Here is a 65,719-nt window from a genome sequence, read left to right on the forward strand (position 1 = left end):
GAGGTCGGAGCTAAGACTGGAGGTTCCAGAGATGGAGACGTGAATGGAATTCCAGAGCCTCTGGGAGGTCCAGAGTCGGGAGCATAGGTGTTGCATGCTCATCTGGAAGGTGTCGAGGTTGAGGTCGGACCCGGAATGTTCCAGAGTCAGACCGAAGGTGGTGTCAGAGCCAGAGGTGGGATAACCTCTTGGGAGTCGGCAAGGAGAAGGTGATGGCAGGGAAGTAGGGCTCCGGAGTCAGTTTCGGAGTTCCAGGAGCCCGGAGCGGAGGTTGGGATTGTATGGATATGACAGAAACCTGAAAATGCACAGGAAGACAGCTTCTAGAGGTCCCAAGCCCCAAATAAAATACATAAAAATATGATATCTTTGAGGATGACCTATTATAACAACGAACAATACATATGAAGGACTAGGATGCAATAATACAAACGGGAATCAGGGGAGATGGAGGAAATCCACGAAATCCACTAAACTATGACTGTCAAAAACCCGAGTTGTGGAAGAGGGGTAAATGCGTGAGTCCGAATGCAGGCGGGGCTCAACTAGAGGGGGGTCCGAGGGCTCCGGTAGTGAACCGAAGCTTCTCAGGGAGCCCGGTCCTGCTGGATGGTACAAGAGGCTCTAAGAAGGATGTGGCCTCAGCGACTCGGAGGGAGCGCTGTGCCTCTGTTACGTCTCAGTTAGTCCCTGTATTTCTTATGTCTGAGGTGTCTTGTAGAACAGGAACGGGATTCACTCAGAGGGACTTTGGGTGGCATTTAGTCGAGATTAGAACTGAGGAACTACAGGTTCTAATCTACATGTATTTATAAAGGGGGACGGGGAGGACTTTAGTCAAAGTCCGAAATGACAAAATGGGAAAACACCGAAAGGTACCGAATGATACCGAGAGGTACCGAAAGGCCCTGAATGATATCTAAAACGGGGAACTGAGGTGTCGGGCCAAGGAGGGCAGAGTTGGCGACCGGAAAATGAATGGGGAAGACAAATGGGTAAAGGGGGTTAGCCGACTGGGTGGTAGTAAAAGGGTAGTCGTGCTAAGAATGGAAGGTGACTAATAAATGATAATGTGAGGGAGATCACCGAAGGATGTGGGTAGCTCCGAAAGTGGAGTTGCGTATCCGAAGGATGTTAGGTGACTCAAATAAATGAAATGGGTGGAGGAAGGGTTTAAGGGCATGTCATGGGATATCGGAGGTCCGTTGGGGTATTGGAGCAAATCCGGGGTCTCCGAACGTTCCGACTTGGGACCGAGCTTCTGGGATGGGAGTGGCCTAGGTTCGGTGTGTCGCAACCAGACCGGAGCTGAGACAGTCGGGAGGGAAGGTGACTTGGAGAGTGGGGAGGCATGGTGTAGGGGATGGTGAAGTTGTTAGGAAGGTGTGGTATGGTGGGAGTGCGTGGGGTCGGGATTCCGGGATATGACAATGATGGACCATGGCAGGAATTTTAGGGAACGATATACTAATAAAGCAGAGAGCTATAACACATTTGTTTAATCAATTCTTGACTACTAGCAACTTTTTCTTTCGGTTCTAAACCTGAATAATTCACTCATTTATCATTTCAAGTCTCATTTCAACTAAATGTCACTGGATAAAAATTAGAATAAATCAGCTGAAGGTCTCAGCACAGCCATACACACAGTAATGTGAAGTGTGAATTCAGAATCACCAAGTCATAGCAGACTTAATGGTAAATAAGAGGAATTTGAAATAGAAAACTGCAACAAATGCAGTGCAGTCAAGTTCTAATTAAACCATTAAAATAGCTTAGGCAAGGAAGGACAATAAGGATTCTAGGCACAGTCTGACTGCAGTAGAACTATAGCATGAAAAATTCATTTTTATTCAGATTGAGGAAAATACACTGTAATAAATCCTGTAAATATGAGGTAGAGCATGAAAAAGGAAGGCAACCCAAGGAGTATAAAAGGGAGACCCTTTCTGTGACTTTTCACCCCCCTCAGAGAAGTAAGAAAATGGTGTATTATTTTTCTCAAGCATTTCTGGTTATCACTCCAGTGCGAAAAAGTGATATACAGTTAAGATTGCCACTGTAGTAAAAGGCAGCAAATAGGGAGAGGAATATTAATTAAATATTTCAACAGGAGAGCTGGTTAACACTCCAGATTTCAAAGTGTAAACACAAAACAGTTATTTTGCTACTGTTAAAACAAGCAACAAAAATAAGATAAAAATAAGACAAGGTCAAGGGACACTTGAGACACAATCTAAACCCATTAACTGAGTAGAATCTTTGAAAATTCACCAAGTAGAAGATTTAATTCAAGTTAAAATCCAAATCAAATGATCCTACACAAAATTACACCCAGATAAATTGAGAAATTACAATAGAGGAACAGCTCCACAGGGATTTGTTTATCTGTAAGTCAATTCTTGGAGACTTTTAGACTAACCCATTAAATAGAATTAGCCAAAACACTTGGATTGGTACTATAATTACAACAAATTTTACTAGTACACTTAACTAAAGAACCAGGGAACAGCTTGGTGGTGGTCTCGTTTGAACCTCCCAACTGACTTTCCTTCACCTTCAACGCTGCAGGTGGGTCAATGGTACATTGATACAGAGAAAGGTCATCCATGTAGAATAAAGAGAAAATAAAGAGAAAGTGAAATAGGGAGAGAAAGAAAGAAGAAGGGGGAAGGAGGTAGGAGAGGACTGGGTGGCAGGGTACCAGGTGAAGTGGGGCCAGGTGGGGCCAGGTCAGGCAGGTGTGCCCTGACACTTCCTCCTGCAGAATCAACAATTGCATTTACCAGTTCACACACTGTGGCAGAAATGGTTAAAATGCTACAAGTTCCAATCACTTAGGAAGCTGCACTGGCAATGTGCCAGCTCTATGATGGCTTGTCCACATTTAGGTAAGTGAGAATGACATGGAAAGAGTTAAGTAGTTCTGATGTTTCATATTCCTCAAGTCCTTATCAGCCAAATGCTCAGAAACAAAGGTGCATTACAATAAATTACCTTGGACATCTAATAGCATCTGAAACTCAATCCAGAAACTTTATTGAATACCTCCACAGGTTTGAGGGAGAGAGGTCCAGCAACAAAGATGTTACTCTTTCTCACCTGATGAAGTGTGTCATTAGCCATACAGCATGTAGTGTGCATTTTGCTGATCATCTCAGTGAAAACCTTGGAGAAGATGCAGAGATGAAGCTTGAAGATGTGGAGGTGGAGGTAGATGAAGTTGACATCCATACACCAAAGCTGGCAGGATCACTTATGTACTTCAGCAGACAACAAATTTGGCAACCATTCACAAAGACATACTCAGTGTGGTGCATTGCTCAAAAACCTGATAGGTAAGCCCTAGGGCAAATAAGAGTCAATATGCATGCCGACCTCATGTACTATTCAGGGGAAGCCGTTGGTCAGAAAACAATCGGTGCTAGTTGGGGCACTAGCAAGATATTCCCATTTTTACTTGAAAACCACCTGTGCTTCAAGAACTGGCATTGTGGCGTTCCCCTCCTAAACAAAAAGCTCCCATCTTCATGGAGTCCACGCGAAAGTGCATGCTGCATAGTGGTGCTCACCCATGAGCGCCTGGAAATCAAACTAGAGGTAGTTAAAATGACGCCGGGTGAGATGTTGCCAATTATTGTCAGCAAAGGAAATGAGCTCACACCTAGTTGGGCAGATGAGCATGAAAGGCATGAAGTCGTTCATTATGCCCCGGATAGAGATGGCAACATCCTTGCCTATTCTCTCAGAAAGAACGATGCAGTTAGAAGCACAGCCAAGGTGTCCCGCTTGGAGAAAAGGAAGGTTGCAAGCCCACCTATTGAGGAGGATGTGGTCGAGACCCCACCCCAGAAACGACAGAAGTCAGTGACAAAGGGGAAAGGAAGGCGCGAAGACACTCCTCAGGCAAACATTGTTCATCATGCAGGCACTGTTCCAGAGATTATGCCGACAGACGACTTGCACTCAGCGAAGGCAAGCAACAACGCCATCACCACAGCCCAGACCAAGGTGGAACCAGAAAACATCCCGGAGGCTGCAGCTTTCAATGGCCTGGATCTTGCCGACATCTTAAACGACGAGATTTTCGTGGAAGCATCAGGAGACATGGCAGATGGTGGCTCAAGGCATCCGATGGCCCTGGATGGCAGTACCGCAGCAGGGGCTCCTCCCATTCTAATTATCCAGCCCACTCCAAGCAGCAGCCCAACAAAGTCACAGTTGACTTCGGATAGGGCGCCTGTGAGCACGACCCATCTTCGTGTTTCCAGCGGAGGTTTTGGCAACCTGGGACGGGCACACTCTGAGACTCCCTCCTCCACAGGGAGTATTGTCGGAGACACAACGAGCTTTAATTCAGTGCTCAAACGGGCGAGAAACAGTTTGTGGGTGCTGGCGGACAGTGCAGCAGCTAAGCTCCGGACGGAGGCAATCAACAAGGATTTGGCCACGATAGTCAGGACTGACATCGTTACATCCTACATCCAGAGGACGGAGAAGCCACCTCTGACCTTCGACTTCGCCTGCCATTTCGAGCTTATCGATTCCGCCGGAAATGAACTAGTAAGGCACGGGATGAGCGAGGACGACGTTGCCTGTATGGTAATGCAACTCCTTAATGAGGTTAAGGTTGACGTCGACTCCGACCCCAGCGGATTCATGGCAAAGTGGTTTGACAAGCTCCCTGCCTGAAGGAACTATGGCCGTCCCGAACACCTGTAATTACCCACCATTGTCCCCTTCACTATGATAATGCGCGTCACAAAGCTAACATGTAGTGAGCAGAGTCTTAAAATCTGTGTTAGAATAGTATGCGTACTTGAGGAATAAAACAACAATATAAGAGTTACAGGCGCAAGAGGTGGCAGCGAGTAACTTGCGAGGATAACATGAAGTTGCTATGGCTGAAAGGATACAAGATGAAGCGGTGGGGACTAAGCGGGATCATCGAAGGTATGGGAATACTTACGAGACACAGAGGAAACGAAGAACAGGGTAGGCGTAGAGCCAGACGAAGAAGTAGATGTCTATATAGGTAGGAAGGACTGACAATATGGATGGGGAGCGAACGCAGGCAGGAGCCAGGCCAAACGAGAGAAAAGTGATTAATGGGATGCCTTCTGAGGCGGTACTTTGTAGGATACACGATAAACACTTGCATGGGTGCAAATCAACAAAGGGGCTACACGAACATGACATAGACGTGGAAGATGCTGCTCCAATCGGCAAGAAACGACGTCAAGCTCACGAAGACAAGGCAAGGAGCAATGAAAGAGTACTGGGAAGTGGGAAAGTCAAAGTAAGAACGTCGGCTCGATTCGCTCCGTGATGCGATCGATGCTTCGAACGGCGAGACGCCAGATGTGGCAGCTCACTAGCTCCAAACGTTGCGTCGACATTCGACCAAGGCATCATCGTCGACAAAGACTGCACCAACACAAGGTCGGAGGCGTCCTTACTCCAAGGAATGCAGGAAAGTGGAAAAGCCATAGGAGTAAGGATTTAAGCTCGATTTGCTCCGTGACACCATTGGTGTCCCGGGCGGTCGGGGGACAGGTGTTCCGGTTCATCAGCTCCAAACGCTACATCGACATTCAACCAAGTCTTCATCGACGAAGAAGACAGCGCCAGGAAGCTCAAGAATGACGCTTCCCTTACTTCCGACGTGGTAGCATAAGAGGGGGAGCTGTGAAATGAATCGTTGAAGAGTGGAGCACCCGCTTGAGGCAGCATGTTTTCGACCAAACGTTCGAAAGTGGTGTTGGATCCTACTTCGCGCGTACTCAGAGTACATCGAAATGGTGGACCCCACTAGCTCCCCCTATGCTTTGCCCTCTAGCTCGGCCTGGGTTGGCTTGTTCCGAGGAATGAGAGGATCCTCAGCAACCTTAAGAGTGTAACATCTAGTTCTGGGTTGCCAACGAATAGATTCGAAGAGGTCCTGTGGAGAGCTACCTGACCTCCTTAATATTTCATTTGGCCTTAGCTCGAAACCATCAAACAGTTGCGTTGCCTCATTTGAAATGAAGTTGAGGACACGAGGATACAACGATCCTTCTGAAGGGTAAATCCGCTGACGGAACGAGCGTTTGAACCGGGTCAATCGACATAGCATGAGACAGAAGCGAAGGAACGCATGGTATTCGCTCTCGTTCAGTCCAATGGGTCTGCACATACACATCCGTTCGAGTAAATCTCGCCCGAATACCACCTCAACCAAATTGAACGGCTTGCGTCCTGCCTCCGACGTCGTTTGCGATATTTTGAACCGACCATACTCAAACAGGTCCTCCGAGTACATCCGCTTCCACAACTGCGTGTTCTCCTCAGGCGAAGTGTCTAAGCCTTGGGGAATGAGAGCGGCCGGGGCATGTGCCATGAGCGCACTGACAACCGTCTGGTTGAATCCCCTGGCGAAAACTTCACTAACAAATCCAAGTTCAAACACCCCGATGTATCCGGTTGGAGCATAATCGCATACAGGAAAATTCATGATCAACGTGCAAGGGAAGGTTGTCTGCAGATATTGTTTGACACGACGGCTGTTACGTGTGGTTTTGCATAGCAGGTTGAGGCAATGAGTCGACCCATCCCATCCGCTCACCCGCCGATTCACTGTCAAATCTCGAACTTTACGGTACGCCAGAACCCCCCTGTCCTTGACTGCCTCAAGGCCATCCTCCAGCTCAAGAGCTGCTCCCGAAAGGCGTATCGATGTACCATACCAGATATCAGTCATCGATCGAATAATTGGTGGTGTTGGTGGTGATGGGGCAATGGAGGTATCAACCAGAGGCGTTGTCTGCATCCATGTAGGAAGGGGCTCTTCGGGATGATAATATGAGATTGGGGTTGTGGTGAACGCCCTCATGAGGGGTGGAGTGCCCCAATAGGAAACGGCACCCGCACGTTCTTCCATCTACTACCCACCAGCCCACGGTTGTTGTGTGGACCCTCCTCGTACCTCAGGCCGAGCCAGATCCCGTTAAGATTCCATTTCATCTGGTTGGAGAAATCACTAAATCGGAGAGGCTGGTGAAGCGGGGCGAGAGCTAGAATGCACCTCTCGAGGAGAAATTGTTCCATCGTAGGGTCAAAGGCACCAGAGAAGATATGTTGCTGTGGACGGCTGCACGTCACCGTTTCAGTGACGACAAAATCAAATCCCACCACCAGCTCCGCTCGCGCATTGCCTTTCGGGGCAGTCGATTGGGCACGTCCGCGAATCTCGCGCTGTAAGGCTGCCTCACTGGCTGTGTCCGCCATGGGGGGGCATGACCTACAAACGGCGAAGCGCTTTTCGCCTAATTGAACCCTCCAATGAGGGATCCCCCAGCGTTCCAGCGTTGAGGCAAATGCTTTGGCAGTCAGACTCAGGGATGAGTCATGGACCTCAAGTTCAATGCCGTCAGAGGCATCAAAGATAGTGCCAGTGGCGAGTTCGTTGATTGGCCAGATCGGCAGTTCAGTACCACCCAGTATGGCGCTCGCATCGAGACAAACCATGAGACAATAGCGGATGATTGCTCGCAGCTCAGCTATGTGACGTTCGGCCTCGAGGACAGTTTCCTTATGGTAGTCTTCCGTTTCCGCCACCATGCGAGATAGGAAAAGTTGTTGGAAGTACTGCTGGGTCTCATATCTGATGAGGGTAGCAAACTCTTGGTGAGAAGGGAGAATCTCCGCATTGCAGAGACGCGAGACAATGCCTTGGGCGAGATTGAGAAGTTTCATCAGGTTAGACTCGCTTCCCATTATCTTTTCTCGCCATTCAACGGATGGCACCCAGTTTGCGTCGTCAGTCACAGGCAGCAAGTCGATGTTAATTATCGGCGCTCGTTGGTAAGTAAAGGGTGGCCTTTGCTCGATGAGCGCAAGATGCAAGCGAAGGGGATCAAAGCTCACGGGCCGCCTGGTGAAATCCAAGTTATCACGACGGGGAACCTTAAGCATGCTGGGTTTACGTCCCGCCTTGATGCCAACCCAGGAAGCATAAGTGCCGTTGTACGAACAGGTCTGGTGCGTATTGACGGCGATCACGCGGACTGGCGCTTGGCGGTACGCCAGTTTAGGCTGATCTGGCAATAAGATGACATATTATGCACGTAAAAAGGAACCAATGCTCACTCGATACCTCGTTTCTCCACCTATTGACGAGCACTTCGGCTTCCAAAGTCGGAGCGAGGGGCTGGACAGCTCGGATCGGGGCACCTGGAAAGTAGTATTAGAAGATAAATACAGCAACCGGAATGATTCCAACGTCACCTTGGATAATTGCGATTTCGCTTGCCCAGTTTGGCTCAGTGTCCTCCGTGCCGCACAGCTGTTGGACAGTGAAACAGCGGTGAAAGTCGGGCAAGGGGATGATTGATCGTGGAGTGGGATCGAATGCAGGCTGCAACGGTACCGGCGTGGGATAGGGATGGAATCGGGAAGAAGTGGTTGAATGCTTTGGCTGACTTTTCTGCTCATCAGAAAGACTAGGACGCGATGGCAAGGTGGAAGATGGAGGGCAACGAAGTTCTGGTATCGACCTAACGGGTATCGACTCGACAGAAGGCGGACAATGACGGAAGGTGCCTTGGGAGCTGGGTCGACCTATAGCTCCAAACCCACTCGAGGGGGCACTAGGCAGTATGCCGCGTGAGTCCTGGGAATAATGGCCTGAGCAATCCCCACCCGATCGACGTGCATGCTCATAGTCCCATGATGGGCTTCCGGGTAAACGATGAGAGGCGTCATACCGCATCCGAAGTGGTCGGTTCCGGTGATCGAACGAACTTGGAGACTTACTGTTAGGGGATGACGAGCGGCAGCGGGAGTAGGGAGACATTCGATATGGAGAACGTCCACCCCGCGGATGGCGCCGAGGTGCTGAGTGGGCTGGCCGTGAAAATGTTTGCGGCTCAGGCTCAGGACGGCCAGTGGTGATCGTATAGTCGGAGAACGCGGAGGATGATACGTTGTGGCAACCGCCATTGGCTAAGAATGATGTATTGCTTTGAGCTGGACGCCCTCCCACATGAGCGCCCCCGTTTTCTTTATCGGGCAGGGGGAGCTCTTGTGGGTGACCACGGAACATAGAAGTCTGGCCCCTGAACATGGAAGAGAAGGGTAATCAAACGAGCGAAATGATGAGTCCAGCGAGGCTTGCGTGCAGAGTTAGCGGCCCTCTAGGCGTTCTCCTTCACCAAATGAAGGGGGAGGCACAACCACAAGCAAATCCACCCTGGGGGTGACTCTACGCCACCAGAGCGGCACACACTAATTGCCTTGTACGGCCTTACGACCCCCGTATCAGCAGCGAACCACAATGGAACACCGCTGTTCAGAGAGGGCAACAGCGAGGGTAGGTGACTGTCGGCTCAACATTGAAAGCGTAACAAATAAGCCAGCCTGGTCATAGCCAAATAAACATTGATGCTACTCGCCTAAGGTTACCTCTTCCACGCTCGGCTGTCGCGATTCCTGCTCCGCTATGTTTGGAGGATAGCCGTAAGACGATGCTTCTACAGACTCCTTCCCAGTCGCTCACATGATTTCTCCGAGGTTTAGCCGCAACTTACGTTGCCCTCCGAAATCTGTCGAGCGACTGGTACAACTTGCAACACGTGATGTTCCCACGCTAAGTTGTAATGAGTTGTACATAGGTTACGGAATATAATTTGTAGTATTTACGCATGCGGTCACTGCACCCAACCCAACCCGTGGAGACTAAGGGAGCACATCCAAGGTTGTGAAGTCAATATCCGGGGGTGCGCGAAGTTTAACAGTTTATATATTACTTAGTTACGAGTCACTTGTTTGTGCCCGGTGGCATAAGTGGTATGGCGTTAGCTGAGGCTATGCAGTCTTTTTAAGTGGCACATGTTCAATTCTCACTTAGGCAAACTTTTTTTGGGCCCTCCCATGGAATAATTGTTTGAAATGGTTGTTTTCTGTACACTAAGGAATGGAGGGTATGAAAAAAAAAAGTTTGCCTAAGTGAGAATTGAACATGTGCCACTTAAAAAGACTGCATAGCCTCAGCTAACGCCATACCACTTATGCCACCGGGCACAAACAAGTGACTCGTAACTAAGTAATATATAAACTGTTAAACTTCGCGCACCCCCGGATATTGACTTCACAACCTTGGATGTGCTCCCTTAGTCTCCACGGGTTGGGTTGGGTGCAGTGACCGCATGCGTAAATACTACAAATTATATTCCGTAACCTGTGTACAACTCATTACAACTTAGCGTGGGAACATCACGTGTTGCAAGTTGTACCAGTCGCTCGACAGATTTCGGAGGGCAACGTAAGTTGCGGCTAAACCTCGGAGAAATCATGTGAGCGACTGGGAAGGAGTCTGATGCTTCTAGCGTTTGAATGAAAACGGAGTTGCAAGGTTGCTGTACTGTGGACTGTGGACACTGGACTGTGGACTGAGGTTCAATTCATTTACGACTGAAAATGCAGGGGTCGAAGCCAGGTCATTGAATTGAGACCCTGGCCCATAGAGAAGGATCACGTTCATCCATCCTTATTTTTGTTTACTTATGTATCGATTTGTTTATTGATGCCAAGTTTGCATCCGGACAGGCTCTGTTACAAAAATGGGGCCGGAGGCGCCCATTTTCGTCCGTTCTGAGCGCAGGAGAGAAGGGAGAGGAAGGGAGAGGGTTCATTAGAGGTTACAATGGTTTCACAGTTGGTGTAACATGTGGTTTAACAAATAGTTCACAAGTGGCAATTTTGGTGGTTAATAATTGGATAAACTCTAATTATTTACATATCATGTGATTTGGGTGTGTGCAGGGCCCATAAGAGTCTAAATTGGGAAATTTCCCATTTCCATAACAGGCTCGTACCCAGCCGTTCTGTTTATGCTTGTTTATCTTGTCAGAACGGCTGGTGGAAAACATTTTCCCACGGCAGCTATTTGTGCATATTGAATCGAACAAACAATACTCAACAAGAATATTATTGCGCAACTGATCTCACTGTCTGATATGATGAACCTCCACCAGTCCCCACTCCCTTTACCCTTTCAAGTGCCGAAGAGAGCGCGTGAGGCTGTGCTTAACTCCTTCGAAGCAAATGGTCTGATATTGTATGAATTTCTCGACGCTTGCCTTAGCGATGATCTGCGTCACAACCCCACAAATCTCCATAAAATCAAGGGGCCTCTCCCTACGCTTGTTGGTCTCATTATTGAAAGGGAAAGCCTCCAAAAGTGTCTCTAAATGCTCTACTCGCTGGGTCCTACCCTGTTCCTCGCTTCAGTGCTCCTTTACACTCGCCAACAACTCACGAATGAGCTCGATTGCCTAACAGACATAGCCTCTGGCTTCCATTTCTCAGCTTCATCAATGACACACAAGGAAGTTAAATTTCCGTCTGTTCAGCGGACAGCGAAGAAATTCTCCCATAAAGCTCCTACTTTGTGGCATTTTATTGGCTGTCTCCTTTCGGCGACATTTACCCCTGGGGAAATTGTTGAACTGGATAAATGGGAGGACATTGACGATTTGGAAAACGAAAATAATGACGATGATGATTGCTGGTTAGATTCTAGTGGCCTCCCACCTTCGTCTCAAAGGAGCCGATCCCGTAGTGAGAAGCGGCAGGTTGCACTCCTACTCATGGTAAGGATTCCAGTCTTATCTTACACCAAGTGCACTGAGTCCAGTTGCTTGCTGAGAGCCAAGGACAGTAAGTGGTGTTATGACTACTAGAATCCTTCCGCCATTATACAGCAATGGCAGTATATCAAAGTTTTGCCAGAGCTGTCAAGAGCAAATCCCTCCGATGGATCTGGGCAACAACTACTCTCAATTGGAAACCACGAAGAGTCTTCCCAAAGACGTCAGTGACATTTCTCCTTATTGTATCTTTCGTTGGCTCAGCATATGGGTGCGGATAGGATAGGGATGGAGTCGGTGGCCATGCCGTTCGCGAGTTTACATCGAAGTAGGTGTAAATAGTGATATACATTGAACCGACGTCGGTATAGTCACATGTAGCGCTTACATCATCCCGGATGCAATGTTTTCCACCAGTCGTTCCCCTGGAACGACTGGGTCCGAGTCTGGCATCCGGATGCCACAAGGACTCATGGACTCATATAAGGAACCCCAGTTGCACATGCGGAGAACCCGTAGAAACGAGAGAACACATACTTCTCGAATGTCCCAAGCACGAACACCACCGAAACTTGCTCCCAGACGATGAAGGTGAACTGATCCTTGCCGACCTCCTGGTGGACGAGAAAGGAATAGAGAGGGTAGCGGGATTTCTGTCAGCGAGTGGAGCATACGAGAAAGAGAGAAGGACAGAATAGACACACCCCGAGATATGACACCGCTGGAAGGCGGAACCCATCCCATTTTCGAAACCGACACCTAAAAACGGTCAACCCAACACGACAACTCAAAAGTGGAGCAGCATTTGGGCAACGCCTTATCAGAGAGATTAAGGACACCCGAATCGGACTTATTTCTTTATTTTCTCACCTTATTTTTGTGTATTTATCTCGACCCCTGCCCTTGGCGCTCTCACGAGCAGCCTACAGTTTGCAGGTTAAATATCCAGAATAAACAACAACAACAACTCATATAAGGAAAGCTCAATGGTCATTGACACCTCTCATCCACACTCTCTACGTTGCGTTTCATCACTTCAACCTATCTTTATCTTGTCTTAAACACCCCACATCGCATCACTTGACAATGTCTGGCCGTGGAAAGGGAGGCAAGGGTCTCGGAAAGTGAGTCCAATCTCCGGGCCTGAAGTGACCACATCGAGTCTCATTCTTAACCCCCCTTGCTCTCCAGGGGTGGTGCTAAGCGTCACCGAAAGATCCTTCGCGACAACATTCAAGGCATAACCAAGCCTGCCATTCGGCGCCTCGCCCGCCGTGGTGGTGTCAAGCGTATCAGTGGTCTGATTTACGAGGAGACGCGTGGTGTGCTCAAGATTTTCCTTGAGAGTGAGTCTTCGTCTAGCCGTGTTAGCTACCGCTCTTTGGATGCGTTAGATTTATTTCTTCATTTATTCGTAGACATTGTTCGCGACTCTGTTACATACACAGAACATGCGAAACGCAAGACTGTTACTGCCCTTGACGTCGTCTATGCTTTGAAACGATCGGGGAAGACACTGTATGGTTTTGGTGCTTACAGCAAGGTGCAAAACAAACGGCGCAACAGATTTGGATGAATGCTCGATCAGGTCATGTGATCGATCCTATTTAGGAAACTGCAAGCCGATCATCATTTATTTTCTGCCATTTGTGGATAGTCACATGACTATCACATGACCTGCACGGACATTCATCCAAATTGGGCGCGTCGATTTTTTTGCACCTTGCTGTAATTCCTTCTCGTAATGTTCATTCCAAACCTGTACAGAAGACTTAGTTCTGATATGCCTTCTGCAGTTCCTTGTATTTCTATCTGTTATCACTATGGATCAGCTACGTTAAGTTTTGCGCGTAGCGAGTCTAATCCTGGGACGTTGTGGGAACAATTGCGTGGTTGCATATTCGAACTTTCAAGACGTGGATCGGTGCTCCTGATGATGGATGGTTCGGTTTAATTCGAAGTAAATAGTACATGTTGCAGAAGAACTAATGTATATACAGGACCGGAGGCACATAGGCGGTTGTGTGCGAGGGTATGACCGTCGTGGTTCGCGTTGGCGCGAAATGAAGCTAGTGCCGTCATAGTCGTGGCTTCGGCTGCGTCTCATGGGTGGTCGGGAGGAGGATGGAGCCGAAGTATTTATCGATTGCAATGAAGCCTGCCTGAGTGATTGGTACAACGATACCGACTAAACGAAAACCCGTTTGATGTGAGCGGGGAATAATCAATCGTCAACGATAGAGACACACCATATCCGTCTGGACGGCAAATAACAATACCCCCGTCATTGTCGAGGCCATACTTGCGATGCACTCCACCAACCGTAGCATCTCCATCTTGTTTTGGCCAAAATGAGTATTGTGACGCACTGACGCAATGAAGCGACAACATACCGGCATCACCAATCTTATCGCCTCCTTGTTCCTCATCATCAGCGTACAACATCGAGTTCAGACCGGGGAAGTCCTTGAAATCCTCCAAATTGAATCGGAAGCGACTATTTCGAATGATAGTAAGGATATTGAACCACGGATTCAGCTCCCTATCATTAACCAGTAATTCAGCCCTTCGGTCAGTTCTGAGGGATCACGAAAACTCACTCGTAACCTGTGACACCCGTATTCATAGCAGCAGGCAGAACTCTCTTCGCACCCTTCGGCAATGCGGGCTTGAACCTCTGAACGAAGCTGTTCGGTTTGAGAAGGTACGTAGAGAAGGCCCGAAGTCTTCGCTTGCAGGAGTCAAATGCACCACCGAACACATAAAGGCGGAAAGCACCAGGTGCATCAAATTGGATCTCGTGAATGAGACGAACAGGCTGAAGATTCGACACCCGGGTGACGCTAGAGTGCAAAATACGGCCAGCCAAAGTGAGATAAGGTTCCTTTGAACCAAGGTTGAATAACACTTACAAAGCAGATAATAACCGTTCACCAGCACGCAGCTTCAGGTCTTTGATAAGTTCTAAACCAAACTTCGATAACTTGGCATTCGAAACCGTAAGTGGATCATCTGCATAAACAACCCCAACCCCTGAAGTGAAGTCCGCATTTCTCCGTTGAACGTGAAGGAAATAGTCCGCCAATTCTTCCGCAGATAATTTAGCCAATTCAGGCCGATTCTTTGGAATCTCGCCTGAGAAAATTGCAGCGTACTCTGCATCGAAATCAATAAGTTGTTTGCCTATTTTCCACCTTTCGGTGTGGTAGGTGGAGAGAAGATTTGGTTTAGCTAGCCCAGAAAGGACATGATGGAGCTATAAAAACGTCGAGAGTTAGATCTGGACCTCAAGAGATCACCATTCTTCGGATATTACCTTATAGCTGAGATTGTGAGCATCCATTAAAGCGGTGTTCATGCCTTGTCCAGCCTTCGGCGAGTGCGTGTGACATGCATCTGAGGGAAGAATTCACCATAATGAGAAACACAACATCCGAGAAAACGAGTGCCAACCGTACCTCCTGCCAAGAATATGCGGTTCTTATGTGAGTACGACGATACAAGTCGCTGCCCAATAGGATAAGCAGTCCACCATTCAACTTCTTCGAACTCTAGCTTGTACGGTGCAATGATTTTCTTATCTGCATCGATAATAGTCTTCATTGTCACTGAATCGCGGGCTGCATGGGCAAGGCTCTTGTCCTTGACTCCATCCACAACGTTTACTTGTGTGTATAGACGAACGATAGGCTTGCCTGAGGCGGAGTTTTCCCGTGGAAATATGTACATTGCTGCAGTGGTGGTTGAGCAAAAATTAGCTTCCTGTTATAGGAGGAGACTCGCCTCCGTTGTTCTTCGAGTGAATTGTAGCGATCTTGCGAAGATCCGGGAAGTCGCTTTTGACCACTAATGGACATAATTAAGCCAATTCAAGGCAAAAAATACTATGAACATACCAGCATCAATAGCACCCCAAAGAGTATCCACCCATTCTCCATCAAATTTGAATCCATGATGAACCTGAAGGAAATGTCGCACAGACGAACGACCACCATCACATCCAACCATATACTTGGCACGAACGCTCCGGTCAAATTGTTCCTTTGCATGTTGCAAAGTGATGTGAACTGGGTAATCTGAGTCACTCTCGACGATTTTAAACGACTTGAACGTCCATGGTCTTGTCGCATGCGCTCCGTGGGCTTCCATATCGCGGAGAAAGCCCTGTTCGATTAAACCTATTTTCCATCCAAGGTAGGAATAGGAGTATAGACGAAGAACGGGAAGAGGTGTCAAGCGCGTTTCCGCACCGGTGATTAAACCCCATCGGCAACATACCCTGTTGTAAGCCCAGAGTGCAATTATCCTCGATCTCCAAATGAGTAGGGAAAGACTGTACTCTTCGTGAACGTTCGATCCCTCTCCCGTCCTTAGTTGGATTCCAAAAACTTCGTTCGAAGCTTGCGCTCGAACGAGAGAACAAATCGTCACCGAGCGGTTGCATATTTTTGAGAACTTCGACTGTACGAGGCTGGATACCATCCGCACGACCTGCTTCTGTAGGCTGGATACGTTGGTCGATCGTTAAGACCTTGTGGCCTCCTAAACGAGCGAGAGCGGAGGACAGGAATAACCCTGAGCGAGAGAACATGGACATTAGCTAGTCATGACTAAACGGTATCGGAATGCAGAATACACACCTGCCGGACCGGCGCCTATGATAACGACATCGTACTCATCGCGCTCGATGGCAGACAAGGGTGCCGGAAACTCTCGATGGTTGACAAGGGTATGGAATTGTTCTTGCTCGACTGCAGGCTTCCTCGACGAAGGAGATGCCATGTTCTTGCGGAGGTTGGAAGTGGTCCCCAGCTATGGCTGGTGACCTTATATACTTTACCCTGTTCATGACCGCGAAAACAGATCTCACGAAAGCCTCAGCCCAAAAGGGCACAACCCGTGACTGGTCCCCGCATCCAACGGAGAGGCCAATTTCCGATGGTAAATATGTTCAAAGTGCTGTCAATCTTGTCTCTATTAAAGGCTTATCTTCTGTTGCTTCCTCTTACTACCCAGCCCGTGATCATAGGACGATTGACCGATGCTATGCGGCGTGCGGACCTTAATCGGCGGTGTATAGTACATAACACAACTCTTACGCAAGTTCGAGGGCAGGCATCTGTAGGCCGTAAGTCAAGGCTGGAACTCCCAAAGAGGATGGCACATGGTCGATCGCCAATACGGTGAAAATATTATCGCTAAAGCGAAATGAACAAGTTCGGCATCAGCTCGCGTGATCCCGATATAGATGAAAAGGGGGAGGACTGTAAGCTGAACGCTTACAAGGACCAACTACTGCCGCCTAAATGGATCAGTTAAAGTGGAGTCCTCGAGTCTGGCGGAAGCCTTGTGTACCTGGAACCATTCCCGGTAACACTTGCCGGAAAGCTAGGTCCGCACCATTGACAGCGTGTAGACATTAGCGGCAGTCAGATATTGCTTCCATCGAGAAGGAGTCTTGGCAAGCCTCTCGTTTGTACTCGTGCACCATTCCTCCTGTTCTCGGCTTCACCATTTTAGGTTCTCCTGTCGACCGAGTGACAAACCTCAAGTTTTGTGAATCCTACCAAATGGGAATCTAGGATCACGGTCCCACCTGAACTGTCATGGACCAAGTTGCGCGACATCGTTGACCCCGGATGTAAAAGCCTCGACGACGATGAGTTTCTTGTCGGTCCCGCCCTCACTATATAGTGCCATGACACAATCTGCTTTCCTGACTGCCGCTCGCCACTGACCCAAGCTAGATGGGAAGAGGGGATCTCACGCATGTCGAAAAAATCATTGTCGCACTTGGCTTCGATTGGTCACCGCGTGGGCGACTTCCCAGGTCGCAACAATGCGTATGCAATTCTGTTGGAGATCAGCCCCGACTATCATCTGGTCCGACCCCGGCCCCCTTGTGGCATAACCCTATGATTTCCTATAAATTCTCTGTTCGGAGACATCATGTGCAGTTCCGTTCCCATACGCTAGGGTATACTAGATGCAGACCTGTTACTGGCCCGTCCTCAGCACCGAGCCCAGACCAGGGAAGCTCATGAGGTCTTCCAGATCAAATTAGAAACGAGTTCCGGGCGCAGCCCAAGTTGAGCACTCGCTCAGTGACACGAGATACGACGTACCATGATTCCAATCATGAAGACCCATCTTGTGTGTGAGCGAATGCGTCAAGGATAGGGTGGCGACGGTTAATCTCGTGCCTCCATTAAATTTTAAATTGACCTCGATATCTGCTTTTCTCCCCCACCAACAGTGAACCGCAAGAACAGTCTATTCGACTCCCACAATTGCCGCCACAAACAAAGATTAGGCCCGCGGTCACGTTTTCCGGAGTTCGACAAGTCGTTGTGCGCCACGCTCATGCGGATGGAAGATGTTATCGCGGATTTAACAGGATGCTGCTATTGACGCGATTGAGCAAGCCCACGTACGCCTTACCCACTATGCGAAGCAACTCCTTGACGTGTCGAAGGAGAGTATATCGGTGCCCAATAGCCGGGTGGACATGAACATTGTGTCACTGCGTGAATAGTTCCTTGAGTGACCTCTCATCCTCATCCCGCCGTTTGTCCAGGGCGAATTGCGCAAGACCCCGGATCCACCTCTCCCGCTGATCCCGTCCCTGGTCCTGGTCCACATGCCCTTCAAGGCAACATTCGATGAGCAGAACGCGCAGGCCGGAAGCGGAAGGCGAATGACATAGACATTGTGTCCGAGTCTCCGGCGAAGCACCTGAAATCAGACAGCGGAGGTCTGTGTCTCCCGCCATGCCCAATGGAGCTGATCATCACGTCCCCGTCCCCCTTCTTAGCAGTGACTCGAGAGAGGTGCATCGTATTCTTGGCAGGCTCCTCGATGCGGGCGTCCCGATTGGTTGGCCCCGCCTCTAGCTGGAGGTGGTGGGCCGCCTCTCTGACACCATCCCGCCAGGCACCTCTCATCAAGTCCGTGGGCGTGGGATCGATTCCGTATGTTGAGTCCCTTTTCGCGTCTCGAGGCTCGTAGGCTGATATGCACCATCAGGGTCTGCGCCTAGGCGCGTGAGTTGAGCCGCTTGTCCAATTCAACACATCATGTACAACATCGTCGTCCATCTGCACAGCATGAACTCGACAAGTAATATCGATGTACTTTTCCGAAAAGACGACAATTTCATCATCAGGAAAGGCCCTAAGTTTATTCATCTACCCAACTGTGAGTGCAACCTTGCACCAAACGATGAGTGGTTTGGGGCACACGCCACTCGAATACGTTATTCTGCATGGTGGACGAGAATCAGGTTGTACATGTGCACGGAGTTGGGATTGGCATAGAATAAACGCAATGCTCGAACGTTGCACCTCTTCCTCGAAGCGTGTGTAGGATGGCCTTATTCCCGAATGCCCGTGGCGTAGAGCGTCTTAATATTCGCTTATAGATACTCTCTAGTTGAGACGCTCTGTACTATATGAACACGTTTTCGGCCCGTTGCATTTATCATCCCAATCGTTTGACATTTCATACGTGGGACGTTACGATTCAGATGATCAACGGATGACTTCTCAATCTCATGGTGCTGCACATGAGCGGCAAAAGACCTTTAGTTTCCATTCATATACCAACCAGAATACAGTACACAATATCGACTCTTGCGGAAGTTCGCAGCTTGGGCTTCGACCTGAGGCCTTGGCTAGCACTCTCGATCCATCCGGCGTCTATATTTGAGCAGAGGAGATATGGAACCTGAGAAGAGGGTGGCACACAGACAATGAAAGCGAGATGAGCGAAGCTATTCGCGAAGGCAGTTTCCAGCTCACCATTTAGAAACTGCAATATCGTAAAAATAAAATTGATAAAGTTTACCGTCAGCTCGAACGATACCGACAGAGATGAAAAGATACAGGGTAAGGCAAAGTCGATTTTTGCCCCCCTAAACTCACTTGAAGGATCAATTGGAGCTGGAGGCTTCCTCGAGTCTGGTGGAAGCTCTACGTAGTTGGGATCATTCCTAGTAACTCTTCCAAGAGAGTTTTCAACGGTAACGTTTGCACTGTGAACGGCACGCAAGCGACACAATGCCGGTCAGAGAACAGCATCACAGGGAGGTATTGGATGTCAGATCTCGCTTACATTGAGATTTCGTAGGAAGGAGTTTTAGCAAGGCTTTCGTTTGAGACGAGGCGTCTCCAAGCTTCGTGACACTCGTGCACTATTTCCGTAGCGTACTTCTTGTTCTTGGCTTCGCCGAGAAGGCGAATGCATTTTCGGGTTTCCCGTCGGCTAGATGGCAGAAGTTGGTTCGGAACCTCAGAAAAATCAAGAGAACGTACGGATTTTGTAAATCCTACCGAAGGGGAAACGTGATCAATGACTCGGAGTCGCCGTGTCCAGAATCACGATCTCACCTGAACCACTCATTGGTGGCACGAATCAAACCAGGCAAGTTGCGCTCAACATCTTCGATGTCGTTAAGTTTGGACGCAAGAGGATCATTTATGTCAACGACGATGACCTTCCAGTCGTCTCGCCCTCGTCGAGTAAGGCCATGATGCCAAGAACCTTGACCTGCTTGACCTGACCGACATACCCAACCTGTTCACCGATCTCACATACATCCAGGGGATCGTTGTCGCCCTTAGCCTTAGTCTCTGCATGTGTCGTATTGGGATCTTCCCAAGTCTATCGCGTCAGAGCAAGTGCAGGTGAAGACAACGTAAATACGAGGCTGGTAAGTATAGGGACGAGGGCGCGATCGGTTGGGAGGGGGGGCATACCTGAGGGAATGCACCATAATTCCATATGTAGCCATGGTGAGGGAAACAGTTCCTGACAAAGCGAAGTTTGCCTTTCTTGATATCCTGTTTGATGGGATTGAAGAATTCCTCCTTCGAAATTTCCATCTTTGCATTCGTCCAACGAGGCACTTCAACGATCATGTTGAGAATCCCATTACTCTGATCCACGAAGAGTGGAATATCGTGGAAGGGTGAGACGACGTTGCCGTTGTGCTCGATGAACACGCGGTGAGCTATATCAACGGGAGATCGGATTACGGGAGTGAGTTCCAACTGAGTTGTGAGGTGCAGCACACGTACCCAAAGTATTTGGGGCGTCGATGAGTCGGGTAGTGTAGGCTGTGAGACACGTTAAGGCAATACTTCAAGTATTCATAGATGGCGCTGGCCAGCGGGGTATGGGCACTCACGGGACGAAGCCATGGATGGTGTCGATGCCGAGTTGATTATGGCTGAGTGTTGTTGTAGTCGTCTCGCAGCTCGATCAGCACTTGATCGAGTTGCTTCAACGAAGGGTGGTAACGCTCCATTTCCCGAATTCTCCATTCGGCCCACGGAAACAAGAAATCTCCGGTCACGTGGAAGGGCGAGATTTTGGCCATGTCTCGGGAAAACGAGCGAATGGCTGGCATGGATAGTTTTGGATTCATTAAGATTTAAGGCCAAGATGTGTGCTAAGATATATGCAGCAAGGCGAAATACGATGTCGCAGTTGATGAAAAGGAGTCGGAGATGTTTGTGCGTGGGAAACAAAGGTCCAAATAAATCTCAGAACTTTCGGGCTGGTTTTTTTGGAGTCTTGTCAAGAATCAATGCTTCTGATAGCCATAGATGATACCGAAAGTGACAGTGATCTAAGGGATCCCGTGTATTTGATCTGGGTGCATTTCATGTTCGGTGAATTCTCCCGCCCGATTATCATCATTGGGTGTTGTTTTGGAGGCTCTCTGCTCCGCCTCTGACTCTCCTTTGGGCCCCTAGTAGCTATGTTTGCGGTTCGATACCGATGGCCATGTGGGTTTCAGATGATATCAGACGCTTCGCGGTTTAAGCAGCGAATCCTCGTCGCTTTAGCATCCCCAGAAAACGTGCTGCAGGGAAGTATCTACGACCGATCTGACGTAGGATTCTGTCGTAATGCACGTAGCACGTATGTAATTTTTGGCGTGGATGGTCCAAGCATGACTCTGCGCGAATTCATGCAAATACCGCCCTCGTGGTGGGGACGAATTGATTGTTGAACATAGAAAAACCCGTTCCTTCAAACTCAGGAGCTCTTCGGGGACTCTTAGCCACTCAGGCTATGAACGTCACTGGCGAAGAACTGAGCGCTGCCTCGTCATCGAAGGGCAGTTTCTTTTTCCACGCCTTCCAGTGAACATTGATGCCGGCCTGCTGCGATGCCTGTCATTAAATCCCTCAAAAACCACAAAGTCGTAGGTCTTTCGGTGATGTGAGGTAGGTTGTCAATGATAAGACGTTAAGGGAATACTATCATTCACATCTTTTACATTGTTATGTTTAGCGAAAAATGCTGGAAAGCAGCGAGTGTCCTACTCAGTATTCCTCCATGTCCGTCGCTGCTTTCTACTTTAGTAGAGGCTGCCAGTGGGATCCTGCCTATCGCTGCTTCGCCATCACTCTTCCTTTTACATGGGTTGTAAAATTCACATTGACGCGTATTTGCCAAGATTCGCAGGCTCTATCGTCTTACTATTAATCTTGCTGTCCCAGCGCTGGCATGTTTTTATTCGGTCCCAGCCCCGTTGAGCGAGTCATTGTTGGAGGCAATGACCACGCATACCAGGGAAGGAACGGAGGGATCTCGCGTCGGTGCGGGACGGGTGGCGATTACCGGTATCCGGGTAAGAGTTAAACTTCCCCGAATACACTTACGTGTGACATCACAAACCTTCATAGACTTGCTCTTGAACTCACAACTAGGCTGAAATTTTCTTCATGTTCTGTCATCTCGTCAAGCAGGGAGGTCACAAGCACATTCGTGCCCTGGGCCCACTTTCGAGTGGGTCTCTTCGTACATTTTGCACCTCATATTCGACGAGTGCAAAAGAGAGGGTGGTCATTCTGGGTTCGGGTTGGGGTGGCTTTAACGTCCTCAAACGGATCGACAAGCAGAAATATGATGTCGCCATGATTAGGTGGGCTGCACAACGGTTAGAGTTACGATAAATTAATGGAAATTACCGTTTCAGTCCGAGCTCGTATTTCAACATGACGCCCTTGCTTGCTGAGACCGCCGTCGGAACTCTCGAGTTTAGGGCTGCAATCGAGTCTGTAAGTATCTATGCCTTTGACCACCGACTGCCTAGCTGATGGCACGGCTTCCAGCTGCGAAATTATTCTCCAGCAGCTGTATGTTTATCTCTCACTCCCAGCCACTTCCAAGGTGCTTACATTACTGCGTCAGACTATACATGAAGCTTGGGCTGACAAAATCGGTTGGTCTCACTGGCTAACCGACCTAATTCTTTGCGCTGAATGCTAGAATCCAAATCCTTACATTAGACCTGGAGAATAAGATCGTGCATTGTGTGCGCTAATCCTTCATTCAGTTTCCTTGAATATGTTTGTGTTCATCCCTTTTAGACACCAAGCACACCTCCCTACGGTGTTGTCCTCTCTCGACACTCACTCACCTCCCCTAATGCCTCAGCCCCTGGTGCGCCGACCGCACCCCAAGGTCAAAACCCTTCTTATGGAACACCATACCAAGTTCGATACGACAAACTGGTCATTGCTGTTGGGGCATACAGTCAAACGTTTAATATCCCTGGGTAGGCCCACCCCATATTTCCCCTCTATCAAAACTTGTCATGGTTTCTTCAGTGTCAAGGAATATGTACATTTCTTAAAGAATGTCCGTGATGCTCGGGCTATACGGATGCGGATCCTTGAATGTAGGAAGTCCCGAAGCCGTGACATTTCTAGATGCACTTGCTAATTAAAGATTGCAGGTTTCACACAAGCTTCACAGCCCAACTGCACAGAAGCGGAAAAGCAGAAGCTAATGAACTTCGTCATTGTTGGAGGTGGCCCGACTGTGGGGACTGTCATTTCATTCGTCTGGGCCACTATTGTTCATGATGACCGCCTTTCATAGGGTGTTGAGTTCGCCGCGGAACTCCACGATCTGTGCCAAACGGACATGAGGGCTCATTTCCCTCAACTCATCTCGTACGTCAGGATCACAGTGTATGAGGTTCGTCTGACTTCAGGGTGCACCGCTTTTATAAAGGAGTAATGTTTCGATGGTGTAGACAAGTGATAAAATTTTGGGAACGTTCGACGAGTCATTGTCGAGATATGCAACAGAGAAGTTCAAGTCAGACGGAATGTGAGCATCTTTTTCGATGTCGCCTCCCCATCTTCTATGTTACCTCAGCGAGGTAAAGAGCAAGCATGGGGTGGAGGAAGTGAAGCCTGTAGGTCGTGTGTCTCCACTTGCTCATCATTAATTCAGCATCTCGCGTAGTTCACGTTGAAAGTTTCCGGCGAAGGATGGGGTATGTGACAGCTCATTCGCCATATATTTCTTCATTGCCTGACGGGATCATGGATCTACAGTACCGTTCGGTTTATGCGTGTGGAGCACCGGGCTGGCAGCCAATCCGCTTATATCGTCCCTCACTGAGCTTAGGAAAGACAAACGCACTGGATCGTAAGCATGAAACATTGATGTTGCTAGAATCTAGTCATTCATTGCCGGAATAGGCTGATAACTGATAAGAAGTTGCGTGTTGTGGATGACAAAACGGGAAAATCACTCGCACATGTGTGGGCCATTGGAGATGCGAGTGTAATCGAGGACGACCCATTGCCCGCTACAGCTCAAGTTGCAAGTCAGAAAGCCATGGTACGCCTCACAACCCTCTTCTATTTCTGTAGTAATCATTCGAAGTGGTGCCCCTTGATAGTACCTCGTCAAGTGCTTGAATAAGGGCAAACAAGCAGATGGTTTCAAGTTCCATTTTCGAGGAAGTTTGGCATATGTTGGAGACTGGTATGTTGTCCTCTGTTCATGTGGTTTCACCGTTAAGTATATTGCGCTAGGAAAGCGGTTTACGATCGAAGTACCGCTGAATCGGGACCTCAAACTAAAGCCAAAGGGTAATGATCTAATTTTAGTGTTCGGGCCAACATTTTTAATCCCAGAAACCTCCTGTCAGACGAATAGCATGGTTACTATGGCGATCCGCCTACTTCTCTATGGCCATGAGCCCTCGAAACATGTAAGGCTTGTCCACTTTTGCTGTGGTCATCGCTTAACGGAGGCGTCATTTCAACTAGGCTTAACATCCCTTGGTATTGGTTTACAAATTGGATCTTTGGACGAGATCTTGCTCGCTTCTAAGTGCGGGACACCTGATGCGCGTCAGTAACGATTTCAGCACGCACATGCTTGGATATATCTTTCACACAGACAGTGACCAAGTACGTGAGAGTTCGAATGAAATTGATCAAGGTTTCGGACCTCAGCGGACTGCCACTGCTTTGCTTTTTTTACGTGCGACAAGTTAGCTAGCCTCCCACCGCACGAAGGGCAATATAAACTGTCGGGACGAAAGTGACCTTGTCGATTGAGTCAACATATCAAAGAATGGTTCGCAACGTCCAAGGCGCATGCCATTTGGCATGCATGTGGACACAATCAGCATCTATTACCTATATGCGATAGATGCTAGGACATTTGGCAAATCGGATGCTCAACACTGGGAGAACGGCAGGAGGCATGCTCCGTCACGGGCAGCTTCGAAGAAGGGACAGTTACTTACACCGATCACGTTGAAAGTCCTCAGTCGGGGCTGTCTCGTCTGTCTGAGCAACTTCGATCGCATTGCGTTTAGGCTCGCACAGGCCGTTTCCCTGAACGATGACGTTCGAGTATGTATACTATTCGGATGATCGAACCGTCGCCGGGTCGGATGACAGGGGTATTGGGTTATCGATGCTGTCCGGATGAGACGCCAGCATGTCCATTCCATAACTTGTGGCAAAGAAAGGTATCGGAGTGTTTAAAGACGTTATGATGTCCCTTGCACGACAAGCAAGTATCTGTCTTATGGCGCGCAGTTCTGGGAATGGAGGGGGAAACACAGACCATGCCTTCGTCGATCCCCCGGAGGAGGGGATGTGACAACTGGGGAGGTGGTAGTTCTGCGAGACCACGCCTGACAACAGTGCTGTCGGTTAATTCCCCTGCTTCTGCGTACATGATTCTGTATTGAAGCCTCAGGACATCTGACACGGTAATGAACATGAGATTGAGACTTCAGTTCCGTGGTCTCGCTGGACTCGAGCGGCTCCGACGAATCATCCTGAAGCAAATAAAGCGATCCGTAAGGGAGGGGGGGTATGAAAGGCTGCTGTGCATTGTGACCGCGACGCTAGACGCACCCGAAGGATCCTAGTAGTCAGTACCGCGACTCACAACTTCCTTGACCTGGGTAATGGTGCGTCAGTCAGTGGAAGCAAAAAGTTTAGTTGGCCGAACGCACAGTTGGCCGAAGAAGTATCGTGTGCTCCTACAACATAGCATAGGTTTAATTTAATCGCGGAAAAAATCGAGTACTTACAAACTGGGCTGTCATGGATCCGGGTTGATCTTTCAACGGTGGATAGTCTTGAACAATACCTTCTTGCACGAGTTTTTGAAGCTGCGGAGCGTCCTTCCATCATTAAACACGCGGTAACATGAAAAACTTTCCTTACCCCATACAAGTATGACGTCTCGCCAGCACGATCAAGGTATCGCCTACAGAATGGTAGTGTACCGAAATGCTTGTTGATGGCAGAAAGCACCTTCTTAGCCGATGCCGGAGCATCTCTGCCACCAAAAATCAGCCCTCCCTTAATTCGACCAAAGCTCTGACAAACCTTCTTGGCTTTGGACCCCCTAAAATCTTGGCATAGTGTGAGACTTCCCCCTGCATCTGATGTGAGTCCAAAACGAAATGCGACGTCATCCAACTCACACTCTCAACCACATGTCCCCGGCCCGTGCTGCCAAACGTCTCGATGGCAAAATACTCCCCCTCCTCCATTTTGGTCCTATCTCCGGTCTTCACGATCGGTACCGACTTTCCGCCATGTATTTGGTACAGCCCGATGGTATGGCCAGTTAGATTTTCGATCGACTTAACTAAGATTTACGACTAAATATTATGAGGCTAATGCCAATGAGGCTTCACTGACTTGGCAAGGTGTTTGTCCCGATTGTCACTTCGTAGGATTCCATGGTCTCTTGAATGTAGCCTCCTATTTCCCCTAATCTGACGTCTATTCCTGCTTCCTAAATATTCGGGGGATTGGGAAGCAAACAACGGAACCACTGGACGTGCAACCTACCCGAATCCCTGTATTGGTTGCATCTTTGACGGCTGTCAGCAAGTTCTCGTAGTCCGGATTCCAAGATAATGTGAACGCGGAGTCACATATCCTCCCTTTCACTTGCACTCCAATGTCGACCTTCAAGATGTCCCCCGATTTGAGCACTGACCAGGAACACCGGTCAGAAGACCCCTCACAGCGGAGTAGAACATGCTCACCAATCTTATCACCTGCATTTGGCGTATAATGGGCAGCACAGTCATTGAGACTGAGACCTGTTGGGAAGCCAATGCCGCTTTCCATTCCCTTCTCTTCGACCAGAGCTCTGGTACTATCCTCAATACCATTGGCAATTTCTGTCATTGTCATTCCCGGACGAACCCAACGGCGCGCGTATTCTCGCACTTGCCGGTGCACTTCCGCTGCGCGGCGAATTGAATTGTACGTGTGCTCGGGATCTTGGTTAATTTGCCGCTCAACATATCGTTTTTCCTCCGAAGTTGTTCGATAGTGGTTGCTATCAAACAGAGTTAAGCCAGAGCAATCAAGAACACCAACGTGGCACACTCGTCTTTATATTCCTGTATTTGACCCTCCGGGTAAACATTATTTGGGAAAAGCTTAGAGAGACCGACTCGGGGTGGATCACTTTGGACAGCCTTCTGCACTTTCTTCTTCCTCTTCTTTTTCTTCTCAACTTCTTCTCCACGTCAGAGCAAATAGTTAACAAGTTAGAACGGCGCCAATCGTACCTTCAATTGGAGACGCTCTTTCGTTCCCATTCTCATCTCCCTGTTCTTCGACAAGAGAGAGATCGGTAGCAGTCCTTGGAACCTTATTATCGGGAGGGACCTCCCGAGCCTCAGCGCTTGCGGCAGCTGGTACTTCTTGTTCCGTCGAAGCCATGATTTGCAAAACCGAGGTCTCTGCGGAAGCAAACCTGGAGACCTCCGATGCAGGCACGGAAGCCACGATTGAAGCGCCTGCACAGCTCTGACTCGATTTTTGGCATTCCCTCAACAACTCATTCAGTGTCCGCACCACCTACTGACGGCCATTCATCATGTCTATGGTAAAGGTGCGCGATTGGATGTTGGGACCGGTGGGGACGATTATTCTTACCCCCTTGTTCGGATCTCGCAGATTTGGTCTATGAAGAAGTCGCAAGATGCGGCTGCCAAGAAGAAGCCAAAAACGAGTGCAGCCCAGATCCGTGTCCAGAAAGGTGCGTGCTGTTTTGTCGTGTGATCGGACGATCCGCTGACCTTCTTCTGACTTGTTCAGATTTGACGGAGCTGGAGCTGCCGAAAACGATGACGACCACGTTCCCTAACCCCGAAGATCTTCTCAATTTCACGCTTACACTGACACCAGACGAAGGCTAGTTACCAGCTTAGCTCGTTTCCCTCGATATTTATGCTAAATGTTGGTTCAGGAATGTACCAGGGGGCATCCTTTGATTTCTCCTTCAACATCAACAATAATTACCCGCATGAGCCACCAAAGGTCAAGTGCATCCCTAAGGTTAGTCCCACCTGTCCATTGCGCGTGTTGTAACTCAACTTTGTTTGCATGGCAGATTTATCATCCTAACATAGACCTAGAGGGAAATGTTTGTTTAAATATTCTTCGGGAAGACTGGAAGCCCGTGCTCAACCTCAACTCGGTCATGGTTGGGCTTCAGTATCTTTTCCTTGAGCCCAATGCCGATGACCCCTTGAACAAAGGTGGGTGTCAATTCTCAGCGGTGTCATTCGGAATTCACAGCCCTCCTAACACGTACAGATGCGGCCGAGGACCTGAAACGGGATCGCGAGGGCTTCATGCGGAACGTCAAGAATTCTCTGAGGGGTGGGACGGTCAAAGGAGAAACATTTGACCGCGTTTTCGTCACGTCGCGATAGACATGTGCTCATATGATCATAGACACCGCATACACACCGATACAGCACCTTATCTGCCGTAATGTACCTTCATACTTGATTTGCCGTCAACGATACCTTCACTTCCCTTTGTGATCGGTTTTGTCCCATTCATTGATATGCAAACCGTGGATTAGACCGTTTCTGGACCACATATCAGGAACCCCTGTATGTAGTGTAAGACCAAGGGCTAAGCAGTAGAGGGATATGATAATGTTCGTCCTTGGCGATATGGAAAGTAATCTTTAAATGGCCACAAGGCTTAGTCAATGTCCCCTTGGAGCAAACTGGTATTGTCCTTACATCTATTACGGGGTAAAATGAATCTCTTTTGGTAGCCACAAAGTAGTCGCCAGTTTGGAACGTGAGCTTATAGAGACCAGGCTTGAGCTGATGGTTAGGATCGAGCAACGTTTCACATCGTCCTTGCTCATTTGTGGTTCTAGGTAATCTAATGTGTTGCATCCAGTATACACGAGAAAGGGGCATCCCATCATACCCTTTCCCCAACATATCGAATGCAGAAGTGTCAAAGTTAAACTTTTCTAAGAAGACGCCAATATCTTCAGCGGGTTTGCCAAAGCTGGAATCCAAGACTAGTGGAGTCAAAGCTGAGCGAGGAGATTCCTTTATGGTGGAGCTAAATTCACCGTGGCATGTCACAGGGGATCGAGGTAGAGCCATCTTCTACCACAGGCTGTAATCGGTGTGGCCAAATTGGCGAGGCGATTAATGTCGCTCCCCAGACACGTGACTTTGCGTTGTCGATTCAGATTTTTCAGAGCTCTGGATGGATGACTTGTACACATTTGAAGTGTTGGCTGCGGTCAACAAAATCACTCAAGAAATACTGAACCATACAGGTAGGTGTGTTTATAGCTGATTAATTAATGCAACTGGGTGACATTGCGCGGTAGGCATCAATGACAAGACATTAGCTGAGTTTGTAATAGCCCTCCATGATCAGTCCAAGACTCTTCCGGAGTTCAAGCAAAGGCTTCAAGAAGTGGGGGCAGAATTCCCTGACTCCTTTGTTGAAAATATGGATCGGCTTATTTTAAATATGCACCCAAAGCACAAGAAACGGTCCACGAATACCAAGTCCAGGATGGTAGACGCGAGCCTGGCAGCCGAGGAGTTGGTATTATCAGAGAAGGAGAAAAAGGCTCGAATGTTTCCCGGTTTGTCGAAACCTGACCAGGAATGGCGGCCATCGGATGAGTTTGATGCCCCCGTCGAAGACGCAACTGCCAAAGAGGTTGACGATCTTATGTCCCAACTCGAAGGCGTTGCGAATAAGCGCGCACGTAATCGCCCCACTGCAGGTGATTTCCTTGAAGCGAATGGGGAACCATCTCCTAAACGTCGTCGTCCGAACTCACCCAGCCCTCCTCGTCACCCACCGCGACGAAGTCCTAGCCCTCCCCGAGATCGCGACGGCAGGGGCGGTTACTCTAGGGGGCGCTCCCAGACAAATGGGAGGGTTCAGCTTGATTCAAAACCCGTTCTCTACAAGATCTATAATGCTCGAGTTTCAAGTCTGAAGGAATTTGGTGCTTTCCTTCAACTCGATGGTGTTGAGGGAAGGGCCGAAGGTACCCTGCTGTGTAATTTATGCATGACAACGTGCCATTGACGCTTTTCTGTAGGGCTGTGTCACATTTCCGCCATTCAGGCAGGTGGGGGGAGGGTCAACTCCCCTGCTGACCTATTGTCTCGTGGTCAGTCCGTTAAAGTGAAAGTGATGAGTATTGCGGGAAGCCGAATCAGTTTATCGATGCGGGATGTTGATCAACGGACAGGGGACGATCTCACCCCACATTTGCGAATCAAATCAGACGCTGAACTGGCAGAGGAAACCCGACGGCATGCCGAGCGAGCATCTTCTTCCAATGCTATTCCTCTTGGTGGATTCGCCGGAGAGGCCGCATCCCATTCGGCGAGACGCCTCACTTCCCCGAACGATGGGAGATCAAACAACTCATTGCATCCGGGGCGATTGACGCTTCCGAATACCCGAATATCGACGATGACTTTAACTCGCCAATGGCGAAAGCTGAAGTAGAAGAAGAACTTGACGTTGAAGTTCGTGAGGAGGAACCGCCTTTCCTTCGAGGACAGACGAAGCAGACTTTGGACATGAGTCCTGTGAAAATTATTAAAGCACCGGATGGTTCATTGAATCGTGCTGCCTTGGCCGGAGCTTCATTTGCGAAAGAGCGCAAGGAATTGCGGCAACAAGAAGCCAACGAATTGGCGGATTCGGAGGCTCGGGACTTCAACGCACCGTGGCTGGATCCGATGGCCAATAATCAGGACAAGATTTTCGCCCAGGATTTGCGTGGTCACCTCATGGGTCAGAAGGCGAGCGAAGTTCCGCAATGGAAGCAAGAAACATTCAACAAGGCAACAACTTTCGGAAAAATTACTTCGTTGCCCATCGCTGAACAGCGAAAAAGCTTGCCGATATACAAGCTTCGTGAACCCCTTCTGGAGGCTATACATGATGTAAGTTTTGTCCCGTCCCATCCCGCACTCTTTGTCACTGAATGAATTAGCATCAAGTCCTGATTGTCGTTGGTGATACTGGATCAGGGAAAACCACTCAAATGACCCAGTATCTCGCTGAAGCAGGTTACGCTGACCACAAAAAAATCGGATGCACGCAGCCTCGTCGTGTTGCCGCAATGTCCGTGGCAAAACGTGTAGCTGAGGAAGTTGGATGCCGATTGGGGCAGGAGGTCGGTTATACGATTCGGTTCGAGGATTGCACAGGTCCGGAGACGAAAATAAAATATATGACGGATGGCATGCTTCAGCGCGAGTGTCTCATTGATCCAGACGTGAGCGCCTATTCGGTCATCATGCTTGACGAGGCGCACGAACGTACGATTGCTACCGATGTCCTCTTTGGCCTCCTCAAAAGTATGTTGTTCCGGCTCCTTTTGAGCTCATCTGCAACGCTAACTGCTTCTTTAGAGGCTTTGAAGCGGCGTCCTGACTTGAAGGTTATTGTGACATCCGCAACCCTTGATGCCGAAAAGTTCTCGAGGTACTTTTTCGGGTGCAGTATCTTCACCATCCCTGGTCGGACGTATCCTGTGGAGATTCTCTACACGAAAGAGCCAGAATCTGATTATTTGGACGCCTCTCTCATCACCATCATGCAAATTCACCTGTCCGAGCCTCCAGGTGACATCTTACTCTTTCTTACTGGACAGGAGGAAATCGACACTGCTTGTGAAATACTGTTTGAGCGAATGAAGACTTTAGGTCCTCAAGTCCCTCAGCTCATTATTCTCCCCGTCTATTCTGCTCTTCCCTCCGAAATGCAATCGAAGATTTTTGATCCTGCGCCTCCGGGGGCACGGAAGGTAGTCATTGCAACTAATATTGCTGAGACAAGCATCACGATCGACGGCATTTATTATGTCATTGATCCAGGTTTTGTCAAGCAAAACGCCTACGATCCCAAGCTAGGCATGGACTCCTTGGTTGTGACGGTAAGTCCTTAAGTAACTTCCCGTGAGGTTCTCAAGGTTGAACATCAAATGTCATGTAGCCCATTTCTCAAGCCCAGGCTCGTCAACGTGCTGGTCGAGCTGGTCGCACTGGTCCTGGAAAGTGTTATCGACTGTACACAGAAGCGGCATATCGCAACGAAATGCTCCCCAGCCCTGTTCCAGATATTCAGCGACAGAATTTGGCCCACACTATCCTCATGTTGAAGGCAATGGGGATCAACGATTTGTTAAACTTCGATTTCATGGACCCACCACCCGCGCAAACGATGTTGACTGCATTAGAGCAGCTATATGCGCTGTCAGCGCTTGATGATGAGGGATTATTGACGCGCTTGGGGCGCAAGATGGCGGATTTTCCGATGGAGCCGCCACAGGCCAAGATGCTCATTGCATCGGTTGACCTGGGCTGTTCCGAGGAAATCTTAAGCATCGTTGCAATGCTATCGGTGCAGAATGTGTTTTACCGGCCAAAAGAGAAACAAGCTCAAGCTGACTCAAAAAAGGCCAAGTTCCATCAACCGGAAGGAGATCATCTCACATTACTAACAGTCTACAATGGCTGGGCTGCAAGCAAATTCTCTAACCCTTGGTGCTACGAGAATTTCATTCAGGCCAGAAGCATGAGACGCGCACAAGATGTGAGGAAGCAGCTCCTTGGTATCATGGATCGGTGCGTTTCTCGGCTCATTGTTTACCCTATCACACTATGGCGAATCGCACGCATAGGCGGCCTCGCTCGTCCCGCCTTTCCCAAACTTCATTCGTTCTTCGGGCACATGGCCGATAGATTAACATTTACTTTTTTAGATACAAACACGACATCATTTCATGTGGGAGAGATTACAATCGCGCACGCCGTGCCATCTGCTCTGGATTTTTTCGCAACGCTGCCAAAAAAGATCCACAGGAAGGCTACAAAACTCTTGTGGAGGGTACTCCAGTCTACATTCACCCTTCCTCGTCGTTATTCAATCGAAACCCAGAATGGGTTATCTATCATGAATTGGTCCTCACGACGCGGGAGTACTGTCACAACGTGACTGCCATGGAACCCAAGTGGCTCGTGGAGGTTGCACCTCAGTTCTTCAAAATTGCGGATGCCAATAAAATCAGTAAGCGGAAGAAACAAGAGAAGATCGAGCCTCTGTACAACAAAGTGCGCCATGTCGTTGCCAGAAATATGACACAAACTAATCCATTATTAGTACGAAAAGCCAGACGAATGGCGTCTATCTAAAATCAAGCGTAGTGCCCGCTCGGTATGCTCACTTCGCTTTATACCAACTGATCAATATCGCTCATGCAAAATTTTTGTCATTCAGAGTCAAACATTTGGCTAGATCTGACAAAACTTACGCACTCACAGTTGTCGTGTGAAGGATTGATCTCTAGGATAATGATTAATGTCATACGGACAACATGTCGTAATTAATCCACATTAATTGTACAACTTTACTGGTTACATACCTGATACCTATGTATTAATAACACTGCCTGATCAGTTCACGGGTCTCGGCGAGTCCACCTCGACTTAGTTTTGAGTAGTTGCCCCGACATATATTCACTGCGTTTAAGCCAAAAATTTCGGTGTGGGAAATGGTTGGGATTGGCCCGGTTTCCGCGAAATTTCCCGCGTCGGATATTGGTTCTGTCTGCTGGAGGATTGAGTCACTTCTGCATGGTTGGGGCTAGGAAATGATGGGGATTTGGTGGTGGCTGACAATCTATCATATTGATTTCTCGTCCAATCCACACCTGGAAACTCTAAACCACAGCATATATGTACATACAAGAAAAACATTCCGCCCGAGTCTCCGGAACCACTCAACGACGACCACCTTACATCACAACTCAGGAGCGCAGCTCCTGCCCACAAACCTAGTACCTTGCGAAAGCTACGTGGGGTTCCACCCAAAGAAAAAAACATTCCACCCCTAACCTTTCACCCCTTTATACATCATATCATGGGGAACAGATGAACATACGAAAATATCAAATTAATGCTGTCCTGCTGCAGATTGCAACGCATAACTCATTGGTGAACCATAGAGCAAAAGCCCACATAGCAAGTGGGAGCTAAAGAGTTCACAGGGGAGAAACAAACCAGCAGAGATCAGTTCACTGGACTCAGAGACTAGTCCACTAGAGAAGAGACCACCAACACGGCCCTGGATGTTGAACATAACATATCCGACCCCGTACATCTGGAATAATAGAAATGACAGCTATTCTAGTAAGACAACCCAAGTAACCCAGAGTAAAAGTCCAGCCTGAGTCCACTGAGTCTGCCGCAAAGAGCAAGTACACATGCCCCCTGTGGATGTTCCAGCTAAGCCGACCATCGGAAGGGAACGCCAACAAATAATACAGACGCATTTCCCAGGTGATTTATTGGTCAGTTTATGTTATATGTAACAGAAAGTGAGAGGATGGCACGAAGAAATTAATTTGATGCAAAGCGGATTGCACGAACAAATTGGGGACACGTGGTTTCATGCATCAATTTTCCGTCGACATTTCCGTTGTCGGACAAGCAAACCTCGATTTCCCATCACAGAAAAGGCTGGGATTGCACGGCATCCGACAGCGGAAAGGGCTGCAGAAATTTTTGGCTGAAACGCAGTGATTGTTGATTACGCTGGCATCGTCCTGGCCTTGTGGCGTTTACGCTTACCGCAATTGTCAAACGCAAAGATGACAGCGCTTCAAGCCTTCACTGGCTAGAGACATTGCACCTTTATTCAAGGGCCAGACGGCTATTTGGAAAGAATCCGATGAGAGTCATGCCCGCTTGTGCTTTCACAGGAGTAGGGATACCGTAATCCTCGGCGCCCAAACACTTGTTGGAGACATGTCATGCGAGGGAAGGTGGGCTCCCATCTTGAGGAATTTGGAATGCAGGCAGATGTCATAGGTTTAGCCTTTGATGTGTTTGAAGAAAACTCGAGAGGGAAACGCCAAACACGTCTCAACCTCCCACCCTTGTTAAGGATTAATTACCCGCATATTGCACAACCAGTCGAACTTCTCTGAAGCTGTGCCCAGAAGAATACGACCAGAATTGTTGGGGAAAATATTGCTGGCCAGTTCAAATCCCCAATGCTACGTTCGACATTCCCCCTAGAACCAGAACTGAAAGATCTATGAAAGATGACGAGGGCTTGATTCGAACCCGACGGCTGGTGCCTGTGATGTGTACATTCAACAAGTATCACCTATGAACAAACACCGACATACTGTCGGAAAGAATGGCATTAGTGCATATGTTTCCAGTGACCTAAGGCACAAAGCTTTGGAGCAATGCTCCGCATTCTAGGTCCAGCGCATTATGATTGGTACTCATGTCCCCGACAATTTATTCGGAGATTGTCAGGTCGGCACTCCATGATACCATTAAATGTGGGAGATCATTTTGGTATATCTGTGTTTTATCAATTTCCCATTCGTAAAAAACATAAAGAGGAATGCTGGCCTCATGCTGGACGTCCCTTACAAACAACCTACACGTGAACATCTTGGGGATGTTGAAAAGCCGTATTCGATCGGAATGCACCAGAGTTATCGCTGAGTGGAATCAAGGGATCGCAAATGTGGGAAAACCAATATTGCAGTGCGGAACAAAGAGAGGAATGACAAAACACTGCACAGAAAGGGGAAAGACAATCCTCCGCTGCCGATGATAGGAATGGCAAGTAGAAATCGTTAGGGACCATAACGGCAACGGTCAGGTGAATGGGGCACAGAAGCATCTAGGTCAAATGCAAAACCGGGTGGGTCAGGAGTTGTGCAGTCTGACAAGCTGGTGTCCACCGATGCTATGGTTGAGAGATCGAGCGTCCAGGCCCAGTGACCTTAGGAATGATGGGAGAAAACACAAATAGAGTGTGTATGGGCATCCGGCACACCAGAGGAGACAATGTCATCGACAGCGACAGCACATTCAAATGATTCATTTCATGTCTGTATTCGGAGTTTCCCTTTACCCCGATACTCGGGGATTTCCGATTTTTTCCCTTAGCTCAGATCAGCATCACAATCACTTCTGTGTCCTAAGTAAGCGTTCTCTAGTATGCTGAAGGCGATTTGTTGGATTGTCCATGAAGACGGGCCTTGTCGCTATTTTGGCGGAGTTGCCCGTTATATTTGTTCGCCATAAAACATTATTATGCAATTATGTACCTAGACGTGCTTTGCTGATAAATTACCTTACTGTCTTTCTGGTAGCGTTAAGTGAGTAAAGGGTAGTTCGGACTCACTTGCCCATCCATTTGAAATGCCATCTCGCCCACAATTTCGGCGCTCAGCGACTCTCACGGGACCCATTCATTTTTTCAGCAAGTACTGTTAGACACTTTCGGCTAGATCATGTTCCCAATCAAGTTCGAATATTTCTGGGGGCAATCCAACTATTCGAGCCTTTTCTCTTCTCTGACTCAGGCGTATACAAATTATATTATGGGTCCGGGTACCCGGGATCACTCTCGTCACAGCTGCGCCCTATTCATGATGCAGACTCGCACTTGCAGCGTGGGCCGTCGAGTCAATAACTAACTACATCCAGTAATCCTCGCGGCCCATGCGTCGCTTCACACTCCTGTGTTAACGAAATGACAACATCTGGCTCCCTGAACTATACAATATATATCATAGTTCGAAGGCCATTATATGAATTGTTGGTTGGCACATGCACCTCTCTTCATCGAACGAGCTCTAGTATGATCAGATCACCGCATCAAATATATTCATGATCAGTCTGGTTGCGTTCTCTGCTGTGGCTCGTGTGTATGCCATTTGATGAGATTGATCAATGAGACTGCGCTGTTGTCACCATTGTTCTTGAACAATAATTATTCTTTGGCTTCGGTGCTTGATTCGGATGGCTCCGACTCATGCAGCTACGGCGGATCTCAGATCAAATGCTGACACGAGGCATGTTCATGTTGTCGTGGATCGCACATACCTGCGGATTGGCTTCGCTGGGTTGCATTTCGATTCCCCCCTCCCCACCTTCTATTATCCTGACATTCTGGCCTATCAACAACATCAAATTTCCTTCATGATGGCGGGTTCCTTGGTCTTTTTTCAAACTACTTTATGTTTTGATCGTGGCATCCGAAAATTCACATCAATCGGAGGTGTTTTTTTATCCCCGATCGTAGTGCGCTTTCATTCCTTTGAGAATCCCCGGCCCGTTGCAACGTCATAAAGCTGGTCTGACGCCGAGATAGACCCTTAAATCATCAGCGTCATCATTATGGCCATATCCGACCAAGATAGGCGATAAATGCGCCTTTCTATTTGCCCCTTGGTCTTGTCCGGTTCAAGGCTCAGTTCAGACGGCCCGATACGACAACGGCCTGGAGATCCATAAGTACGAATAGTCGCGTCTCCGACGTGCTTTCTTTCCCCTAACTCCTGAGCTATTTGGCTTTTTCTTAGCGACGTTGATACTGATCGGAGGAAACAGCATCAGCTTGGCTACATCCACTTGCCTGGGTCCCAGCTCCGACGTCTGGTGTCCCCGTCCGTGTTCAACCAATCCCCCCTCAAACTCTGCATAATTTTGACGTTTTCTTTTACACGCAGCTCGCAACACCCATCACCCCTTCGCGCCCCAAGCGTATTTTGTTTCTCGGTGCACCCCCCATTCTTTCCGAAGCTTTCAAAATCGCGCACCGAAGTAGCTTCACTATTCGTAACACCATCTTTAGGAACTTAATTTGGATCATCCCTAGCGAACATCGTGACCCGGAATTGATTTGGTATAGGAGTTGTGTAGGATCACCCCACCCCTTCTACCCTGTGGCGTAAGTATCAGCTATATCCACGGCTTTATATTTCCCCTAATTAATTCATCGGTTTCCCATATCAATCTCGCGTGTCCAACTCTCAATTCTTCATGATCTCGATTTCGGAAGACGACACAGTGTTGCGAACGTTCCCTCGTTGCAGGCAGATAACCCAAATTCCAAATACGCGGAAAACCCCCTTTGTATTGGCAGATTCTCCGCCTCCGACACCAAGTCATTGTGTGGCGGAAAACTATAAAGGTGACTGATCCCCTAGCCCGGTATTATCATTCCCAATCAAAAATACTCTATCCCGCCCAGAAATAGCCTTGAATTCCTACTCACATAACCATTCCTCAGTACCCCCATCCGAAAAGAAATTATACCTAACGGAACAATAGCCCTGCCAACCCACCTTCCGTGAATCTTCTTGTTGATCCATAGTATCGCGATTTGCACTTCGCCTGGCACCCCGCACAGCTTTATTGACACCGTTGGCTCATCCTTGTCAACCCCTATCATCCTCCTGAATACCCCTAACGTCTACCAACAATGACGGACGCACAAGCTTTGAGCGCCCTTAATCAGCACCTATCAAGCGCCGTCGCCATATCGACATGGCTAGAGAACCGCCCCGGGGCCGGACCTGAGGGTGCACCTTACGATAAGCTGGGGAGCGAGGTACGATCTCGTAGTACAATATTCGAAGTCCGAACTAACCCTTCTTGAACACTTCTGCTCCACTCCTATAACTTAAACTACACGCTTGTGACTGCCTTTGGGGACCCTAACGCGCAGCTCCGAGGTGCGCTGAGCCAACTTTCCCATCTTTCCACAGGGCCAGGCTCACGGCCTGGTGACCTGAATGTCACCTGCGAGAGAAGGGAGACTAGACGAGAGCCTGTCATTGTCCTTCCGCCAATTAGACCCCTTGAGAATGCTTCTGCCCTCCAAGGACATGTACAGATGAGACCTTCAACGGCTGGTGGTACGTAGGTCTTGGTTATTGGATCGTTCTAATGACAATGATTGTTCCCCAATTGTTGCTCGTCTGTGGGTGCCTTTTTAATCTAGTGGGACTCCCGTCTGCGGGCTCAGTCCACTCTTCATTGCCGTTCCCTCCCGTGTGTCTAACTTCGCAGGTTCCCCCTGACCAGGATCAGCTAGGAGAGTGTGAACCCCGAACACCGATTGTTCCTTCCCAGGCCGGCTTCGATAATCGTCGACACTGTTACTGGCTCACCAGTGAGTTCAGGATCATCTTCTTACCCCATATCTCTCATCCATATGGGTGGCTTTCCGCACTAAACGAGACGTCGAGACATCATTTGTAACACACTTCCTAATTTCAAACTACATAACACGCCTCCATGGTTTTCTTCTCTGACTTTCTCCCGAAATTAGACCAACCCCGCTCGACAACAAGCCAGCCCCACGTGTCTGGGGACGCTTACGAACAGCTTCGATGTAATAGTACCCATGTGCTTTTCTCACCTCTCGGGCCACTGCCTAGCCGCAGGTCTTCATTTCCTCCTTCTGGCGCTGCGGGAGCATTCTCCGGCTCTCTGCGTGGCGTTGAATCGCCGAAATTTGGGGCGATTGGGCCCAACCGGCGGCCTGGTCCACCGGGCGAATATGTGTGGCGAACTGAACTAGACGAGTATAATTCTAGTGTGGGAGCCGTCACTATTCCTCAGAATCGCCTGTGGTCAAGGTTCGGCCTGGAGGATGGAACCAGCGGATCGAGGGGCAGGAGAGCGTCCTCTTCTATCCTCACAAACGCGGCTGGACTCAGGATCTGCAGAGAGTGTAAGCAAACAGGGAGATATAAGGACGGAAAGTGCATCGAAAAATGGGGTCCAGGACCTGCCGGTCCTGGCACCGTCTGTGATCGGTGAGCAACCGTTATGAGACCAATCGGGGTTCTCGAAGTGCATCCATATCTGACGTATCGTTGGCGCCTCTCCCTTTCCGAATTTGACGCGCATGTAGGTGCCGGAAACGCATGAAGAGATCCCAACAAAGAATCGCAGAAGCAGAGGCAACGCTCGCAATGATGTCCCATACTTCGTTTGGTCATTCACAACCCAATTTTCACACGCTGCAGCATCCCGAGCAGCCTAGCGCGCCACCAGCTATGCCTGAGATGAGTGGACACCTCCCATGTCCGGACGTCACAGGCAACGAATTACCCCGTGCCTACATGCCATCGGCCTCAACAAGCACAGGATCAATAATGAGGATTCAATCACTACTCGGCGACAGTGTTGGCTCTGCTCCGAGCCGGCCGAGAAGTGGTATGTCTCATCGTCCAGGGTCATCGTCTTCATTATCCCGGTCGGATTCTTCTGAATCACTGGGAGAGACGGAAGCCGATGGGCCGAGCCAGTCGCATAATAGCATCAGTTATGAAGATAACTTGTACTCTCAAGCGGCTTCGAGGTCCATGACACCGTGATGTCAGTTCCTTCCGTCCAAGCTTCGCAGGTCTTAATGTCGCCATTTTTGGCATTGACGGATTTTCATTGTGTGTTTTGGGCTAGGGTTGTTTTTGATCAGCAAACTCCGCTCGTGTATGTCGCATCGGATCTGCCCCATACACTCTCACCTACCTTGTCGTATACGCTTTTGCATTAGCGGAAATCCTCTAGACGATTTTCACGTTATATTCCTGTCTTGGCTTCTTGGCTCTTTACCTGGCTCGTGCCGTAAGCTTAGTCGTACATATTCTTTTCCCATGCGTTCTTCCCTCAATTGTGGCGTGACACGGTTCACCTTAGAGGTCGTCTCGATGACCTTCGTCATAGGTCGTTGAGACCCAATATAACGGAGTTAGAGAATATCTTTCTCTTCTACTGACAACACCACATATGCGTTTGGACCAGTATTAATGGAATGCATCTGTGGTTTGGAGACGTACGTGCAGATGAAGCTCAATCTGATCTGGCTAGCCCAGCTTCTGTTGCACCCCTGCAGAACAGGAATACTCGACCCAAGTTCGAGGGGGGGGAAATTAAACACACATTGCATGCAACGGTGTTCTTTAGTCTTGCCCGAAGTGTTTTTCTCAGCCTCATGGCTTTCGGTTTCCAACTTGCAAATATTGGTCTCTCTGTATGGTCTGGTGGATCATTTGGAAAGCTGTGGAGATCTAGCCAGCCCTGATCCGCGCTCAAGGCGGAGTTGCAGTCTCATGAAAACGGCACATCCCGCGAGCCGCATGGCGAGGGACGCCCCGTCCTTTGCGGCCAAGCGCACAATTCAAGTCACTCTACAGGGGAAATACTTGACCCGAAATGGTTTGTTTCGCATCTTCACGACGCTCACCGAGGCACTTGTGTGAGGGACCTTAACGTCGGCAGAGGCCGGCGATTGAGTTCGGATGGTTAAGGGACTCACGAAATCTTAGGGTAATCGAAAGTCGCTGAACCAAAGTCGAACTCGATATTACACTAGAGGGTGTAAAATACAAGATCTCTGCCTTATTCCATTTACCGAGGTTCCAGCTTACTGTGGTATAACGACCATTAGTTCATTCCCACGGCCTCCGGGAGTTGCCGGTGGTGTCGAATCAATTCAATCATGTTCATTTTCAATTCAATCCAAAATCTTCATGCGACATGCGACGAACTTATGGTCGTTATAGGACAGTATATACGGTTCTCTACGCTTATGTAAGCTTATCGCTTACAACTTGAGACCAGTATTCGGCGGTGGCCGAATGTCCACGCAGCGTATTTCTTTGGAAATTGACGCAAATTCTGCAATCGGCCGCTTTGAATAATGTTGTCCTCGGATTAGTTACTGGGATACCCGTCGGGCTGTCCGGTGGATGCTCTGTCGGCTGGATAGGAAATTCTTGATGTTGATCCCACCTATTGGCGCTGGTTTTCGATATTTCCCTCATCAAACAAAGCCCGCTCCCGCTTGGTCACTGTACCAAGCCCGTTTTGCTCCTGATTAATTTCTTAGGATAGGATAATAGGTATGATGATTTCTTCTTGTCATCCCTTCGCTTTATGTCCTGCGGGCATTATCAATATTGCTCGGTTCAAGACGCCACCAAGTTCACAGGAGCGGCCAATCGTGCTTCTACATGGTGTCTGGGATACATTGATCCTTCACACCGAGCATCGAGGCTTGTCCCCCCTTCGACTACACTGTACTTCAGTTGCATGAGCTCAAACTTACGAAATTAAAATGAGTTTGTTCTAATGTCTGACCTCGAGATTATTGCCTCATCATTCTCGTTAATTCGTGCACAAAAGGACGCCTTACGGAACATGCTGCGAGGCAGTAACCCTATCGACTCTCCCATTTGAGCCTGTTCTCCTCCCCAACTTTATCAGCGCATTTCTCTGACGAATTGCTCTTCTGCTATCACTCAGCTGAAGACTCTGATGTTTCCAACTGGTTGTATGCATGTAAATTACGCAAGTCCCGTTGCAGCGCTCATCTCATCCCATCCTTTAATTCGTCTCATCTTTTAGAGTGAACATACAGGTTTGAGCCAGGCCTACCAAACACAGAAGTGCATCTCGAAAAGTGATTGCAAAAAATCGCAGCTAAGAAATCAATGCTACGGAGCAGGTGGTGGCGTAGACAGATTTCATTCTTGAGTACAAGATACCCTCAATAAATCGGCCAGGCTCATTATCTGCCTGGTTCAATGGGATGAACGTAGTTGCCGGTTATGTCATAATCAAGTAGGGGAAGTGGTTTGGGACTGAACTATAAATAACAAAGGCCTGGTGATGGGAGACTTCTGTTTGTTATACCACAGACATAGATCAGCCTAGGCTACAAGCTAATGACTGCAAGTTATGGATCTTCATGACAAGTATAAGGTTGTTGTTGTACTCTATTTTGTTACCCGCGGCCTCGTGTCAACGTGGCAGTGCGGCCATCGTGTGCATGAGGGGATCATCCTTACATGGCATGGGTGTCTGGGTGGTGTCTTCGGGTGAGTGAGATCCTCGCGAGTTGTGTCGTCGGGGGGGTTGTCGGGGTAATGTGTGTATGTTACATATATAAAAATAAAAATAAAAAGTTGTCGGTCAAGGTGGACGATGTTTGGACGGACACCCAGCGGCACTTGCCGCATGAATGAATTCAACAACCAAGCATCGAGTAACGTAGCGACTTCTGTGTTCTGTGACCCCCAGTGAGTTTATAGCTTTAAGCTCGACCGATAACGTCTACCGATTTCTGAAAGACTCGCACTGATGCCTTGAGCCCTGACAGTGCCAATTCTCCCGTGGCAGCCGCGCACTGGCAGCACAGTTCTATTTTGCACCGAATCCTCATCCTCAACCCCATCTATATCGCCATTGTCATTAGCATTGCGATCGAGATCACCATCCCCATTGAAATTGCCACCAACACCATCTCCACCCTCTAGACGCCCTCCGACACTTCACCCTGGACATTCCGAGGTACGATTCTAGCGTTGCATATTGTGATTTTTGTGCTCATCTCAGGACAAAGAACCCTGACGTTGTGAACAGAAATCATGTTTCACAAGAGATGCCGGCGCAAGAGCCTCATCTTTTCCATACCACCCGCGCCATCTCATCAATGGAACCCATGCATCGGCTTCCTTGGGTGCTCGAGCTTCTTGAGGAACTTTCTCAATTTGGTGCTGCTCGCAACCTCAATGGCCGCGTGACACAGCGACGGGCTCTAGTAGGTCAAGGGAGTTACGCAAAAGTATATCGAGGGGACTTTGGAATGGTAATGAACATGCCTGTATCTTCGAGTCTTGCAAACCTGATCAGGAGGTGCCACCAGCATACCGTCTGTATCAAGGTTCTAAAGGAAATACACATTTCATCGGGCCAGGATGTCATAACCAAGTTTTGCAGGGTCTGTATAGAGGTATCGATCTACTGTGAATCATAGCTGATACATGCTTGTGGTGTTGCAGAGAATGCTGCGTGAGGTGAAGGTTTGGGCAGCATTGAGGCATCCCAACATCGTCGCATTCCATGGATGGATATTAGAGTTTTCTGACGAGGACTACACCACGTGTGCGAAGCTGATTTCAGCTTGGTGTGAGGGAGGAACCGTTTTGGAGTACACGGGACAGGCTCCAAATGCTGACCGCCGTCGACTGGAAAGTTTACATATTCCTTTTGTGCGACCCTTACAAAGATGCTCTTATCCCTCAGGTAGTGGATGTATCTGAAGGCCTGACGTATCTTCATTCAAAGGATGTAATTCATGGCGATATTAAGCCGGTAGGTCCTAGTATTTTACTTGTCTTCTGTGATTTTATCACCAGGTCTCCTGGCACCTCCTAGGAGAACATTGTGGTCAACGCAGAAGGGAGCGCTATGCTCTGTGATTTTGGGCTGTCAAGCGTACTTGACGATCTCTCGACATATGCAGAAGGATCTAGCGCCGTCGGTACTTTACGATACACTTCCCCTGAACTACTCAGTTGCCATGTCCAAGATCGCGACAGAAGAAGCGACGTCTGGGCGTTTGGCTGTGCATCTGGACAGGTTCTAGCATGCTAACACTTCAAATTGTGTATTATTTCTGACTGAAATGGACCCTAGGTGCTTTATGACAAAAGGCCATATGCCACAGCGCTTAACATCTTCGAAGTCCACCGTGCAGTGGTCAATGGTGAAGCTCCCTATGAGTGGGACGAGTGTGATGAATTCCTCGCCAATATCGAAAGATGTCTCAAACAGGACCCAGAAGAGCGACCTACTATTGAAGAAGTGACTCAAAATTTCAGGTGAAATCATCTGAGTAGCATCGGATAATAATTCTAACTTCCGCCTTCAGAAATTGCATAGCTGTTAAGTTTAACTCCCTAACACTCCGCTGCTGAAGCGAGCGAGCACATCTGGGGATCAAGCTAAATGTTGCAAATTTATTATGCTCTGTTTGTGACAGTCATTGCATATGCTACGGCATAGGGAATGGGGATAAACACATGGTAGTAGATATGTCAGGTTTGCCAGAGTGTTGGGCCTGGTAGTAGTTGTAGGCTATGGTGACCGAGTCAAAGGTCGGTGGTTACCAGCCGCTACCACTTAATGTTGTTGAACCGGTTCCAGACCCTTACCCAGTTCATTGTCACTCTGTGGATGCGCAAAATCTGAGACTAAGTATGCACATCTGGTATGATTGAACCCATTGAATGTTAAATCACTTTCCATCCATGCCTGTCCAGCTGGAACTTGAATGGTCACAGGCCACTGGAGGGCAAAAAAACAAAAACAAAAACTTGTCAGGTTGGAATGTGTCACATCCCAGAATCCCGATGTTATGGAAATGGGATTTTCTTTTAGCCTCTTATGGGCTCTATGCAGCATGAGTATATATATATAGTTACATCTTATCCAACTACTATCACCCAACAACCCCATGTTGATGTCTCTGTAAACCCCAGCTATGACAACATCTGCCATACTACCTGTATAACCACCTTGATGTCACAGCCCCTTCCTGCACCCAAATGCTATAGAAATGGACCAATGAGGCCCCATTTTTATAACACCTGACCCGTCATATCCATCCCTTGGCCATCTCCAGCAACCTCCACTCCACTCACACCAACCTCAGAACCTGCATTCACTTCTCTGATGGTCACTACCCCTCCATTTCCCTATATTACTTATGCCTCCCTAAGTATGGAATCCTGAAGCCCTCTGGACAGCTCTGATGTCTGCAAGTGCACTCCCATCTCTGCTAGGCCATTGAGTCACCTGCCCTGCAAGTTCACCTTCAGACTGCCTTGTCAGGGACAGCTCTGAAAGTGGCGAAGTCCTGGTGTGCAGGACTCGATCGATCGGATAGTGGCTATGCATAGCGGTGGTCCTGTCATGGGGTGAGTGTCCCTGACCACTTAGTCTGAAGTGGGAATGTGAGAAGAAGGCTACTTCTTCGGTTCCCACTCCAGCTGTTATTATATACATGTGGGATTGGTCATGTGGGGTGCACCACATCACCCTCGTACACAGCTGTGGCTCTCTGGGTGTTCCCATGGGGGATCCTGAGAGGGTCTGCTGTAGGTGCAAGGTGAGTGTGGCAGCAGTGGTGGTGATGTAGAGATGGTAGATACAGGAGGGGTATGTGGCAGGCATGCCAGTGGTACATTGAGCAGAGGGAAAGGTGGTCCGTGTAGGAGAAAGAAAGAAAGAAAGAAGAAAGAAGGGGAGAAGAAGAAAAGGAAGGACAGTGCAGAGCGGGGGGCAGCAGAGCAGGGTCAGGTGGGGCATGCCCTGACATCACCCCCTCTTTAGCTTAGCTGCTTCACCTTGAAGCAGTTGGGCAGTCTTCTCTTTCTCTCCCTGGAGCATGGGGGTGCATCTGATGGAAATCTTCTACTAGGTTGGGGGCATGGGTCAGGTGGTCGCACATGAGCCACTGGTTCTCTGAGTTTGGCCAGCCCATATACTTTACCAGGTACCAGAGTTTTCAGCACTGCCATCTAGAGTCCAGAATTTTTTCGACCTTGTACTCTTCCTCTCTGTCTACAATGTCTGGGCCTGGGTGGGGGTCAGTGGGGCGTTCCACGATTTCAACAGGGCGGTGCAGCCTGATGTTCGTCACAGACACAACTGGGTGGATTCCTTTTTGTTGTGCAGTGAGCTGGAGTTTGATGGCAGTGGGGGAGACAACTTTTGTCATATCCCAGATCTTCCACCTCCCTCCACCCTATCCCTACATGACTCCTATGACCTCCACCAGCCCTCCCAATCTCTCTCTGCTGCCTCCAGTCGATGCCAACAGCCCTAGGACTACCTCCTCCTTCGACTCTCTCCTGCTCTGCCTCCCATCTACGTCTGCATCACCTCCAGACCTCCACCACCATACCTCCACCTCCTCGGACCCCTTGTTCAGAGGAGATGTGCCTGCTCGTTGTTGATAAATCTCAACTTGCCTATCCACCCTCCTTCCTACCTCCATTCTCCGCACCTCCGGTACCTCCCCATTCCTATTTTACCTCTGGTCTTGATAATCTTTATTGTTTTATCATTTGATATTTTCTACAACCCCAATCTTCTGGACTACAACTTCCGGGCTCCGGACCTTTCCGGATGCCTTTTCTCTGTAGTTCCCTGCTTGTTCATAGACGTTTCCAGACCTTGCCATTCAGTTGGCTTTTAATTCTCTCACTCCACAAACCTCAGACATAATTCAGGCTTTTTGCCTATTCCTTATTTGTCTTGAGGATTCTTTTCTATTTACTTCCCCTTCCCCTTGGTAACCTTTGTTTACCTTCGGATCCAATTGTTTCCACTATATGTATGCGTGTACCCCTCTAGTAAATAGTTTCCCCCAGTTATAATATAAACAGTCTTGAGCCCTCCAAAAACTCCTCCAGGACGTCTATCGCGTCCCACTCGTCTGCTGCTCCAAAGAACTGAGTAACAGGCGCTCCTAGAGATGCCCTGGTATAAAACCCAAAAGAATTGCGTGATGAACAATTGACCCTCACTAACGCCTCCTTCGTTAAGTAGTGAGGGGGGGGCTTCCGGCCCCCTTCTGCTGGCAGCCTCGGTTCCTCCATTGCCAGCTCCCCTGACAAATTGGGGACAACAAGAACGTACTGGGTGCAGTGCTCCATTCCGAGTCACTGAAGCCGAGTCCCTTCAACACCCCGTCACCCTGGGAGCTCCGCCCCACCTCTGGTCTGTCTCCGACCCACCGTTGGACGACCCGGAACACTGAGCTCCACCTGACAGCATTGCCTGGATAGTGATTGGACCTATCCAAGGAACGTCTTCTTGACAACTTTGGTGATCTTGAAGGGGCTGATCCACTTGTGGTCTAGCTTCTTGGTTGGACAGTCAGTTGTGTAGTTCTGGGTGCTAGCCAGACCTGGTCCCCTTCTTGGTATGTAGGGGCTGCTCCATGATTGCAGTCGTAGTAGCGGGCCATCTCATCTGCTGCATGCTCTAGCGCCACCTTCACCTCCTCTTGCATTTTCATCATTCTTGAGGAGAATGCATCTGTGGCTTCTACCTCAGATGTGCACGTGGGCTCTGTCCCCATCCTGGGGTGTTGCCTGGTGTCGAGCTCAAAGGGGGTTCAGTGGGTAGTGGAGTGGACGCGGTTGTTGTAGGTGAACTCTGCTAGTGGGAGCCAGTCTGCCCAGTCATCTTGGCAGTGGTTGACAAACACTTGAAGGTAGGCTTCTATCTCCTGGTTTACCCCCTCAGTCTGTCCATCCATCTGGGGGTGATAGGGTGCTGAGGGGGTGGTGGTTCGGGATGACATTTGGGATGGAGGGTTCGATCTGCGAGACATGGAAAACCGGGTGGATGGCTTGCATGTTTTCCAGCAGGCGGAGAGTGAGGGAGTGAGTTCCAATGCGGGCAATGATCTCGAAAGGGCCGAGGTTTTTCTTGGAGAGCTTCTTGGAAGGTTGGGTGGAGTGGAAGTACTTGGCCTTTACATAGACCGAAGTTCCTACCTCAAAAGCTGGGGCAGGACTCCGATTGGAGTCTGCCAGGCCCTGGTAACGGATCTGAGCATGGTGCATTTCCTTGCGAAGGAAGTGATGAAGGGAGTCGAGATCTATCAAGTACTCTTGGGCACATACTGATGTTAAGTCTCGCTCTGGGTGAATGGTGATGTTCAGATGGTAGCCCTTATTGGCAAAGAACGGAGACGCCTGTGGTGGCATTCGGAGCGTTGTTGTATGTGAACTCCATGAGAGGTAGGAGTTCAGACCAATTATCCTGCTGGTAGTTACTATAGATGCGCAGGTACCGCTCGAGCATCTGGTTCATCCATTTGGTCTGTCTGTCTCCCTCTGGGTGATAACCAGAGGTGAAGTGGAGGTGGATGTTGAGGGCTTTACCAAGTGAACTGTCATATCCGTGCATACCCGACCCCGACCCGACTTCCGGACCTCCACCCTCTTCACCTCCGGAGTCATAACCTACCGCTGCCGTTCCGATACTCACCCTCGGTCCTGGCAACACACCTCCTCCTTACCTCTTCGACCCCATCTCCGTCCGCTCCGATACTCATCTCGGACCGAACACCGCCCCTCTTGCCACCCTCCTACTACTCCGCTCCCCCTTCACAACACCTCCACCCTCCCGTCATCCTCCTACGCTTCCCCTGTCTGCTCCGATACTCACCTTTGGACCTGACTACTCTCCTCTCCGCCACTCCTTCTCCCCTTACCTGTCCCCTCTCTCCTCCCTCCGTTACTCCTCCGCCACCCTTCCGCCAAGTTACGACCTTCCACCGCTGTTCCGTACTTCGCACTCGGACACCGCTCGTACCTTGCTCCGAGCCTCCGTCATAGTCCCTACCTCGGACTTTGACTCCACCTCGGTCTTAGTCCATTGCATTGGTGACCTCATACCATGTAAACACCATTGCCAATATCCCTCGGACTTTCAACCCCGCCTCCGTAACCTCCGTAAGCTCCGCAACCCCCGAGCTTCGCGGATCGCCTTCGGCACTCTCGCTGCTTGTAATGTATTTCTCGCGTTTTCCCCTCATCCCTATTTGGACTACTGCTTCTTCCTATTCTAGCCAGTTAGTCATCATCCCCACTTCCCCTCATCCTCCTGCCCCTCTGGGCCTCGCCCTCCCTACCTCTTTTCGGACGTATCACAGGTCCTGCCTTATGACCTTCGGTACCGCTCCACTCCCTCTACCCTTTGTTCCCTTTCGGACGTCTTCGTTCCGATTCGGTTACCCTTTGTTTTCCTTGTGCTTTTGCCCCTTCCATTATATATATCGGCGCTTGTACATACTCGTTTTGGTTTAGTCCAAAATCGACCTGAAATGCCCCCTAGAGACTTCCTGCTCACCTACTGTGAAATTAAGGACCAAATGGACAAACAGCAATGGCACAGCGCTCTGCCTGAGTCGCTGAGGCCAAGGTCCCTCCACGCTAAGTCTCCGATTCCACTCCGGAGTCGTCCGAATCCGCCCGTTCTAACATGAATGGAAAAAATGAGAAATGAACTCCATGCTTGGAGAACATGTGGAGGAGGAATAGCTTGACCAGTTCCGGGGAGGTGATGGTATTGTGGGTAGGAATGAAGATGCACTGTTTGGACAGGTGGTCCATGACGACCAAGATGGAAGTGAATCTGGAAGAGGAGGGTAGCTGTTTGATGAAGTCCATTGAGATGGAGTTCCAAGGATGATCAGGGATGGGGAGTTGTTTGAGTAAGCTGTAAGGCTTGTGATGAGGAACTTTGGCATGGGCACAAGAAGTACAAGAGGACATGTAGTTCTTGACAAAGGTATGGTACAAGAGGACACATAGTTCTTGATGAAGTTACGGATACCTGGCCAGGTATAATCATGACGGACTAGCTCCAGGGTCCGGTTTTGACCGAAATGTCCGGAGAGCTGGTGGTTGTGTTTGTCTCGCAATACACAGAGATGAAGATCATTGGAGTCCAGAACGTAAATGCGGTTGTCCAGCCTTAACAGGCCTTTGGCATCAACGGACCAGCAGGAATTGGGGAGGTTGGGGGAAGCGAGATGAGAAGAGATTGTGGTGTCGGAGGAGAGGGATGATAGAATGTCTCAATGGAGAGCCTCTGTGTTGATGAGTACGGCTGCCTGGATTACTGTGGCAGCTAGAAACATGGCTCGTAAGGACACAGTGAGCTGCTCCAAAGTGAAGACTGGTCGGAAGTTCTGCAGATTAATGTGAGCATAGTCCATATCCCCTTCTTTGGGATAGACGTCCCAGCGTCTAGTCAACGCATCTGGTTTTACTCCGAGTCTTCTGGGATGGAATCGGACAGTCATGTGGAATTGGGAGAGGAACTCTGACCAGCAGGCTTGCTGCTGGGTCAAGAGTTTGGTGGTAGAGAAATACTTGAGGTTCTTGTGGTCAGTGATGACGTCGATTGGGGTTCCTGAACCTTCAAGGTAGTGATGCCACAATCGGAACACATTGTGAATGGTGAGTAGTTCCTTATCATGGGTGTCGTAATTGAGCTCCGGCACCGAAAGTGTTCTAGAGTGGAAAGCGACGGGGTGAATATCTCCATCATCGCAACGGATGGACAGGATTCCAGAGATTGCGTAATCGGAGGCATCGGTTTCTACAATGAGAGGGGTGTCGGGTACCCAATGTGTCAGGATGGGAGCTGACATGAAGGCTTCTTTCAGAGTGTTGAAAGCAGAACGACAGTTGTCAGAGAATAACCAGGGGGCTCCTTTATGTGTGAGGCACATCAAAGGGATGACAATGTTGGAGTATTGGTGGATGAAACGCCAATAGAAGTTAGTGAAGCCAAGGAAGGACCGGACATCCTTGACTTTATGGGGCTCAGGCCAATCTTGGATGGCTTTAACCTTCTCAATGGACATGGTGAGTCCGGAGGGAGAAAGGCAATATCTGAGATATTCCGTAGTGTCCGTATGAAATTCGCATTTCTTTGGATTGGCATATAGGCCGTGTTTGTGGAGTCTCCTAAGAACTTCTTGGACATGCTCCTGGTGTGAAGCCATGTCTTCCAAGTAGGTAAGGATGTCATCTAGGTAGACTACCACAGAAACGTCCAAGAGGTCGGCAAAGATCATGCTGATGAATCGCTGGAAGGCTGCAGGTGCATTTGTGAGACCGAATGGCATGACGAGCCACTCATAGGAACCATAGCATATGCAGAAGGAAGTCTTTCACTCGTCGCCTGCTGCAATGCGAACCAGGTGGTAAGCATGCTGGAGGTCGAGTCTGGTATAGACAGTGGCATGGCTAGGTGCATCAAGGAGGTCTGAGATGCGGGGAAGTGGGTAGCGATCTTTCTTGGTGATCTTATTCAGCCCTCGGAAGTCAATGCAAAGATGGAGGGATCTGTCCTTTTTGTGGATGAAGAGGACCAGTGCCATGTGAGCGGAAGTAGCAGGACGAATGAACCCAGAGGCTAGGTGTTCATCTAAGAACGCCCGGAGAGCCTTGAGTTCTGAAGTAGAGAGGGAATACATAGTTCCCAAGGGTGGTGCAGTGCCTTCCTCAAGGTCGATCTTCAGGTTGTGCTCACAGTGCAGTGCTAGCATCGAGGCTTTGCTCTTGCTGAACACATCTGCGAACTCGTGGTACTCCTTTGGAATGGCCAAAAGGTCAATGGAATCGGTGTGGGAGGAGGCAGCCCTCAAGCAGCTGTCCTTGGAAGGGATGGTCAGGCTGAAGGATACTGATCCTTCAAGTTGACAAGCCTTTGCGAATGCGGAACAGCTGACGAACTCGATAGATGTGTCAGGGCACACCCACCTGACCTGGCTCCACCCACCCTGACCCGGTATCCCACTCACCTCTACCCCCCACCCTTTATCACGTTTCCTCAACCCTTGTTCTTCTTTCTATCCTTTTGTTCTTTTATTCCTTTGTTCTTTGTTCTATCCTTATCTACATGGACAACCTTTCCTCATACCTATGTATTATTGACCTGCCCGCGATGTGCACATGACACACCCAGCCCCGGACGACCTGGATGGCCTCGCGGTGCAACCCAGCACGCGCGCGTGCAGCACATGCCCTCAGGATCCCCCATGGGGACACCCAGATGACTGCGGCTGTATGCAGGGTGACGTGGCAAACCTCATGTGACCTAAGCTGCATGTACATAAAGGTACCTGGGGTGGGAACCAAAGAAGTAACCTTCTTCTCACAGTTCCCACTTCAGGTAAGTACAGTGCCCCAAAAAACTGTTGCAATGTTTTGTACCTTTGACTTCAAGAGCTTATTAAACAATGGGAAAGGGTTTTAAAATTCTAAATAAATATGTGGAACATGTGTTAGTATCTTGTCCATAACTCTACCAATTATGTAAGCAATATGTCCATTTTTGGTAAAGTTATTCAATTCACAAGGGACCCATGTCATTGCAACGGTTTTTTGGTGTGCTGCCAGAATGGACTAAAACTGGAAATATCATCTGATAGGTCATGTGATATTGTTTAGTATATACACTAGTAAACAAATAAACATTGCTGGAGCATAAATACACATGGATTTTAAGCTGTAATCCCCAATTCTAAAATGTGTCAATTGGCTGCTTTGAAAATTGAACAAGTGCTTTCTCTCATTGATTCTGGCCACAGTGCTCATCAATTACTGCTGTCCACCATTCCACTGTTACCCATCTTTGGTCTAAACATTATCCTGATACTCCTAAGCCCAGTGGTGGTTGCCCATCTAAGCTCTCAGACACCAATATCCATCATGCAATGCATCTTATCAACTCTGGTAAAGCCAACAATGCTGCACAAGTCACCCAAATTCTTCAAAAAGTCACCAGCACCAGCCTCTCAACTGAGGCTGTTCATCTGCAACTAAAGGAGGCTGGTTGGAAAGCAGTGGTGAAGAAGAAGCAGCCCATGCTCAGCAGACATCATAAGATGGAGGGAATGGACTTCACAATCAGCCACAAAGAGTGGACTCTGGAGGATTGGAAGAGAGTGGTGTGGTCTGGTGAGACTAAGGTGAATCACCTGGGGTCAGATGGGAGGAAATGGGTGTGGAAATGGGGGGATGAACCTCTTACAGACAGGCTGGTGCAAGGAACAAGAAAGTTTGGTGGTGGTTTTGTCATGGTTTGGGGATGTATGACATCAGATGGAGTTGGAATGGCATGCAAGATTGATGGGAAGATGGATGCAGAGCTCTACTGCCAAATCCTGGAAGAGGACTTCCAGCAAACCCTCTCATATTATGACAAATACCCAGCCCACATCCTCTTCCAACAGGACAATGACCCAAAACACAGCAGCAAATGGGCCCAGAACTGGTTCAATAACCATGGTATCAGGGTCATGGAGTGGCCCTCCCAGTCCCCAGACCTTAATCCAATCAAACAATTATGGAACCATGCAAAGAGGAAGCTTGGGGAGTATGAAGAACCTCCAAGTGGTGTTCATGAGCTGTGGGATCAGTTTCAGGAGGAGTGGGAGAGGATAGGACCAAGTGTCTGCCAGAATTTAATCAAGAGTATGCCTAGGAGGATTGAGGCACTACTTAGGGCAAAAGGTGGCTATACTAAATACTAGTTAATGTGATTTTCCTTTCTCCAAAATGCACACCAAAAAACCGTTGCAATGACATGGGTCCTTTGGAAAGTGAATAACTTTACCAAAAATGCACACATTTATTAGAGAATTGGTGGAGCTATTGATGAGCTACTAGTGCATTATTTTCATATTTTTATGTAATTTTAGGATCCCTTCCCAGGGTGCAATAAGCTTGTAAAGTGAAAAGTGCAAAACATTGCAACGGTTTTTTGGGGCACTGTAGCATAGCCCCCCTTTTTAATAACAACTCACAGTTCCCACTTCAGTCTGAGTGGCCAGGGACCATCGTCCCGGACCGGGCTTGCCAGTACACACGCCCGCTCCACACCCCGTGACGGCCTCAGTGCCGGGCATTACCCTTGGGCTGCCTCGACCCCGGACGCGTCCCTGACAAGATGGTAACAGAGGAATGGGAGCCTGGGGCTGAGGTGCTAGCGGAACATCAGATGGTTGGATGTCAGACGACAGCAGTGGTGCCGGAGACAATGGGGGAGAGCTTGGAGTAACTGTCTTGGTTGGTTCGGAAGTTCGGAATGTAATACTGCTTGAGACCCAGTTAATCAATGGATTGTAGCGGGTAAGCCAGTTGTGTCCTAGGACTAGAGAACAAGATCCATCCAGCGATGTGACAAAGAAAGTCGTGGGGGTAATGTTTCCAGAAGCGAAGCGGAGGGGATTATCAATGGTGCAGGTTATGGTTGGGTTGGTGCTACCATCAAAAAGGTGTAGTTGTAGAGGTTTTATCTGATATGTCTTCAGGGCCAGCTTCTTCATGAATTTATTGTCGATGAAGCAGTTCGAAGACCCAGAGTCTATGAGTGTGGGAACATTCTCATAGGTGCAGAAGAGTTTATTTTTTGTCCTTACATCGGACAGGGAAGTAGAAACAGGAGAAGAGAGAGAAGAGAAGAGAAGGGAGGTGGAACGATCTACGGAAGTAGGAGGAGGTGGAAGAGGAGGAGAAAGTGAAACATCAGCAACACTATCTACAATGGGTAGAACATCAACCGAAGGGTCAACATTAAAAGGAGAAAATAGACCATTAGAAAGAGAAAAAAGAAACAGGAATGTGGAGGGAGGACAAGTTGGAAATGGAAGACGCATTTAGGTGTACTTCTTTGAGTGCATGGAGGGAAGAATCGCAACCCCTGGTCTGTGCAGAGTCCATGGGGGTGCGGACTAATTTTTTGCCTCTGCAGAAGCGGATCCTTGCTCCTTGGTCTGGGCCATGCGGGCCTTAGATGCGTGAGAAGAAGACTTAGGGCAGTCCTTGACCATATGGCCAGACTGACTGCAGAACATGCAAAGTTTCTCGTCGAGATGATGCTTATGCTCTTGTGGCATGAGCTTGCTGTTGTCTCCGAGTTTTGATGAGAGGTCCGGCTTAGCAGAGTTTGCCTCAGACTTGTTGTCCTTTGGAGGCTTGCTACTGGAAGCAGAGTTGAACGAGGGGGAGGAAGGGATGGTGTCGGAGCAGGAAGTGGTAGTGGTCTTGTCGAAGACATTGGAGGTGGAGGGTTTTGCATGATGAGTTACTTTGGATTTATGCTCCCAATAGCGCATTGAAAGTCTGTGATAAGGTGCGAAGTTCCGAAAGGGTGGATGGTTTCCCTACCCTGGCAATGTCATCTTTGATACGTTCTGGCAATCTGTTATAGAAAAAATGGTGGAGTGCAGCTTCTCTGTAACCATGAAGTTGAGACACATGTCGATTGAACTCGATGACGTACTTGTTGATATGGTGCCTGTCCTTCATATCCAGGGTCATAAGTTGGACTTCGGCATCGCCCACAGGATCGTGAGGACCGAAGTTGGTCTGAAGTTCATTGATGAACTCCTGGTAGTTATTCATCCAGCGAGGATGAAGTAAAGAATTTTGGTCAAACAGCAGGTCCGGCTCAAACCAATCAAGAGCCATCCCCTTGAGGTAGGACTGCACAAAGATGACCTTGGCATGGTCACTAGCAAAAGCAAGGGGGCAGTCCTGGAAGTTCAGTTCGCACTGGACCAGAAATACTCTGAGTTCACAGGGATCTTTTCTGTCGAACTGTTCGGGCTCACGGACCTTGGTCCAGAGAGCAGAGGATGGTGGAGGAGGTGGGCGTCCGGTGTGACGAGCCAAGCTGGTGATGGCCTGGGCTAGCTGTGTGATAGCTACGTTGGGGATGGGCTTGGCATCGTCGGTGGCTGGGACAGTAGGGATAGGAGGATCAGCAGGAGGAGGGTCGACAAAGTTGGGGACCTCGGAGCCGAGTCCAAAGAAGTGGACTGGATCTATGGGCTGTTCTGTGGCGTCTCCGAAGTCGGAATCTGCAACTGGTGATCGATTTCTAATGGGGCACATGATCGGAGTCGATGGGAGAGGGGTTTCTAAATTAGAGAAGCTGCAAAACTCAACTGGGTTTCTCGCCAGACAACTAGGACCAGGCTGAGAGGGTTCAGGAGATGGTGAGGCGGAGTTAGGAACCAATGTGCATAGTTGCAAACGAGTGTGAGGGGCTTTGGGTGCCATACAAGACGTGTACTGTCAGGGAGTGATAAAATACTGTTAGAGATGGGATGTGAGATGATGGATATGTCTCCATGGTGGAGGGCTTTGGCTTCAGTGACTCAGACCAGGAGCACTGTGCCAAGTTACATGTCCGTGCCCTAATTTACTTACTGGCAGTGAGAACTAAAAAGGGGGATTAACTCTAGTCGATTTTTATCACTAGGGTGTAACCTATCTACAAGTTATGTGTATATAGTTACAGTGAGGGTGGGCCCGTGAATGGCAGGACTGAGCGGAGTGGAGCTAATGGAGTTAAACATTAGCTGACTGAATATTACCAACGAGTTGGGTTATGGGGTTAGCGGAAGGTGGGCTATTGTCAGGGACGCATCCGGGGTAGAGGAGGCCTGGGTGAGATGCCCGACACTAGAAGTCTCACAGGGTGTGGAGCAGGCGTGCATACTGGCAGGCCCAGCTCAGGAGACAGTCCCTGGCCACTTAGACTGAAGTGGAAAAGGGTGAGAAGAAGGCTACTTCTTCGGTTCCCACTTCAGGTATGTTTATATACATGCGGCTTGGGTCACATGATGGGTGCCACGTCATCCTCGCATACAGCCGTAGTCACCCAGGTGTCCCTGTGGGGGATCCTGAGGGCGTCTGCTGTGAACGTGCGAGTTGGACATAGCAGGGAGCTGCCCAAAGCACCCGGGCTGGGCATGTCATGAGCATGCTGCAGGTGGGTCAATGGTACATTGATACAGAGAAAGGTCGTCCATGTAGAATAAAGAGAAAATAAAGAGAAAGTGAAATAAATGAAGAGGAAGTGAAATGGGGAGAGAAAGAAAGAGGAAGGGGGGAGGAGGTAGGAGAGGACTGGGTGGTGGGGTACCGGGTGAAGTGGGGCCAGGTGGGGCCAGGTCAGGCAGGTGTGCCCTGACATCACCCCCTCCTTAAGCCACTTCACCTTGAGTGGCCAGGTGGTTCTCCCTCTCTCTTCCCAGGGCCTGGGGGTGCGTCCTGTGGAATTCCTTGATCCAGTTGGGGGCATGGACTAAGTGGTCCTGCTGGAGCCATTGGTTCTCCGAGTTTGGCCAGCCAGCAAACTTCACCAGACACCAGAGTTTCTGGCATAGCCACTTAGAGTCTAGTACTTTCTCGACTTCATATTCTTCATCTCCATCTATGAGCTCCGGGCCTGGGTGCAGGTCAGTGGGTCATTCTGTGATGTCGTCTGGGTGGTATGGTCTGACGTTTGTCACTGATATGACCGGGTGGACTCCTTTCTGTCGTGTGGTAAGTTGAAGTTTGACAGCAGCTGGGGAGACGACTTTGACAATCTTGAAGGGGCCAAGCCACTTGTGGTCCAACTTTTTGGTCGGGCGGTTGGTCGTGTAGTTTTGTGCGTTGAGCCAGACTTGGTCACCTTCTTGATACTTTGGGGCCATCTCGTGGTCTCAGTTGTAGTAGTGGGCCATTTTGTCCGCTGCATGTTCCAGTGCTGCTTTTGCCTCCTCCTGCATTTTCATCATCCTCGACGAGAATGCATCAGCAGCTTCCACCTTGGATGTGCATGTGGGTTCTGTCCCCATCCTGGGGTGTTGGCCGGTGTCGAGTTCGAAAGGGGTTCAGTGGGTGGAGGAGTGGATGTGGTTATTATAAGAGAATTCCAATAGGGGGAGCCAGTCCACCCAGTCGTCCTGGCGATGGTTGACAAACACCCGGAGGTAGGCCTCGATCTCTTGATTGACCTGCTCCGTCTGTCCATCCATCTGGGGGTGGTAGGGTGCTGAGGGGGTGAGCTTGATGCCTAGGAGGTCTGTGAGCTCCTTTGAGAAGTGGGAGACGAAGGCACTCCCTCTATCGCTGAGGATCTCCTCAGGGAGCCTGTGGTGCCTCCAGACATGCTCTAGGAAGAGCCGTGCAATACCCTCCGAGTCCACAGTCGTCACAGTGGGGACCGCATGGATGCGTTTGGATAGGCGGTCCACCACCACAAGGATGGCATTGTATCCCTTTGACTCTGGGAGCTCCCCTACCATATCCACTGAGATCACCTGCCAACGATGGGTGGGGACTTTGTTTGGGGTGAGCTTCCCAACCTTTCATGAGGGGAACGACTTAACACGGTTGCAGGTATCACACCTGTGTACATATCGCCTGATGTACTCTGCCATCCGGGGCCACCAGTAGTCACAGGAGACGAGTTCCAGGGTTTTCCATTGCCCTGGATGCCCCATTGCCTGTTACGGATACGGAGTCTCCAACGACCATATCCGTCGCATAGTCAAAGACTTCTCCTCTCTATCGCTCCCCCTCTTTCTCCCTTTCGTCCTCTATCCCGATACCCTACCCTCCTTACTCGTTCTACCCCTTCCCCCCCCTCGTGCAAAGCTTTCCCTATTGGGGTTTTGGTGCTGGCCGAGGTTACTTGTGTTTCACGGGATTTCCCACGACCTTACCATTTGTAGATAGTCACGCATCTTGTACGGAAACCGCCAAAGGCGGTTCCCGCTAACTAACAACTACTCTCTACAACTGTCTTGTGTGTCGTCTCCTGTAACAACCCTTCCTGTGACTCAACTGAACCGTGTGACTGTACAACTCACAACATGTCTTATAAGTCTGGTTATGTCGAGTCCTCTAACGGTCCTCACCGTGAGAACTCGAGGTTGAGAGTCGAAGACTCTTGACATGTGTATCATCCTATGGAATCTGTACCCTATGGGACTTCACCATTCCACTCTCCCCCCAGTGCTCGACAGATGACATCACCTCACGATCTTGGAGATCGTGAATACTCTGAGGTCCACTTTCCTGTGATGCCGGCACGTTCGCTACACGAATGCCAAGTAGCCGCCCATCCACTGTCTGTTCCCTCCTTCGTCAGTCATCATATTCCCCCACCAACAGTACGTTCCCTTTGGGAACGCCAAGTCACCAAAGGCCCCGCTAGTCAATCCTCATTGCATGCTCATGATATCAACCCGCTACCGGTATGTTCGCACTGCGAACGCCAAGTACCCGATAGCAGTTATACGAAGATCTTACCCACCTCACGGGTCTCGACCTCGCACACGGTATGCTCCATTGAGGAGCGCCAAGTACCTGTGGCTAACCCGTCCATCCTGACGTCTCTGACTACCTACCATCAATCCCTTAATCGCTCACTACATCACCAATCACGATCGATGGGAATTCGATCGTCCACTCCCATACAAGACTGGGATCACTCATCGATTACATATCCCATTATGGTACAGACTAGATACGATGTACATCATCCCGCTATAAGAATGGATCGAGGAATGGGGATTTTCCCCCATCCCCGTAACATTGGTGCCCCAACCCCAGTGCGAGAAACTCGCACCATGCCACCAAAGACGGTGTCCCTGTTGGGAGACAAACCAGTCACCCCGGTACAAGTGACACATGAATTGTATCCTCCTTCCCGCCCCACGAGGATCAGTCAGTCGGATCGTAGATCCAACTCGAGAGATACCTTGCCAGTAGGCGAAGATGTGCATTCCTCGCCCGGTGCATTCCTAAGACAACAAGCTCTCAGGCAAGTCATCGAAGCTCTTGGAGAGTTTGAAGGTGGAATTTTTGAGGATTCGAATAACTACCTGAAACATATACGAAATTGGCGCCATCTCGCTCCTGCTGATCTCGAGAAAGAGTCTGTTGGAGCCGGTCTCGAAGGAGAGCCTTTGAGATATCGACTAGGGACTGTCTGGTGGGTCGAGCTAACTGACCTGCTCATGAAAATTACCGAGTTCACCCAGCTAGCCACCAAGGCCAACTTAGCCGCAGGTGATTTTGTAGTGGATCCCCGAGGCGACCTTGCTCTGATATTCACCATAAGAGGATGGTCGTCACCCAAGGAGTTCAGCATTGCATGGAACTTCCTAGACCAGCGTTTCAACTCCTTCGAAAAACATTTCGACACCATCAAGAAAGCTGCTCATCCTTCACGAGAATTTGACGAGTCGCACATGAGTGGACTCAGATTGGCAAATGTCTTGCCTGCCAAGTTTACGGATCCTGGGAAAGTCGAGGAGGCGTGGTCGACCGAAATGCGACCCACTCGTCAACCTGAAGCCCTCCCGTCAGGATGGACCACTTTTGAGGATTTCATATCTCCCGCTGAAGAGACCACTTTCGTTTGTAAACGCACCCAACTGTCCAGGGCCTTCCCGGTGCCCAGACCAAGTATTAATGTCGCTGCAGGGATGCTACCCAGAGACGAACCCTCGAGGCCGTTCGTCATGATTCGTCGAGAGACCAATGCCTTCGAGAACCCCAAGGAAAACGTGGGTTACACAGAATTTGTGAGAGGCTTGAAGGTCGGAAGGAAGACAGAGCTGGGAACTGTCGAGGATAGACTCGATCCCGACAATCGTGGACCCGAACCCCCTCGTGTTCCTCTCCATCCAGCAAATGAAGGACCCATTGGAACCAGAGATCCAGATCATGATCCAAGACAACCGCCTCTCGACCCCTGGCAGCCGCCACCACGAGGTGCGGGTCCACCACCCCCATCAGGACCACTGCCTCCACCTGGACCACCTCCTCCGCCTGGTGGGGCTCCATACCCGGGGTACATTCTACCCGTCAGATACGCTGGGGCACCACCCCCTCCCCCGCCTCCCGGACCTGGAGCGTTGGCAGCGCCTCAGCAGAATCCTGGATACAGACCTCCTCCTCTCGACCGTACGCAACCTTACGTGGATCGCAAATATACTACGTCAGACTTCCCGGAGTTTGATGGTTCGATTGACAGCTATATAACGTGGTGCAGCCTATGTCGGAACCTGGCCAGGCACTCGCCTGCTTTCGCCCAACAAATGACCCGCATACTTCCTGATCGTTTCAAGGGCGCTCTGGCAGACTGGTGGTCGACTGTACCGGTTGCCGACAAGTTGTATTTTACCACCAATTGGGAAGATCTACACGGATATGTGCTACATTTCTTCTTAACACCTGCCTTCCTCAACAAGATTTGAGATTGATTCCATGCTTGCAGGTACCGTAAGGGTGAGAGGTACTCTAAGGAGTCCCCACACGACTTTGTGACACGCAAACTACGACTCTTGCGCATCCTATATCCACTTGCCAATGTTCCCGGACCAGAGGTCTTGAGGGGCGAGGCCCAAAGACTTCTAGAAGACATCCCGAAAGGATGGTGGGCCCACCTCAACATCGATCAGGTCAACACAGCCGAAGAACTCTTACGGCTGACTAAACTTAAGCATGACGAATTAGTAGCCAGCGACGAGTTCAGTATCGATGCTTTAGCGAACCGAGTCGCCCGCATTAATTTGGAGAGGAATAAACACGGAGGAGACCGTGTCGAGACCAGAAGCGTCACTGTCGCATCCGGGAGCCAGACCTACCCTACAAGCGACTTTAAGTTGCGGAAGAAACTGCCCAGACCATGTCGACACTGTGGAAGTGCGAACCATTGGGACAACGACTGTCCCCCTAGGAAGGCTGATAGAGCCAGGAACAACCGTAAGGAGCGTGACAACTTGTCCAAGTTGGAAAGTACCTACCGACGGGCTTATGCTGCCTTAGTGGAAGGTCAGGAAGCAGAATTCGCAGTGGCCTACACAGAGTTTTGTACCCTGTCCAATTCCGAATCATTGGATGTACCTGACATAGATAATGCCGAAGATTCTTCCTTTTCTTATATTGCGGCCTGTACATGGAAGGAGATCCTGCCTGACGAGAGACTCATTGGGGCTGCCCTGGTCCTGGGTGAGATATATGAAGCCCATAAGATATTCGAGCGACCCCCAGGTCAGCAGTCCTTAGGATCTGATGCTTGTCGGGTCCGTTGTCACATCAACGCAATAGACGGGATCGAAATAGAAGTGTTGGCCGACTCTGGGGCAGCCTGCACGCTAATATCGACTGACCTGTATGACCGTATTAAAGGAGAAGGTACCCGCATAAAGCAAGGATTGAAATTGAATTTGGTTCAGCTAACAGGGAAGGCTAAATGCCAAGGCTACATGACGATTGACTTATACCTGACCTCACAATGAGGTCATGTCCTGTTGCGAGGTGTGGAAGCTTACGTACTCAAAGGGATGACCATCCCTCTGTTGATAGCCGAAGACGTGCAGACAGCATTCCAGCTGCATACTATGCGCCATCCGAACGAGAATTCTGGCAAGTGGCAGACTCAGACCACCAGGTTCCCCTCAAGAGCCAGATTCATCACATGCCCATCTATCCAGTTATAGCCAGTCCTTCTCATTCTCGAGAACCTAAACGAATGAACGTCTTGGGTACAGGTCGACTAAAAGTCAGGGAGGATGTGACCTTAGAACCGTACACAGTCCGCCTGGTTGGGGTCACTGGTAACTTCGACTACAACTCGGGAGTTCGCCTCGTCAAAGGATGGAGGATGGGATGGAAGCAGGGTGACTGCCTGCCACCTCCAACCATGCTCGTAAACACTGCCCATCCTCTCAGGCTGCCCTTGACCAATCCGAACCCATACCCGATCAAAGTCCAGAGTGGGACAACGATAGCATCCATGTGCAATCCCAACGAGGATCTAGATAGCGCCGAACAACTAAGCGAGCCTCAGATCCGTGAATTCCAGAGGAAAGGACTATTAATACAGGCTGTCGCAGCGGAAGCCAACGTCCTGGGACAACCTGAGGAAGTCCAAGAGATTGACGGAGCTTTGGTCGGACCAAAGACAGCGGAGACGATACCTGGAGACGAAGTCCTTCCTGAAACCTTGGTGGATGTGGTAGACGTAAACCCAGAGTTATCGTCCGAAGAAAAGGAACAGCTCCGAGCCTTGGTGCAGAAGCACGAGAGGGCCTTCGCTACGGCTGGGAACCTGGGATGATATGATGCCCACGTGCATATATCATTAAAAGAAGGCGCAAGGCCCATCTCGCTTCTGCCATACCACACCTCCCCTCTGAAAAGAGAGATCATCAATAAACAGCTAGATGCCTGGTTAGAGATGGGAGTGATCGAGCCGTCCCAGAGTCCCTGGGGTGCCCCGGTTATAATCGTCAGCCAAAGAGGGAAGAATAGGCTCTGTGTGGATTGGCGAAAATTGAATGAGGTCACTATCCCAGACAAGTTCCCCATTCCAAGACAAACAGATATTCTACAGGCCCTTTCCGGCTCCCAGTATATGTCAACCTTCGACGCGCTATCAGGGTTTACGCAACTTGAGTTCGATCAAGAATTGAGAGACAAGACGGCTTTTCGTACCCATCGCGGATTGTTTCAATTTACGAGGATACCCTTCGGGTGGCAAAACGGCCCACCCATGTTCCAAAGAGTCATGTGGGAAGTCCTAGCTCCTTTCCTGTGGCAATTCACCCTAGTGTACATCGATGACATCGTAGTATACTCCATGTCCTTCGCCCAACACTTGGCACATATAGATCGAGTTCTCGATGCTATAAAAAGGGCTAACCTCACGCTTTCGCCGCCCAAGTGCCATTTAGGATACCAGAGTTTGTTGCTACTGGGTCAAAAGGTATCTCGCCTGGGACTCTCCACTCACAGGGAAAAGGTGCAAGCCTTACTGGAGATCGAAGAACCCCAAAACAGGAAGGCGCTGCGTACCTTCCTTGGAATAGCGGTTTACTTCTCCTTGTTCATACCTCAGTATTCACTCATTGCCAGACCCCTCTTCAACTTGTTGAAAGATGGGGCTCCCTGGATCTGGCACGAGCCATGCAAACAAGCCTTCTCATTGCTGAAATATGCCCTAGCCATGGCTCCGGTCAGGGGACACCCCATGAAAGGGCTGGGTTATAGGCTCTATACCGATGCGTCTGACATAGCTTTGGCGGGTACGTTACAGCAGATACAGCTGATGACTATTAAGGACCTCAAGGGGACGCGCACCTACGAGAAGTTGAAACTCGCATATGATCGGCAGGAGCAGATCCCTGAGTTGGTAAAGAAGTTGAACGCCGGGTGAGATGATCGCCCCCTACCTGCACAGTGGGCGTCCGCTTTTGAAGAATCTACCGTCCAGGTGGAAAGAGTTATCGCGTATTGGAGTCGAACATGCAAGGGTCCGGAGACCCGATACTCGGCAACCGAGAGAGAAGCCTTAGCAGCTAAGGAATCGTTAGTCAGGTTCACGCCATTCATCGAAGGCAAGGACCTACTCCTGATCACGGACCACGCGGCACTGAAATGGGCAAGGACCTTCGAAAACTACAATCGTCGCCTAGCGGCATGGGGTCTAGTCTTCGCAGCATTCCCGAAGATGACCATAGTCCACCACCCGGGCCTTGCACATTCTAACGTAGACCCCTTATCTCGCTTGGCCCGGACCCTGGAAACGATATCCCCGAACGTGGAGAAGCTACTCAGTCTGGAAACCAGCCTGGCCCAGGAGGACCTTATCCAAAGTTGGAGCACATATCTGCGCAAGGACCCAGCGAAAGGAGCCTTTGTGGTTACCAGGGCATGGTCTAACATCATAGATAAGTTAGACCTATCGTGTAGCATGGACATAGTGGACGAAGATCAAGTGGAAAAGAGTACGACAAGTCTATGGTTGGGTTTAGCCCTGAGAACAGCTGAGGAATTCCATCTGGCCTACTACATGGACGAAGAATTCGGGGACATATACTGTAAAACTCTTGATGGCGGTGTATCAGGAGGCGCCTACCAAGTGTCGGAGGAAGGGTTGCTACTTTGGGATGACCTGCAAGCCAGCCGACGTCTATGTGTCCTGAGAAGTCTGAGGACCACGATCCTCAAGGAAATTCATGACACCCCTCACGAGGCCGCCCACGCAGGTATAGAAAGAATGCTCGACAGTATGTGGAAACTTGCGACATCTGCCAGAAGATCAAGCATGACAGAGGCAAAACGCCGGGTCTGCTGAAGCCCTTGCCTGTCCCTGACTTGCCATACCACACGATAACCTTGGATTTCATGATGGGATTACCCCCTCCTAAAGGAACCACGCAGCCAGACGCCATCTTGGTAGTGGTAGACAAGTTCACGAGATATGGGCATTTTATCCCATGCTCTTCCACCACAGATGCGACAGGCGCTGCAGACTTATTATGGTGCCATGTGATTAAACATGTGGGGTTGCCCGCAGTAATAGTCAGCGACTGGGATCCTCGTTTTCTCTCGACATTCTGGTCGTCCTTAGCGCATCACTTTAACACTAAGCTGGCGATGTCTTCGGCTGCGCACCCGCAAACGGACGG

The 65,719-nt window shown here is 49.4% G+C and overlaps 16 protein-coding genes across 16 annotated transcripts; 11 read left to right on the forward strand and 5 right to left on the reverse strand.

The window, feature by feature from the left end:
- Nucleotides 1-2,856: 2,856 nt before the first annotated feature.
- Nucleotides 2,857-4,692, forward strand: EI90DRAFT_3015509 (uncharacterized protein; the record flags this gene model as incomplete). The annotated part of the gene is made up of 5 exons (XM_039056902.1): nt 2,857-2,891; nt 3,057-3,110; nt 3,162-3,260; nt 3,301-3,338; nt 3,395-4,692. 5 exons carry the CDS (start codon nt 2,857-2,859, stop codon nt 4,690-4,692), a joined length of 1,524 nt encoding a protein of 507 aa, XP_038917193.1.
- A 3,261-nt stretch (nt 4,693-7,953) lies between these two features.
- Nucleotides 7,954-9,602, reverse strand: EI90DRAFT_3052771 (uncharacterized protein). The gene is made up of 4 exons (XM_039059978.1): nt 9,434-9,602; nt 8,266-9,362; nt 8,128-8,211; nt 7,954-8,073 (listed from the first exon to the last, which is right to left on the reverse strand). The coding sequence occupies exons 2-4, from the start codon at nt 9,101-9,103 to the stop codon at nt 8,069-8,071; spliced, it is 927 nt and encodes a 308-aa protein (XP_038917194.1). The 5' UTR covers nt 9,104-9,362; nt 9,434-9,602; the 3' UTR covers nt 7,954-8,068.
- Nucleotides 9,603-10,976: 1,374 nt separating this feature from the next.
- EI90DRAFT_3052773 (uncharacterized protein) lies at nt 10,977-11,712 on the forward strand (the record flags this gene model as incomplete). Its single annotated transcript, XM_039059979.1, is given in 3 exon segments — nt 10,977-11,220; nt 11,269-11,612; nt 11,631-11,712. Coding segments are annotated over 2 exon segments (570 nt in total), but the record flags the coding sequence as incomplete, so codon positions are not given.
- Nucleotides 11,713-12,816: 1,104 nt separating this feature from the next.
- Nucleotides 12,817-13,203, forward strand: EI90DRAFT_2917191 (histone-fold-containing protein; the record flags this gene model as incomplete). The annotated part of the gene is made up of 2 exons (XM_039054607.1): nt 12,817-12,973; nt 13,046-13,203. Coding segments are annotated over 2 exons (315 nt in total), but the record flags the coding sequence as incomplete, so codon positions are not given.
- A 502-nt stretch (nt 13,204-13,705) lies between these two features.
- On the reverse strand, nt 13,706-16,409 carry EI90DRAFT_3145255 (FAD binding domain-containing protein; the record flags this gene model as incomplete). The annotated part of the gene is made up of 11 exons (XM_039065252.1): nt 13,706-13,815; nt 13,877-13,963; nt 14,021-14,169; nt 14,228-14,470; nt 14,540-14,883; nt 14,944-15,023; nt 15,056-15,358; nt 15,411-15,473; nt 15,524-15,805; nt 15,906-16,202; nt 16,268-16,409. The coding sequence occupies 11 exons, from the start codon at nt 16,407-16,409 to the stop codon at nt 13,706-13,708; spliced, it is 2,100 nt and encodes a 699-aa protein (XP_038917197.1).
- A 2,915-nt stretch (nt 16,410-19,324) lies between these two features.
- Nucleotides 19,325-21,587, reverse strand: EI90DRAFT_3145256 (inorganic pyrophosphatase; the record flags this gene model as incomplete). The annotated part of the gene is made up of 7 exons (XM_039065253.1): nt 19,325-19,352; nt 19,546-19,659; nt 19,740-19,889; nt 20,015-20,121; nt 20,169-20,288; nt 20,384-20,637; nt 21,548-21,587. 7 exons carry the CDS (start codon nt 21,585-21,587, stop codon nt 19,325-19,327), a joined length of 813 nt encoding a protein of 270 aa, XP_038917198.1.
- Nucleotides 21,588-22,363: 776 nt separating this feature from the next.
- EI90DRAFT_2917074 (FAD/NAD-P-binding domain-containing protein) lies at nt 22,364-24,776 on the forward strand (the record flags this gene model as incomplete). The annotated part of the gene is made up of 17 exons (XM_039054603.1): nt 22,364-22,563; nt 22,618-22,699; nt 22,754-22,777; nt 22,833-22,863; nt 22,931-22,956; nt 23,012-23,199; nt 23,252-23,322; nt 23,380-23,465; nt 23,526-23,624; nt 23,683-23,759; nt 23,808-23,851; nt 23,990-24,083; nt 24,137-24,278; nt 24,340-24,425; nt 24,476-24,532; nt 24,592-24,654; nt 24,713-24,776. The coding sequence occupies 17 exons, from the start codon at nt 22,364-22,366 to the stop codon at nt 24,774-24,776; spliced, it is 1,434 nt and encodes a 477-aa protein (XP_038917199.1).
- Nucleotides 24,777-25,345: 569 nt separating this feature from the next.
- EI90DRAFT_3185295 (peptidase M24, structural domain-containing protein) lies at nt 25,346-27,658 on the reverse strand (the record flags this gene model as incomplete). The annotated part of the gene is made up of 11 exons (XM_039066377.1): nt 25,346-25,865; nt 25,921-25,947; nt 25,999-26,079; nt 26,135-26,249; nt 26,300-26,349; nt 26,398-26,564; nt 26,618-26,714; nt 26,771-26,916; nt 26,971-27,269; nt 27,320-27,449; nt 27,505-27,658. The coding sequence occupies 11 exons, from the start codon at nt 27,656-27,658 to the stop codon at nt 25,830-25,832; spliced, it is 1,302 nt and encodes a 433-aa protein (XP_038917200.1). The 3' UTR covers nt 25,346-25,829.
- A 21-nt stretch (nt 27,659-27,679) lies between these two features.
- On the forward strand, nt 27,680-28,911 carry EI90DRAFT_3052802 (ubiquitin-conjugating enzyme/RWD-like protein). The gene is made up of 6 exons (XM_039059980.1): nt 27,680-27,830; nt 27,896-27,977; nt 28,037-28,132; nt 28,188-28,276; nt 28,332-28,479; nt 28,538-28,911. Exons 1-6 carry the CDS (start codon nt 27,816-27,818, stop codon nt 28,654-28,656), a joined length of 549 nt encoding a protein of 182 aa, XP_038917201.1. The 5' UTR covers nt 27,680-27,815; the 3' UTR covers nt 28,657-28,911.
- EI90DRAFT_618528 (5-hydroxyisourate hydrolase) lies at nt 28,731-29,429 on the reverse strand. Its single transcript, XM_039067859.1, has 4 exons — nt 29,325-29,429; nt 29,174-29,270; nt 28,978-29,116; nt 28,731-28,917 (listed from the first exon to the last, which is right to left on the reverse strand). The coding sequence occupies exons 1-4, from the start codon at nt 29,356-29,358 to the stop codon at nt 28,831-28,833; spliced, it is 357 nt and encodes a 118-aa protein (XP_038917202.1). The 5' UTR covers nt 29,359-29,429; the 3' UTR covers nt 28,731-28,830.
- Nucleotides 29,430-29,431: 2 nt separating this feature from the next.
- On the forward strand, nt 29,432-30,809 carry EI90DRAFT_620033 (uncharacterized protein). Its single transcript, XM_039067862.1, has 3 exons — nt 29,432-29,541; nt 29,592-30,269; nt 30,324-30,809. Exons 2-3 carry the CDS (start codon nt 29,717-29,719, stop codon nt 30,737-30,739), a joined length of 969 nt encoding a protein of 322 aa, XP_038917203.1. The 5' UTR covers nt 29,432-29,541; nt 29,592-29,716; the 3' UTR covers nt 30,740-30,809.
- EI90DRAFT_619608 (P-loop containing nucleoside triphosphate hydrolase protein) lies at nt 30,512-33,731 on the forward strand. The gene is made up of 7 exons (XM_039067861.1): nt 30,512-31,182; nt 31,233-32,177; nt 32,237-32,868; nt 33,006-33,130; nt 33,182-33,354; nt 33,404-33,457; nt 33,521-33,731. Exons 1-7 carry the CDS (start codon nt 30,721-30,723, stop codon nt 33,536-33,538), a joined length of 2,409 nt encoding a protein of 802 aa, XP_038917204.1. The 5' UTR covers nt 30,512-30,720; the 3' UTR covers nt 33,539-33,731.
- A 3,181-nt stretch (nt 33,732-36,912) lies between these two features.
- Nucleotides 36,913-38,248, forward strand: EI90DRAFT_620444 (uncharacterized protein). Its single transcript, XM_039067864.1, has 6 exons — nt 36,913-37,356; nt 37,427-37,569; nt 37,638-37,721; nt 37,785-37,878; nt 37,934-38,005; nt 38,117-38,248. The coding sequence occupies exons 1-5, from the start codon at nt 37,075-37,077 to the stop codon at nt 37,943-37,945; spliced, it is 615 nt and encodes a 204-aa protein (XP_038917205.1). The 5' UTR covers nt 36,913-37,074; the 3' UTR covers nt 37,946-38,005; nt 38,117-38,248.
- EI90DRAFT_620423 (uncharacterized protein) lies at nt 38,247-39,261 on the forward strand. The gene is made up of 4 exons (XM_039067863.1): nt 38,247-38,248; nt 38,348-38,668; nt 38,786-38,975; nt 39,151-39,261. The coding sequence occupies exons 2-4, from the start codon at nt 38,540-38,542 to the stop codon at nt 39,162-39,164; spliced, it is 333 nt and encodes a 110-aa protein (XP_038917206.1). The 5' UTR covers nt 38,247-38,248; nt 38,348-38,539; the 3' UTR covers nt 39,165-39,261.
- EI90DRAFT_620446 (uncharacterized protein) lies at nt 39,171-40,661 on the forward strand. The gene is made up of 2 exons (XM_039067865.1): nt 39,171-39,881; nt 39,980-40,661. The coding sequence occupies exons 1-2, from the start codon at nt 39,358-39,360 to the stop codon at nt 40,443-40,445; spliced, it is 990 nt and encodes a 329-aa protein (XP_038917207.1). The 5' UTR covers nt 39,171-39,357; the 3' UTR covers nt 40,446-40,661.
- Nucleotides 40,662-43,092: 2,431 nt separating this feature from the next.
- Nucleotides 43,093-45,159, forward strand: EI90DRAFT_3052816 (kinase-like domain-containing protein). Its single transcript, XM_039059981.1, has 9 exons — nt 43,093-43,151; nt 43,232-43,422; nt 43,475-43,720; nt 43,778-43,852; nt 43,914-44,106; nt 44,162-44,226; nt 44,290-44,493; nt 44,551-44,735; nt 44,786-45,159. Coding segments are annotated over exons 1-9 (1,206 nt in total). The 5' UTR covers nt 43,093-43,150; the 3' UTR covers nt 44,832-45,159.
- The last annotated feature ends 20,560 nt before the right edge of the window (nt 45,160-65,719 follow it).

The sequence above is a fragment of the Cantharellus anzutake genome, assembly GCF_015039405.1.
Source record: "Cantharellus anzutake strain C23 chromosome Unknown EI90scaffold_18, whole genome shotgun sequence".
Taxonomy (NCBI): domain Eukaryota; kingdom Fungi; phylum Basidiomycota; class Agaricomycetes; order Cantharellales; family Hydnaceae; genus Cantharellus; species Cantharellus anzutake.

Excerpts from the sequence above, each read along its gene's own strand:
- EI90DRAFT_3052816 (XM_039059981.1), top strand. Across the intron at positions 43,423-43,474 it reads TTCACCCTGGACATTCCGAG|AACCCTGACGTTGTGAACAG; the intron begins GTACGATTCTAG and ends CTCAGGACAAAG. Across the intron at positions 44,227-44,289 it reads TTCATGGCGATATTAAGCCG|GAGAACATTGTGGTCAACGC; the intron begins GTAGGTCCTAGT and ends GGCACCTCCTAG.
- EI90DRAFT_620033 (XM_039067862.1), top strand. The coding sequence starts at position 29,717 with ATGGATCGGCTTATTTTAAATATGCACCCAAAGCACAAGAAACGGTCC. Across the intron at positions 30,270-30,323 it reads TGTTGAGGGAAGGGCCGAAG|GGCTGTGTCACATTTCCGCC; the intron begins GTACCCTGCTGT and ends GCTTTTCTGTAG.
- EI90DRAFT_620446 (XM_039067865.1), top strand. The coding sequence starts at position 39,358 with ATGGTTTTCTTCTCTGACTTTCTCCCGAAATTAGACCAACCCCGCTCG. Across the intron at positions 39,882-39,979 it reads CCTGGCACCGTCTGTGATCG|GTGCCGGAAACGCATGAAGA; the intron begins GTGAGCAACCGT and ends ACGCGCATGTAG.
- EI90DRAFT_3052771 (XM_039059978.1), bottom strand. The coding sequence starts at position 9,103 with ATGTTCAGGGGCCAGACTTCTATGTTCCGTGGTCACCCACAAGAGCTC. Across the intron at positions 8,212-8,265 it reads CGAAATCGCAATTATCCAAG|GTGCCCCGATCCGAGCTGTC; the intron begins GTGACGTTGGAA and ends ACTACTTTCCAG.
- EI90DRAFT_620423 (XM_039067863.1), top strand. The coding sequence starts at position 38,540 with ATGACGGACGCACAAGCTTTGAGCGCCCTTAATCAGCACCTATCAAGC. Across the intron at positions 38,669-38,785 it reads ACGATAAGCTGGGGAGCGAG|CTCCGAGGTGCGCTGAGCCA; the intron begins GTACGATCTCGT and ends CCTAACGCGCAG.
- EI90DRAFT_619608 (XM_039067861.1), top strand. The coding sequence starts at position 30,721 with ATGGCGAAAGCTGAAGTAGAAGAAGAACTTGACGTTGAAGTTCGTGAG. Across the intron at positions 32,869-33,005 it reads CTCCTTGGTATCATGGATCG|ATACAAACACGACATCATTT; the intron begins GTGCGTTTCTCG and ends TTACTTTTTTAG. Across the intron at positions 33,131-33,181 it reads CTACAAAACTCTTGTGGAGG|AATGGGTTATCTATCATGAA; the intron begins GTACTCCAGTCT and ends ATCGAAACCCAG.
- EI90DRAFT_618528 (XM_039067859.1), bottom strand. The coding sequence starts at position 29,358 with ATGGCTCTACCTCGATCCCCTGTGACATGCCACG. Across the intron at positions 29,271-29,324 it reads ATCCCCTGTGACATGCCACG|TCTTGGATTCCAGCTTTGGC; the intron begins GTGAATTTAGCT and ends TGACTCCACTAG. Across the intron at positions 28,918-28,977 it reads CATTTTACCCCGTAATAGAT|ATTACTTTCCATATCGCCAA; the intron begins GTAAGGACAATA and ends GGCCATTTAAAG.
- EI90DRAFT_620444 (XM_039067864.1), top strand. The coding sequence starts at position 37,075 with ATGGCTCCGACTCATGCAGCTACGGCGGATCTCAGATCAAATGCTGAC. Across the intron at positions 37,570-37,637 it reads AACGGCCTGGAGATCCATAA|CGACGTTGATACTGATCGGA; the intron begins GTACGAATAGTC and ends GCTTTTTCTTAG. Across the intron at positions 37,722-37,784 it reads CTCCGACGTCTGGTGTCCCC|CTCGCAACACCCATCACCCC; the intron begins GTCCGTGTTCAA and ends TTTTACACGCAG.
- EI90DRAFT_3052802 (XM_039059980.1), top strand. Across the intron at positions 28,277-28,331 it reads AGGTCAAGTGCATCCCTAAG|ATTTATCATCCTAACATAGA; the intron begins GTTAGTCCCACC and ends TTTGCATGGCAG. Across the intron at positions 28,480-28,537 it reads CGATGACCCCTTGAACAAAG|ATGCGGCCGAGGACCTGAAA; the intron begins GTGGGTGTCAAT and ends TAACACGTACAG.